The following is a 72089-nucleotide window of genomic DNA, read 5'->3' on the forward strand; positions in this document are numbered from 1 at the left end:
TATTTAGGAAATAAAAGATTACTCTCCTGAAGCATAGGAAAAAAAGGGGGTGGGTTGGAGTTAGGTGGTGAGACACGAAGCTGAAGGCGTGGGCAAGGTCAATCACGTAAAGCCTTGTAAGCTCACTTTGGTACTGATAATTCATTGGAGAGTTTTTTAAAGGGCAGTAACATGATCAGATTTGCATTTTTAGAATTTCACTCATTCTTGGCATCAGTTGGGTGCTTGGGAGATCTATACTCTAAAAAGCAAGGGTGGCTTGACTATAGCTATTCTATCAGTATTTAAAGAGTTGGATAATAGCTGTGTAACACCTGGAGATTACTAAATACTTCCAAATGTATTTTCACATTTTATTATCATAACTCACTACAAGGCCACTGTGACTATCTTCATTTTTGTGAAAGAAGAAACGAAGACTCAGAAAAATAAAGTGAAGTCTTGGGGTTGTCTCTAGGTTCATTCTGCCACTACTTTGTTACCAACCTACTGTTCCAGGACCAAGGGAAGGTACTTGTGCTCACATCAACAGCCTGGAACAGACAATATAAACAGATAATATAAACAGAATGGCTGGTTGCAGTTGACTGAAATTTATGACCTATAATACAATTTAGTAAAAAATGAAAAGACATGAATCTGAAAACCAGAAGAGTTTCAAGGCATCAGTGAAGTTCATATGCAACAGTCAATTTGAAAATTCTGTGGAAAATTCTAGGTGTTCTTTCAGCTAAATATCTGTCTACTTGTAAAGACTATCTCTGATGAAGTTTTTTTTTAAAAAAAGAAACAAGTAGAATAAGACAGAGTAGCACATGTATTATGGTGTTATTTGTATATATATATTCCTGTATAAACATAGAGTATCTCTGAAAAGACATATGAGAAACAGGTACTGATGACTGCCTCTGGGGAGAACTAGGGACTAGAAGAAGATTAATTTTCACCGTGTAACCATTGGCACTGCTTAAATTTTTGCACTGTGCATGAGTCACACATTGAAAATGGGATTTAATTATGAAAAATAGGATATTTTGGAGAAAATGGTAATTCTATGCTTACCCAGAGTAAGTGTTTTAAACTAAAAACCCAGAACAGATGGGCAGAAAATATCAGACACTTTTTTCTGCAGTATCTGACATATTCAGGAACTAGCTTTCTAATGCAGAGCAATGTTCTCTGGGATGCTATAACTCCTAGGGAAATAACATGTGTTCTGACTTAGAATAGCTCTTTTATGTCTCAGAGTCCCAGGGCTATGCCAAGGCACTGTAGTCCACGAGCTTCAGGCACTTCAGCCTTTGTTTACCCCCTGAGAAGGCACACCCCTGCCTGGCCACTGTGCAAATGCAACAAGTCAGCATTTGATCCCGAAGCTCCATGACTGAGTATCTGGAAGGGGAAGGGCAGCAGGGTGTAGGAGGGACCATTCTTAATGCTCTAGGCCAGTGCTTTAAAAGCTGTTTTCCGGGGGTGTTAATAGCTATTTCACAAGGAAAAGGAAATCTAGGTCAAATACATTTGGAACTGCCATTTGCTCCTCTTCCTGTTCTCTTCTAATGTGGACTGGGGCACGATGCACATTAGAGCGTTACAGTCTTCTTAACGGCCCCCTTCTCACGTGGAGCACTGCTGGGGCAACGCTGCTGTAAGCTACTCAGTGGGTGTTCACAGCAACAGCCCCTGTTTGCCACGCTCTTAATACCCATAACTTTGTGCGTTCCTCTTCCCCCTGCGTTCTGACTTGGGCCATGTGATCAGCCTTGGCCAGCAGGACGTCAGCAAAGAGAACAAGCAGAGGCTTGATAAGGGTGCACACACCAGGGGACTTGCCTTCCTGGATCTCTACCCGGAGATCCTCACGCGGCAAAGAAGTCGGGGGTGAAAGACCGAGCTCGGTCAGCTGGGCAGGTGAACCCAGCCTCGAGCCAACTGGTGAGATGAATGTCACTGCATAAGTGAGCCCATGTGAATGTAGCAGAACCGTTCAAGCAGACACAGAATCATGACAATTAATAAATCATCATTATTTTAAGTCACTCAGTTTTGGGGTAGTTTGCTGCACAATAACAGATAACCGATACAGACAGTTAAATATCAAGGTAAAAAGCAGCAGGCCAAGAATAAGGACACGTGACCTCGATTTCGAGCACTGTTCTCTGCCTCAGTTTCCTCACATGTAGAAAGAGGAGAAGAGATACTGTCTAAAGGGCTTTCCCGCTCTAACGTTGTGTTTAAAGCAAAAGAAATGTGCTCCACACACATGTACGATTATTCTGGCATCTGTTCGACCTCAGACGGCAGGGCTTGAGCTTAACATATATCTTGCAGGTGAAAAAAGAGAGTTACACTTGAGAATTTGTAAATCTGGCTCCCAGTCCCCTAGGCTGACTTAGCCCAGATGTTAGGATGGAAATATCTGAGTCCGGAGTGGGATGCTTTGCAAAATTAAAGGTGAGGTGATGGCCCACGGGTCACAGACTCTTTGCCCCCTCACTTTTCTGAGCTCAACGGGTCTGTTAGCAGCAGCGCAACCCTGAGTTTTCTGAGCGACAGGGTTTGTGTTTCCAGTGCACAGGACAGAAGAGCAACAGAAACCACCCCCATTCCCAGCCAAGCTTTCTCACTGCCCAGGAGGAATAGGAGTGTGGGATCACACTCTGTTTATTTGTGGTTCTTTTAAGTGATGTCCAGAGACCCACATTTCATGCTCGTTTGGAAGTGTATACGTAACTGGGGAAGCCGTTAAACAGCAGTCTGCCCTCACTCCAGTTATTTACTTATTTAGTTACATGTCAGCATGCAGTTCATTGAGTCATAATTCTTTACCGTGCCCTAAGGTGACCGGCATTTGAGGGTGTCGGAGGAAATCTGTATCTCATATTTATAAAGATTTCCCAGGACATCATATTTGGCTACTTATATTTCAATTATCAAAGACTTTTTGTTTGTTTGTGCAAAAAAGCTTTCTTTGATTGGTATTACGACTTACACAAAAGGAGGGAGACAAGAAAAAAATCCATTTCAGAGGGAGGAAAAAATACGAGTCATCCCAAAATAAACTGAACCAAATTCCTTGAAAGTGCTGAAAACTACTTTAAGATGTGCAGATTCTAAAAAGTGGGAGAAAAGCAGTAATTCATAATCATGGATCTTTACAGCAAAGGTCTAACCTAAAGCAGAAAAGTTTAGTTTAATTATGAGCGAAAGATCAAATAAGCTCAAACACAAAACACATTTTTGCTATTTTGCATTGTGTACATTGGCAGCAGAAGAGATCGTTCTTAAGGAAAAATACAATTCTAAATCAAGTGAAAACAAACCAGAAAGCTAGATGAAGCTAACACCTCAAAGAAATGCTGCCTTCGTCACTTTTGTAAGAGAACTGACAACTGTAATCTCCCAGCAACGTTTTCTGGCTTGCAAAATGTTCCAAAAGTGCAGGCAGTGCAATCTGTGTAACTCCTGTTGCAATACCCACAAGGCAGGCACTCAAAGATGAGGCACTTTCCTTCACCTTCCTGGAGCTTTTCTGTGTAATACACCGAAGGCAAACGCAGGATGGCTTTGCATCCCTTATGCAGGAGGAAATGGCTGGCTAAAAACGTGTCTTCTCGGCCATCTCTCCTGTTTAGCTCCGGGTTCTGTGATTGGCAAGAAAAAGTGGCGGCGGGGTGGGGGAGGCAGTGGACACAAGAGAAGCCGAGTGGTGGGGAATGCCCCGCTTTGGGTCTGGAAGGAAGCTGAGTTACACTCAGGACCCAGAGCTGCCCCTGCCTTGCTCCCAGGAAAATGCCCATGAAGGCAGCCTTGAAGAATCTGAAAAGGTGTGGTCACTTCTTCCTTGGCCACATTCTCAGGCTCATTTTTATAACCATTACTAGCAATCAGTCTTAAAAGATAAAAGTTTATTTGGAAACTCAGTCAGCATGTTAACTGTGGTTTAAAGTGAATGGCTCCCTCTTCTCTCATTTTAGCCAGAGATTTACACCCCTTCCAAGCCGGCCCTGGTCTTATTTATGTAACTGCACTAGAGAGTGGCTTGAGGTTGCCTCTTACAATAACAAGCTCCATTTATGCCTTGTGGGGCTGGGCCCAGGCATTTAAAGCAACTTAGATCGAAACAGGCACCAGGAAAGTAGGAGCAGATCGCATGGAGAGGCTTCTACCAAGACTACCCCTCCTTTAAATAAGACAGCTTGAGCATTTCGATCGTTCGGATCTCAGAGCTACGCCTGGTCCAAAGGAACCTCCAAGGACTATGGGTTCTGCATTGTTTCAGGCACGAAGTTCCCTGCAATGTGTGCATAACCTTAATACAAAGCATCTACTGTTGGTGACACAAGAAAGAGACAGAAATGTTTTTTCTCCTGTTGCTGCTTATCCTGATGGAAACAGGCATTATAAAATACACTTTGGTGTCAACTTCTTTTCAAAGAAACACCTCCTCCAATTCCAGATGTTGTATTATAATATACACATTCATAGTATAATTTGTATTAGTAAGTTTAATAACATAAGGGGTTATTAACCATTATTCCTTTTTCTTATCAACATTCTTACCTTTCATAAGCCACCCAGAATTTATAAGAATAATTAATGCTATGCACACATTTACAATGGAGCTTAGATAAGGGATCCTTGCCTTCATTCTCAATTCAAATGTCAAAGTTTAAGTGAATTGACATCTCAGAGAGGAATATGAAATCTATTTCAATTTCATCTAGAATAGCAATACCATCTCTTTCTATAAAAGTAAGAACAGTTACAAAAGCTGACTTTCTTTCTCCACAAGCTGTTAAACGGCGCCCCCTTCCTGTCAGTGATGAATTTGGTTAAGGAGGAAAAAAAAAATCACATTGTCTTACAGCATCTTAAAGCGTTCGATTTGTAACAATCCTGTAGAGATAATTTTATGTAGACCATCCATCAGACATGTAAAAAGATTGGTATCCAGGCAAGGGAAGTCTCTTATCAATTTCATGAATCAGTTAAAAATATTTTCAGCAGGCACTGTGTTAATCATTGGAGATAAGCAAGGGTCCTAATTTAAAATCTCATAGGGGACACATAAAAGTAAACCAAGGACTACAATACAGGTCATTAAGTGCTATATTTGTGATGTATACCAAGTGCTGTTAGAGAAATAATAGGTTTGCCAGAGTAGTTGAAGGAGGGCTTCCTAGAGAAGGCTGCAGGTAAGTTAGGTAAGAAATGATGGTTACATGTTGACCAGGCATAAATGGTAGAAAGAGAGTCCTACACAACTAAGATGGAATTTCAAATTCTTCAAAGTTTGAAAGAGTGTTTTAGAATGAGGATCAATTACTTCATGATTTTTAGCTGCATGAGATCTATGTGGACAAGTAAAAGAAGATGGAACTGGGGAAGAATTCTAAAGGCCAATATATGCCAAGCTGAGGAGTTTAGACTTCAGTCTGAAGGTGACAGGAGTCACAGAAAAGTTGTTAAACAGTCCAGTACACACACTCAGTTATATTTCAGTGCTGTCCCTCATTACCATCCATGACCAGGTCAATTAAATATCTAACCAACAATCTGTATAGGGTACCAATTCTATGCTAAACCTTGGGATACTTCAGAAGCATCTTCTTTGCCACAATATGAAAGTGTTAAAAATCCACAGCAAGAACAAGGCAGAGGGTAGGATTTTCATCTACTGCCATATTGGATCTTTGTAAAAAGTAGTTAAAAGAATATATATCATGCTACCTTTTGTGTTAAAAAGGAAAATAAATAAGAAAATACATATAAATCTGACTATTTTGCATAAGGAAACACGGGAAGGATTAATATGAACAATAAACTTGTTTTACTACAATAGCAGGGATGGGGGGGGCACTCCTCTGAGTGTAGAATTCTGTAGAGTTTGAATGTATGGAAGCATAGTGATGCTCCATGCATTCAAAAATAAAATTAACAAAGATGGTGGGAAAAACTCAAACTAAACTCAAGAAAGAAACAAATAAATCCACTGTATTTAAAATGAATAAAATAACCATACTGAAGGAAAAAACAGAATACTAATGACTGTGGAACCAATTAATGTAATTGGTGTCAAGGTTCTCACTATGGTGGAAGGAAGGTGGAAATACGGAAAGAGGGAAGGCAAGGAAAAATCATGTGGAGGTGGACTGGAATTTGAAGGTATTGGTAGGAATTAGGGATTTCTAAAGATATACACATAGTTTTCCCTCCAGCTCTGTCTACTGAAAGTGCTTAGAAGCAGTGACATTCCAGTAGCAATGAGCACATCTAGCACCTGGACCTTGGCTTCTCCATACCATGCCTTAGTAGAAGGAAAAAAGATCCTTGGAGAAATAACTGATTCAAGAATGGAGTGACAAAAGTACAAGATAAACCTGGAATATCTTACTGAACCAGAAAGCAATGGATCTTTAAAAAGAACGCAGAGAGAATGTCAAAAAGACACAGGAGCCAGCTTGAAGGGGCTCCTACTGGTATCAAAATAAATAAGGAGGGTGATGGATTATAACCCATTGATTAAAATATTAATTCATGAATATATGCTTAGATTGACAGATGACAGAGGATAGACAGATAAATAAGAAAGTGGGTTTTTCCTTATAGTAGAACGCCCACCTATAAATGTGAGTGAAGTGATATAATAGTCATAGTAAATATTGGTTTGGAATCACAAATGAGTGCTAAACATAAGAGAGAAAGCTTATTAATTGAAAGGGGAACATCATAACTGTAAGGAAAAAAAACTGAACAACTACTTGACCAGCGATCAAAATTAGCATCAACAATGAGAGCAGGTGGGCTTCTGGATGTGATATTCTGACAAGGACACAACCTCACCTTTGTAGTATTCCCACCAGGGATGCATAATCAAAATATAATCATGAGGAAATATCCAGACAAACCCTGATTGAGGAATACTCTATAAAATAATTATTCTGTAGTCTTCAAAAATATCAATCACATGAAAGATGTAGCAAGGCTGAGAAACTTACAGATTATGGGAAACTTAAAGAGACATGACAGCTAAATGTAAGATGTGACCCTATACTTGATCCTATAAATGGAGGGGAAAATGCTATTAAGGGCATGATTGAGACAACTGACAAAACCAGAATATGCAATACAGGTTTAATACAAATTTTGTATCAATGGTACATTTCCTAAATTTGATAACTGTACAGTGGTTACATATGAGAATATCATTTTTCTTAGAAAATGCATACAAAAGTCTTAAGAGGTAATGGAGCATGATGTATGTAAACTATTCTCAAATGGTTCAGAAAAATTACAAAATATGCACACATGTGCATACACACCACACACACACACACACACACATATGGGGAGAGAGAGAGAGAAGGGGGTGGAGAGAGAGATTATGGTAAAACAAAATGTTAAAAATTGATGCATCTTCACAAATTGTATATTGAAGTTTTTAGTACTATTTTAGCAAGTTTTCTTTTAGCTTGAAGTTATTTCAAAATGAAAAGTTAAACAAACAGAGCTACTCATGACCACATGATGATGTGCACAACATGCTCCACTGTTATTTTAATTAACCACGCAGCAACCAACCCAGCAGGCCCGAGTAGCACCTGAGCACCGAAAGTGTATACATGTTTAGAGCCACTTCTAGGAAAGTATATAAAACAGTCTGTGTACCTCATAAAATCTATCTTTATTCAACTCTATAAGGGTTCCCCAGGTGGCCTTCATAACTATAATGCCACACTCCCTGCAGTGCCTTGGCAGCATCAAAAGCAGCTCAGACATCTTGAAGGACAGGGCTCCAATAATGACTCCCCAAAATGCCTTGGGCCAGGCGATCCCCAGATAGCTTCCTTCTAGATGCCTTGTGTCCGTAAGAGTGAATTCTCTCTTTCTGTGGTCATCAGACTCTACCTTAATGAATGCATTCTGAGGCCAGAAAGAGCAAAGACAAAAAAGGGCATGGTGCTATAGATGTGCAGCCTGGATTCACAGGAGACATCATTTTAACAATCTCTTTAAAGATTTTAAAGAGACCACATTGTGAGCCAGATAGACTTCTGGGCTTAAGATTCAAGCACATTAGAAGTGCTATGACCAAGAATATCAGTCATGTTGGGTAGCTTGAATGCTAGTGTTATTAATTTCCAAACGGCTCACTTTCATATAACACTGTGCAATGTATGTGTCACTTTCAGGCATACTCTCTCCATAGCAATAATACTGTCAACAGCAACAATAACTGTTGTTTATGAAGCACTTACTCTGCAGTGAACATTCTATTAAGGGCTTTACATATATGTCATTTAACCAGTCAGACAGCTCCATGAAGTAGTTATTATTATTCCCATTTTACATGAAGCTCAGGTAGGCTAAGTAACTTGCTGATATCACAGAAAGTAAGTAGCCGTGCTAGAATTCAAACACAAGACTGACATTAAAATCCAAGCTCTTAATCACAATTATCCCCATGATGTCCCCTATGAATATCATTCCCATTATTCAAATCAAGGAACTGAGGCCCTGGGTAGCTAAAGGATCTATGTAATTTTGGAAGAGCCTAGCTCAGACCTCCTGCCTCTAAATTTGGCATCATTCCTACCTTGGAAGCTACAAGGATCACATAAAACAATGGGTAGAAAGTGCTTTGTAAATTGTGAAATTCATGAATCCATGAGGATTAAGTATCATTATTACCTTTAAAAACTTCCCTAGTGCATCATGAGAGCAAGGAGCAGCTGGGCTTAAGAGGGCAGCTGAGACGCTTTGGGAATGAGTTCGGCAATTTCTTATAAAGTTAAACATACACTTACCGTTTGACCTAGTGATCCCCCTCCTAGATATTTACCCAAGAGAAATGAAAATATATGTTCATATACAAATCTAGATGGGAAAGTTTATTGCAGCTTTATTCATAATTGCCCCAAACTGGAAACAGCCCAAATGTCCTTCAAGTGGTTAATGGATAAACAAACTGGGACATCCATGGAATGAAAACAGTATTCAGCAATAAAATGAAATGAATTACTGATGCATGTAACAACATGGATGGATCACAAATGCATTATGCTAAATGAAATAAGCCACATTCAAAAAGCTTCAGACTGCATGTTTCTATTACATAGCATTCCAGAAAAGGCAAAACTATAAGGACAAAAATAATAAAAGAGAAGAGGTAGTCAGAGGCTGGGTGTAGAAAGTACAATATATTGACTACAGAGGAGCATGAGGAAACTTTTTCAGGTGATATAAATGTTCACTATCTTCCCTGTGCTGGTGGTTACACAACTGTATGCATTTATTAAAAATCATAGTGCTCTACTCAGAAAAAGGGTAAATTTTATTGGATATAACATACTCCAATAAAACTGACTTAAACTTTTTTTAAAAAGGAAGCTGAGATTCTCTAAGAGTTGGCTAAGCAGATTGATGGATGGTGCGGCCCTTCCCTCGGCTTACTGGGAATACTTTTCAGGAAAGTACCAATGTCCTAGAGATGGTGCCTCAAGGTTTTCCCAGGAAGACCATGCATACTCAGGTCTTACACCCATGCCTCGCCACATAGGGTGTTTGCTATTCTCCAGCTTTTTCTCAACTTATTTTGCTTACATAATTTAGCACTATTAAAACACAGTCCATGCTGCGTCACTCACCTGGAGTGGGCCTGAGGACAGCTCACCTGCCTTGTTCCTTTCTCTGAGAACCCCTCTGAGCCTCCCTCCTATCAGGAGCTCCTTTTCCTCTCTCCAGCTCCTCTTCATGGTTCAAGGTCCAGCTTAGCTCTGCCTCCCTGACAATCTCAGCCCGTGTAAGTCTATAAACTGCTCCAGCTCTGTTTTCTCTCCATTTGGTTCTACTGTTCGTGATTGTCTACAGCCTCTTCTTTGGTCTCTCAAATATAGATACAGTGTGGTAAACCTTACTAGTGGCTACTGATATCAATTTGTCTTCTTGTTCCTGGATAGAAGGTAGACTTTACTTCCTAGATGCCTTTGCAGTTAAGTGGAACCATGTGACAATGGCCTGGGGCTGTCAGAATTGATGTGTTTTGCTTATAGACAAAGCTTAGAAGAGAAAGCCTGAAATATCAATGAATTTGTTTCTCTACTTCCTAATGTGAAGTCTCATATTAAGATGATGAAGACTGGAATATACTGAATCATGAGGGTACCATTCAGAAGAAAGCTGTTTTTTTTTTAAATTAATTAATTAATTAATTAATTAATTTTTGGCTGTGTTGGGTCTTCATTGCTGCATGCGGGCTTTCTCTAGTTGCAGTGAGTGGAGGCTACTCTTTGTTGCGGTGCGCAGGCTTCTCATTGAGGTGGCTTCTCTTGTTGTGTAGCACGGGCTCTAGGCACGCAGGTTTCAGTAGTTGTGGTATGTGGGCTCAGTAGTTGTGGTGCATGGGCCTAGTTGCTCCGTGGCATGTGGGACCTTCCTTGACCAAGGCTCAAACCCGTGTCCCCTGCATTGGCAGGCGGATTCTTAACCACAGCACCTCCAGGAAAGTCCCCAGAAGAAAGCTTTTGTTGAATCACCTGGACCTTTAGTGAATTTTCTGTGAGGACAAAACAAACTTCCTCGTGATAAGCTGTTGAGACATGGGGGCTGTCTGTTATCACACTGTAACTGAGGCTATCCTGACTAATACAAGCAGAGAGCATATAAAAACATTTTGTAGGTTAGAATCCAATCCCATGGAAACCAACCAGAGAAAGGGATAAGTAAATGTCGCCACAACTCCAGGATTTTACATGCTGCCTGAAACAAACCCAGCAGGCTTGCAGTAAATGCCTATTCAACTGACATTTGCTTTGGCCACAGCTAGTCAGTGTGAAGCAAGGACTTACACTGAATAATGACAGTTATTCAAGAGAAAAATTACTCTCAACAGTAACAGATAACAGTAATTTAAGACCATTTTTACGTTAGCTTTTAATCTCCATTTATAGAAATAATGAGAACATACCTGAAAGGAACATTGTTTGGAAATCAGATAGTCTTTTAAATTCTATTTCCTTTCAAGCAGATTAGATATTTACAAACCTATTTAGTACCTCTTTACTCAAAAATGATGATAGAGGTCTTCCTGATTATACATAACTTAACTGAAAGCCAAGTCATGTTACATGGAACCCTAAACACACATGCACACACACACACACATGCACACACGTATATGCACAGGCAATATTTTGTGTTATTTTAAATAAACATATTCATAGAATAAGCATTTAATTTTATTTTATTTTAGAAAAGTCTTGGGCTTAGGCATCTAAGTAAATAAAAATAAAAGTGAGCTCAAATGGAAAAAAACCCCCAAAGAACACTAGATTTGTGTTCAGAAAATGGGGGTGAGAATCCAGCTCTGCTGATCCTACGTTTAGTCTTGAGCATTCCAATCCCCCCCAAAATAGACATAATATCATCCTTTCTGCTTACTTTACAGAATTGTTGTGAGATACAAATGAAATTCTATTATAACCAATATTATTTAAAACTAGTATATTCTAGGGAAAAAAAAATCCTAGCTTTTATTATCTCTCCTAATAAAAGCAAATATTCCACTTAGGGCAACAAACAGTTTTTCTTCATAGCAGCATTTTGTATTCTCTCAGGAGTTCTACATTTGCAAATTGCTCATCTCAAGAAAAATAAATAAATAAAAATGTAATGCATCTCTCCATCAATGCACTTAACTTCTAAGCTATATACTCGAGAGGTGGAGCAATCTTCAATTTGTCACTCCAATCACAAGTTTTGGAGTTTTCTCTTCTCCTCCAGGTGGTGTCTACACCTCTGACCCTGCTCCTTCTCTCCCGCCCATATGGGTTTTCATCAACCAATGTGGGAAGTCAGGGGGGATTGCCCTTGCTGTGGACAGAGCACGGAGGGCTGCAGAGAGTCTCAGGGAGGCCAGGAGGGATGTGACGGAAATGTGGGAGTGTCGGCCGAAGGCATGTCGATAGCACTATAGGTGGGAAAGCTGGTCTGGGAATTGTTCCCCTCAGCCTGGATAACGTCCACACCATCTCTGCGCTCCCGACATTGCTGGACTTGTTTATATGCCACTTGGTGGGGAACAGTTTAGTTAGGATCACCCTTCATTCAGCAAATCGCTTTTCTGAAGTTTTTTGAATTGCAGTTTCTGACTCCAGGTTTCTGCCAGCACTGCGTACCTCAGTAGCTATTTCTCTACCATTCTGGAACTCCCAATTAAGTTGTAGTCAAGGCCCTCATGGCATAAATTAGGAACAGAAAAACCAGTTTTAACTCATGGCTCTGAAAAACAATCAGTAGAGCCGTGAGGCCTGCTTTGGCAAAGGCACTCTCTCAGCCGGGAAACGGGACAGCCCAGCCAATCAGTCAGCTGTGCCTTTTCTCTCCTACAGAAGCAGAGCCACTGGTAGGCACATGGCTGCCTGTTTGCAGTGGCTCTGCTCCCAACCTATGGCAGCGTCCCTGCTGTGTTTTTGGCAAGCTCAGAAAAGTAGTAGGAGATAGTGAATGCTAGGCATTCTAATTGGAGACTAACTGCCTTCCTTCCAGATTCACTGTTCTGAGGTCTGAGGGGCATGCAGCCCAGGTCCTGGCAACTCATGAGATGACTTTGTGTTACCATCTGGAAACTTCCTATTATATTCTGATGTAAAGGGTATGGGGACTCACTCCTGGGATAAACCATTCTCAAGGTTTTAAGGGAGGCGCTGACCTTTTGTAGTCCCTTCTCTGCATGCACAGAAGTAAACCCAGCATGCCTCAGTCTGACATGGCCCATCAGTCATAAAAACATGACACCAAAATCAGCAGTGGGGGCGGGACAGCAGCAGCGCAGCAGCGATGCCCCGCCTCCTCTTGCTCTTTGGCCTGTGCTCTGAGATTTACACAAATCCACAGCTCCGTTTTCCTTTCTTGGCCCTGGGCCCCTTCTTTCCGCCACTCTGTTTCAAAAACATCACAAGCCATGCAGGTGGTTTTTGTTGCACCACAGCTCATATTCTTGACAGATCCTACATCTGCACATTAATACTCCTTGATGCCTCCAGCCTGAAACTTTCCCAGACACACTGGCCTAAGAGCCTCAGAAGCCATGCATGAGGGGGACTAACCACACAGGAATTCCTTACTGGGTCTGAGGGTTGCGGGGTCATGGTGTTTTAAACAAGAGAAGCTTCATGGTCACTTAGCTCTGAACTTCAAGGCATTTGACTACATTAGAAACCCACTTTCCCTTCAGAGCAATGAGTACTTTTAGCCATAACCCTGGGGTAAATCCAAGTTACTGTAATCATGAGTTATCACCATTGCCACAATTGCAATCACACAATTAATGTTTTTTGAATGAATAAATGAATAACAATAATAATAATACTATTTAACCTTTATTTAGTCCCTCCCATACTTAAGGCACTGGTCTAGATTAGACCATTAGTCTCTATTGCTCACAACTACTACATAAGGTAGATACTAATTTACACACTTAACAGATAAGAAAGTGAAATAACTTAACTAAGGAAATAGACAGATAATCTGGCCAATCTTAACCACTGGTAGCACAGTGGTTAAGAACCTGCGTGGCAATGCAGGGGACATGGGTTCGAGCCCTGGTCCGGGAAGATCCCACATGCTGTGGAGCAACTAAGCCCGTGAGCCACAACTACTGAGCATGCCACTCTAGAGGCCGTGAGCCACAACTACTGAGCCCACATGCCACAACTACTGCAGCCCGCCTCCCTAGAGCCCATGCTCCGCAACAAGAGAAGCCACCGCAATGAGAAGCCTGTGCACCGCAATGAAAAGTAGCCCCCGCTCGCCACAACTAGAGAAAGCCCGCGCGCAGCAACAAAGACCCAATGCAGCCAAAAATAAATAAATAAATAAATTTATTTTTTAAAAAAATCTGGCCAAGGCTACACAGTTTGATTAATGGCAGAATAGGAAATTAAACATAGAGCACAGGTTCCCAAACCCAGGCTAATTCCATTTAATCATGCTGAGTTTAAACAAAGAGCAGGGATTGGGGGTACGACAAAGAGACTAAGGGACTTGAAAATAACTGCCCAGGAATTGATTTCTATACTGGGGTCTGTTTTCAAAGAAGCCATTGGAATGCTGCACTGGCCAGAAGAAACATTTATTCTCATTTTACCAGCAATGAAATGCAGTGAAATAGAATGGGATGCAGTGGTTTGGACTGAGTGAAAAAGAAGCTTCCCAGATTCAACAAGAAATAAAGATTGAAAAGAAAAAGGAAAATTCACCTCCCAGGAAGGCTGGAAAGAAGAAAACAACATCATCCCTGAGGATACTAAATAGATGAGTAGGGGGACTATTAATAAATCAGAGCTTTCAGAGCTAGCAGCCAATAAAAAGAAAGTGTTAGAAGTAGTCTTTGAGTGTCCATTTCCGCCCTTCCTTCTGAAATAACATGAATTGTGAGTAATACCATAGATATTATCTACAATGACTCCAAAGTGTTATTTCTTTAAATCTATAACTTTTATTTTTAGGCTCACCCTGAGAAATGTGGCAGTTATAAAAGTTGTCAGGATAGAGGAAGGGGGTCAACACAGGGTTCAAGCCATCCACTGGGGCCTGAAATCACGCTGGAGAAGAATTAGCAGGGGTAGAGGGAGCTCCACTGACTGTGTGCTGGAGAAAGGTGACAGAGGGCCTGAGCCACAGTGCTTCTCAGAGGGGGGAGGCTGGAGGGCTGCCTAGGTCCCAAGGACATGACTAACCCATGACTTATGGAAAGCTTGACAGGTCTGACCTTGGAATGATGAAGAATCACGCTGGAACGGACCACAGCCCCTTCGCTGGGCTTCATCTCCTGCCCTAAGGAGGGCCTCTATCATTCTCCCAGTATGATTTTGGGTATGAACAATATCTGTGGGTGTCAACCACAGGGACAGGTCTGAGAACACTCTCAAAACATACATCTTAAATCTTTTCCACTTGATTAGCTAGTTTTAATTCCATCTACTGTCCATGTAGTACAGATGGCTGAGAATAAGAAGTCAGAGGGAGGTTTGATTTGGGGAAGTTTTTTGGGAAGTTTAACATTCTGAAGCACACAGTCATGAAACTGAATTTGATTTCTCTGAAATTAATTGGAGGTGCCCAAATAGAGAAAAGATCAAGCTAACACATACCAACTATTAGCTAAATTCAAAAGTTCTATTGACTTATTTTTACATTTTAACATATTAGATTAGTAATAATGTTAGTATTATTGTTGTTAGTTGAACATCTCGTTGGACCCTCAGTGAGAAGCTGCTATGTGCAAAGAAGAAGGTATGAACTATGCAGGTAGGTTGAGGCAAAACACACTTAAGACACTGCCCCTATTTTATTTTATTTATTTATTTATTTTGTGTGGTACGCGGGCCTCTCACTGTTGTGGCCTCTCCCGTTGCAGAGCACAGGCTCCGGACGCACAGGCTCAGTGGCCATGGCTCACAGGCCCAGCCGCTCCGCGTCATGTCATGTGGGACCCTCCCGGACCGGGGCACGAACCTGTGTCCCCTGCATTGGCAGGCGGATTCTCAACCACTGCGCCACCAGGGAAGCCCAACACTGCCCCTATTTTAATGGAAGTTTCAATCTAATTAAGAACAGACGAATGAATTTCACTTTGTGGTAGTGTTCCCATAATCATCTTGGGCCAGAAGCATTAAGTAGTGCTATATGAACGTGAAATGGGTAGAAAGTATCTAAGTGTTCTTAACATACAGTTCACCTCCCTCATTTGCCCACTTTGACTTGCACAAGGTACCTGAAGGAAGAGAAGGAAGAAGACAAACTTCAACCTCCAGAATACAAAGAGTTCTTTTACCCTAGACAGCTTGAGATCCCATCATAAAAACTCCATAGGGTTGAGGGGGTAGGAGAAAATGGTGAGGGCCTGCTCCCAGGTGGGAAATCTATCAGGAGACCCCTGCATAAAGCTAGAATCCCAGTGGGCTGTACTCTTTTAGAAGGTTGAATGAGAAATAAACTCACTGCCAAAAGTAGAAGATCAAGGAAACTTTCCAGTCTCCACATTGGCACTAGTGGAAGGAAAAAAATCTCCCTTGAGACTTTACAATCACAACAGACCCTTCACAGGTTCGCCATCCAAATTTATGCCACCTGTGAGGTCTGAAAGATCTCAAATGGACAATTTAATTTAAAGTGGTCCTAGGTCAGTGGTGCCCCCAGGAAACTGGCAGAAGCCAACACAAATCATTTCTGGAGGAATACTAATTCAACCCAGGCCTCAGAGAATTCCCACAGATAAAGTTCCAAAGAAAATGAACAACTCACTGGAAAAAAGAAAAACACAAAGAGACAAGGTACCTTGAGTTAAATACAGGAGAATCAGGTTGCTAAAGATATCAGATACTGTAATTCCCAGAGAATATACAACTATATTTACTTTGAAGAAATAAAGGAGAAGCATGAAAATATGAACAAGTAATAAATATTTTAAATGTAAGAGTGTTTTAATAGATGCAAATAACATATTAGAAATGAAAAGCTATAATAACTAAAATAAAAATAAAATGGATAGGGCTTCCCTGGTGGTGCAGTGGTTGAGAGTCCGCCTGCCGATGCAGGGGACATGGGCTCGTGCCCCGGTCCAGGAGGATCCCACGTGCCGTGGAGCGGCTGGGCCCGTGAGCCATGGCCGCTGAGCCTGCGCGTCCAGAGCCTGTGCTCCGCAATGTGAGAGGCCACAACAGTGAGAGGCCCGCGTACCACAAAAAAAATAAATAACTAAAATAAAATGGATAAGTTAAACAGAAGATTAAATTTGACAAGAATCAGTGACCTAGAATATAGATAAAAAGATAATATTAAACATAAAAATAAAGTAGAGAAACTAAGAGCCAGAGCATAGAGTGAGGAGAGCCAACAAATGGCTGATTACAATTATAGAAGATAGAATAAGCCAATATTTAATGACACTATATTTGAGAATTTTCCAGACCCACTGAAGGACACCAATTCTCAGATCCAAAGAGCTCAGTATATTCCAAAAAGAATAAATGAAAAATGACTTCACATAAAGGCATATCATAGTTAAACTATGAACATCAAAGGAAATTAGTCCTCAGAGCAAGAAGAGAGAGAGGATAAATTACCTGAACATCAAATGAATGACTCATTTCATATTAGTATGTATGGAGATCAGAAGACAATGCACTATCCTGAAATAATTTGCCCAGGAAGATTATTTTTCAAGAAGGAGGGTAAATTAAAAACATGTTTTGCATAATGAAAAGTAGAGTTTATCACAAATATGACTTCACTGAAGTAAACACTAAAAGAAGTAAAATGAGATACAAGAAGGAATGGTAAACAAAGAAATTGGCAAGTGGGTTAATTTAAATAAATATTGACTATGTAAAAATGCTAATGTTTAATTCATGGAGAAATAAAGCTAAAATATGGAACAGCAGTAAAGTATAAGTTTGAATATGGGGTAAGCCGAGGTAGGTATTTTTAGGCTTTGCTACTCAAAAAGTGTGGTCCAGACATCAGTAGGATTGTCATAACCCGTAAGTTTGCTAGAAATGTTGAATCTCAGGCCCCACCTCAGGCCTCCTGAATCATAACCTGCATTTTAACAAATCCACAGGTATTCTGAATATATATTTAATGTTGAGAAGCTATTCAAATACTTAGAAGTTCTTAATTACGCATGTTTAAAGAAAGTTACCTAGAGTAACCACTAAAAGCATAGACATGCAGCATAACTTACAAATAGTAGAGAGAAAAATGAAGAAATTAGGAAAAAAATCTTGAATCAATATATCCATCATTATAGTCTGGTTATTCAATACCAAAGATCCTCATATATCATAGGCTTAAAACAACAAGGGATAATTTTTCATTTACACTGACCATCCTTTGTAAATTAAAGGGGGAACCCAGGGAACCAGATAGAAGTGATTCTTTAAGGATTTGGATTTAAATCAATAACCTGACCATTTGTGTTCTCATTATTTCTCTTAGCATGGGTCTGTTGAAAACAAATTGTCTTTTTAATTTTCTTATTTCATATTTTGCCTTCATTTTTAGAGTATATTTAGTTAGATACACAATTATAGGTTTTCAGGTTCTTTTTAGCACTTTAAATATGTCAATCCATCATCTTCTAGTTTCCATAATTATTTCTCATAAGAATTTAGCTGCTAGTCTTGTTGCTCATTTGACGGTAAAATGTCTTTTTTCCCCAGACTGCTTTGGAAATTTCCTTTTTGTCTTTTGTTTTCAGTAGTTTTATTATATTGTACCTGGAGGGGTTTTTTTTTCAATTTAGAGTTTGTCATTTTTCTTGAATTTTGTGTCTTAATGGTTTTTATCAGTTTGGGGTATTTCTTGACCAGTATCTCTTCAAATCTTGTTTCCACCATAATTTTTTTCCCTCTTCTTCTAACACTTGAATTGTACAACATGTCAGATCTTTTCACCATGCCCCATATGCCTTTAATGTATTTTGTATCTATCTCACATCTTTTTTTTTCTCTGTGTGCATTGGTTTGGATATTTGATAGTAATTCATCTTTAATTTACTAATCTTCTCTTCTGCTGTGATTAATCTGCTATTAAACCCATATTTTCAGTTCTTAATTTTCTTTTATGTAATCTTCAGTTCTAGAATTATCATTAGATTATTTTATATATCCTAGTTCCACAGTAAAATTCTTACTCTTGGACATTTTTTAACATAGTAATCATAGTCATTTTAAAGTAAATCTCAAACAATAAATGAATCTCCTGTTGGTATGATTTCATTGTCTGTATTTCTTCTTGGTTTTGGTCATTTGGACCTATTTCCTATCATGTTTCTATTCAAATGTCAGACATTGTAAATAAAACACTACAGAAGTAAGTTGAGATTTGGCTGATTCATCTTCCTCCAATGAGAAGAGAATTTTATTCTCCAGTAGCATTTAGAGCAGGTACAGATCACCATTATCCAGTTTGAAATTGAAAAAGCTCAAGGCTATTCTTTTGTGAGGGATCATCTCTTTCCCATTTGCCTTTACTCCTAGTGTGTACTCCTTCAGGGGTCCTAACTGGAAGTATGAAGCTTTTACCAGAGGGCTATTTCCTTGGTATGCTGAACCCAATTTTTATCTCCTCAGTCCTTTGAGATCTCCAAATACTCTGCTCAATTAGCTGCTACTTCCTGCTCAACTTTTTAGGCTCTTGGACCCCATGGCAAGAATATCAAACATCTTGAGTGGAAAAACAATGCAAAATGTTGGTTTCACCTTGATGCACTGCCTTCTTTCTGAGTTCTGTCCAATCTGGGTAGTCCTGGCTGCCATACTGGCTCTCTGGTGCCTACATGGATATTTTTTCCAGCTTCTCTAGATGTTCTGGTGGAAGTGTTGGTCTGCAATAAGCTACTCCATCATTATTAGAACCAGAGCTCCAAATTCCAAGTCTTATAAGCACTCAGTTATGGAAGGAAGAGAGGAACATAAAAATGTATTTTGTATATACAGACACAGAACATTTAGTGCTCCAACATTTTGTAAGAATAAATAAATGAATAAAGTACTCCAGCAAAATTACAAAAGGGAAAAAAAAAACCAGCAAAATAATGTAGGGTGTCAAGTGCTTTTATACATTCTGTACATGTATTATTTCATTTATTATTCATAATAATACTATGAGGAAGATACTATAATTATCCCTATCTGATGATGAGAAAAACAAGGCATATAAAGTCTAAGTAAGTTGTACAATGTCATATACACAGTGGAACCTGTAAGCTGAATACCAGTACTGTACGGCTTCTCAATCCAAGAGATATAAAGAAATTAGTATGACCAGAAGAAATAAGGAAACCTAGAAGAAATTAAGTCAATCTATTAAACATTAACACTTGGAAGGACCTTTTTTATAAAACAAAGTTCTAGTGACAAAAAATTGTATCTCTTTTTCTGAGTCCAATCATGCTATTGATTCTATCATTAAACATATTTAAATAATCACAGTATTACTGATATTGTTGGTTAGATTTCAGATTTTAGAATCAAAACCTCCTGACAATAACGTATTATTGTCACAGAGCCATATGCAACATTTGTTTGGTGTTTTCTATTAGTCACAGTTACTCACAGTTACTTATGAAAGAGGTACCATTATTATCCCTAATTACAGATGAGAAATTTCAAGTTTTGACAGGTAAAGTATCTTTTTCAAGGGTTCATAGCTAATAAGCGAATAAGTGATGAATGGAGTTTGAACTCTAGGAGCTTACTTTTAACTAGGCTCCCTCCCACAAAAGAAGCAAAAACAATAAAATGCTCAATAAAATTAGAAAGTGAAGGGAAGAGAGCAAGTGGAAGGTGGTGTTAAGTGTGCTAAGTTCCTCATATTTTATGGAAGAGACTCAATAGGTACTGTTTTAAAATAATTTTAGAAGCAGAAATACAAGCACGTCACTTAAAATTATAATAAAAACAACCAGGGAATGTAAAAACAGCAGCTAGTTAACAGCATTTGCCTCTGAAGTGTGGGATGGGGGAGAAGAGGGGGAAAAGAGGTGAAAGATTTTATCTTTTCATTTTATCAGTATATCATGCTCATTTGTTTTCACAATTTGTATGCATCACAAATAGAAACTCAGCTACACATAAAGAGAGAAATTATACTATAAAAATGTTGGGGGGGTTCTATTCCATTGAGAGCATATATTCTTGATTGCTCTTGGTCACATGGCAAACAATAGGAATAGCCGTCCCCCTGGAGAAAGCCTATGGTTGGCTGGTGCCACCTGAGAAAGAGGTATTGTGAGTCTTTCTAATTCTAGTCCAGTGTTACAAAGCCCACATGCCCTGAGAAACAAGCCATATTAAACCATATCTGCTTTATCCATGATCAAGATTATGTTTTGGCCTTGAAATTTTCACTTTTTGTTCTTATTTATAATTGGTTTAGAACTTGGTTGAAAAGAGGTGTGCGTTCTATATGAGTCCCTAGGCACACTGTAACACATTTAACAAGATAAATAATTAAGCCTAAAGTTGAAAGAGAGGAACAGCGTTGAATCATGAGATTCAACGCTAATCAGCGTTGAATTATTCCTCAGCATACCTGAAACATCACAGCATGCTCAGAAACATGTGATATTTTTCTTGGACTCAAATACAACAGTTCTAGATGGAGTGGAAGCAAATCTGGAATTTGAAAAATGATCAAGCTTGTATTTCAATCCTTTTCAGTCATTCCATATCCCTTGACTTAAATTACGATTGGATGAAATGCAGAAGATGTTTCACTCATTGTTATGCAAAGTTTAACTTTCCCAGGTAAAGGTCCCAGGATTACCACACTGAATCCTGTGTGGACTGGGGAGAGCACTTGCAAAGAGATGACAATCCTCTTGAGAAGCTTGCTGAGTTTTCACAGGTCAGTCACAGTTTCACTGCACCCTCCTGTCACAAAAGCAAGTCTTCATTTTCATGGGCTATTTCCCAGGGGAAAAAAGAAAAACAAAAAAACAACAACTATCTTGGTATCCCTTAGGTCCCAAAGCAAAGAGAACTTGGAGCTCTGTTGTTTTTCTTGAACATGTGCTCCTCTCTGCACTTTTCCCACTCTTTGCCAAGGTGCTGAGAAATGGTAAAGCTGGGACGGGTCGGCTCCAAGCAATCTCGCCTGACAGCCCAGAACCTACCCTAGGATGTGCTTTTTACCCAACAGCTGTTTCTGCTTCACTCTAATTTGTTCAGGATTTGGTTGGGACCCTAGAGTTCACCTTCTGCAAAATATTTGTTAATTTTTGTTTTTAGCTGAGAAAATACCTTTTCCCCTCCCAAAATGAGAACAATTTGCTCTGGGATTGAAGATGGATTTGTATTATAGTTGCAGTGGAGATTTGCTCAATTGCTTCATAGCCACATACCCAACACTCACTAATTCCTTTTAACAAGAAAATGGTAAACAGGTGGAGTTGAAATCATAGATAAATAAAGAGTCCTCTCCAATCCGTTCAGTTGGGTCTTTGTAAAAGGAATTCTACCCAGCTGGCAGTGCACACTCTTTAAAAAAAAAAAATGGACTATTTTTTTTAAACTAGCATTAAGAATGGGAGACATGATAACATGCTCATGAAATCTACTCAATAGACAAGACTTCAAAATAATCAACATCATTTTGCTAATTGCCAAAACTTTTTTCCAGATATTACCATCTTCACTTAGAAACTAATTCTTTCCATATACTACCTCAATCTATATGCTTTGATCTTATAACAAAACCTTTAACATTGTTGGTAACAAAAATTGTAGGCTTGTAAATTTTAAGTAATTTATTTTTTCACAATGAGAGTAACAGCCTTTGTAAGGCTAACAAACAAAGCCATGTATCTGACACCAACTTCCCCTAAAGGTATAGGTTTTCGTCCCTGAAAAGTATATATTTTTCATATTCTGAAGAAAATATAACTGGACTATTGCTTAAGAAGATCCTGGGCACCTTATCAGTTCTAAAAAATGTCCAATGAGACTCATAGAGCCCTGAGACCAAATTACAAGACCATTTACTTTGCCCTGTCCATACAGTCAGTGTCAGGTTGCTATTTGTGAGGGACAATCTAATTCTTCTTTTAGGTTGAGTAATATTTTATGAACAGACACAAATACAGGAAGATATACACATAAACTAATAATCTCATTATAGCTGCTTTCTTCCTCGACTAATATCTAGCCCTAGTAGTGTTTGTTTTGTTGTTTTAACTCTTTGTTCTTTGAAACATATTTTTAAAAAATATCTTGGACAAGATTCATTTTTTTAAAAAACACCACAATGGGTTTAATTAAAGCTTTATTATAAAATAAGGAACATGCTATAATGAAAACTTTTTCTTATCCTATAAAGGTAAACAAATTCAAATGTCTTCCTAATTTGCTTCCTGCAGACCTTTAGTGCACTGCTTTCAACATTTTGGACCTGGACTCACAGTGAGAAATATACTTTCTACTTTAAAATCACTAAATTTTACTCTGCTCAAAACTAAAACCAAACTTTTATGAAATCATATCTCTCTTTGCTCTTTGTGATATCGCTCTGATTATTTTCTATTCCATTCCATTCCGGTCTACTTTTTTTTAATTTTTATTTTTTTTAAATGCTGGTAACAACCTGCAGTTTGAAAACTCCTGTCCAGTAGGACCTTATCTTTACCTCTACCTCTGCTAAATTGAATATTTAAGTCACCCAACCTGTCTCATTCTACTCCCACCAAACCCTAAAGAACTCACTGCCAAAGCCACTAGGCTGAAATTCAGGGTTTTATGAGGTCTCTCTATTTTCTTAACATCAAAATTCTAACCTGGTGTCATGTTCATCTTCAGTCCCACTTCACATGGTCAGGCCCTACCCCAACCCACCTTATACTAACCATGCAATGTCTGTATATCCTGCTGAACCATAATTTCCAAAGAGTGAGGAACTATATCTAATTTGGTTTAAACTTTCCTCTCCTGCTCTCTTCTCTTCTAACATAGTCTTATTCATCCAGGAGGTATTAGGTATATTAAAACTAAAAAAAAAAAAAAATTAAGGCACCTTTAAAAATTACACCAACGTATCTCAAATATATCAATGTATTTCTAACTTATATCTTCAACTGAATAATACTTAATTCAGTCTATTCCCACAAATCCAATTTGACAAACAATTTGTGAGATTGCATTTCCAGATCTACTGAATCTCCAACAAAACAGATCTGTTTTCACTTTGAATTAAATGCTTCCAAACCTCTAACTCTGTCTCTTCCTAGACAGGCACTTCCTAGATAGATGAATGTAAGACCAGGATACCCCAAGTCTTACATCAAATCACTAGTAACAACTTGCTGTCCCAGATGCTGACACAACTCAAAAGGGCATCCTGAGCTTCTTATTCCATGCCACTGTTTTCTTATGCCCCAAACTTGCCCTAAGCTAATTTCCATGCTTATTTTTCTTTTTTAAATATTTTATTATTTTTAAAATAAAAATCATATATACTTAAGGTATACACATGATGATTTGAAATTTAATCAAATCACATAGTGAAATAATTACTACAGTCAAGCTAATTAACACATCTCATACAGTTCACTTATGTGTGTATGTGTGTGTGTGTGTGTGCGTGTGTGTTATGAGAGCACCTGAAATCTACCTCTTAGCTCATTTCCAGTATTCCATATGGTATTAACTACAGTAATCATTCTGCATGTTAAATCTCTAGACTTAATCATCCTGCATAACTGTAACCTTGTACTCTTTCACCAACACCTCCCCACTCCTGGCAACCACAGATTCCAAATATAAGTGAGATTATACATTTATTTTCTGTATCCTGCTTATTCCACTTAGCATAATTCCATCCATGTTGTTGCAAATGGCAGAATGTCCTTTTATTAAGGCTAAACAGTACTTCATTGTATACGCAAATACCGTAATTTCTTTATCCATTGATTTATTGATGGATACTTAGACTGTTTCCATATATTGGCTATTGTGAATAATGCTATAATGAAAATAGGAGCACAGGTATCTCTTCAAGATACTGATTTAATTTCCTCTGAATATATACCCAGAAAAGGGATTGCTGAATCATATGGTAGGTCTACTTTTAGTTTCTGGAAGAACCTCCATACCGTTTGCCATAATGGTTGCACCAGTTTACATTTCCAACAACATTTCAAAGGTTTCCTTTTCTCCACATCCTCACCAACGCTTGTTAGCTTTTTTTTCTTTTTTTTGATTATAGTCATTCTAACAGGTGTGAGGTGATATCTCATTGTGGTTTTGATTTGCCTTTCCCTGATGATTAGTGATGTTAAGCACTTTGGGCCCATAACTGTTGGCCATTTGTATGTCTTCTTTGTCTTCCTTGCTCATTTTTTAAGCAGGTTCCTTGTTTTCTTGCTATTGAGTTGTGTGTTGCTTATATATTTGGGGTATTAACTTCTTATGAGATATATGGTTTGCATACATTTTCTCTGAATCTGTTACATTGCCTTTTCATTTTCTTGGTGGTTTCCTTTGCCATGCAGAAGCTTTTCAGTTTGATGTAGTCCCTACTATTTATTTTTGCTTTTGTTGCCTGAACTTTTGCAGTCATATGCAAAAAATAATTGCCAAAGTCAATTTCAAGGAGCTCTTTTCCCCTTTTTTTCCTAGGGATTTTATGGTTTCAGGTCTTATGTTTAAATACTTCATCCATTTTGAGTTAATTTTTGTGTATGATGTAAGATAAGGGTCAAATTTCTTTTTTTTTTAAGGTGGATATCCAATTTTTCTAGCATCATTTAATAAAGTTACTATTATTTCCCCATTGGGTATTCCTGGCTCCCTTGTAAAAAATTAGCTGACTGTATAGGCATAGGCTTATTTCTGGGCTCTCTATTACGTTCCATTATCCCATGTGTCAATTTTTATGCCAGCACTGCACTATCTGAGTTTTACACTTTGTAATACAATTTGAAATCAAGGAGTATGATGCTTCCAACTCTGTTCTCTCTCAAGACTGCTTTAGCTTTTCAGGGTGTTTTGTGGTTCCATATAAATTTTAGAATTTTTTTTTTCTATTTCTGTGAAAAATGCCATTGGAATTTTGATAAGGATTGCACTGAATCTGTAAATCACTTTTGGTAGTATGGGCATTTAAAATTTTTTAGTTTCTCCAATCCATGAATATGGGATAGTTTTCCACTTATTTGTGTCTTCTTCATTTTCTTTCATTGATGTATTATACTTTTTGGTCTACAGATCTTTCATCTCCGGGTTAAATTTACTCCTAAGAATTTAATTTTACTTCTTCCTTTCTGATTTGGATTATTTTTATTTATTGTTTTATTTCTTGTCTTACTGCTCTTGCTAGTACTTCTAGTACTGTGTCGAGCAGAAATAGTGAGAGTGGGCATTCTTACCTTGTACTGGCTCTTAGAGGAAAAGCTTTCAGTTTTCCCCCACTGATTACGATGTTAGCTGTGGACTTTTCATAAATGGCCTTTAGTGTGTTGAGGAAATTTCCTTGTATACCTATTTTGTTGAGAGTTTTCATCATGAATAGATGTTGAACTTTGTCAAATGCTTTTAGTGCATCTACTGAGATGATCATGTGGTTTTTATCATTCATTCTCTTAATGTGGTGCATCACGTTGATTTATTTGAATATGTTACACCAACCTTACATCCCAGGAATAAACCCCACTTGGTCATGGTGCATGTGTTGTTGAATTCAGATTGCTAGTATTTTATTGAGGATTTTTGTATCTATATTCATCCGATATTTTCTTGTAGTTTTCTTTCCTTGTGGTATCTTTGTCTGGCTTTGGAGTCAGAGTGACTCTGGCTTCACAAAATGATTTTGGAAATATTCTCTCTACTAATGTTTTTTGGAAGAGTTTGAGAAGGGTTAGTATTAATTACTCTGACTGTTTGATGGAATTTAGCCATGAAGCCATCTGGTCCTGGGCTTTTCTTTGTTGGGAGGTTTTTGATTACTACTGCAATCTCCTTATGTGTTATTGATCTGTTCAGACTTTCTATTTCTTCTTAGTTCAGTCTCCATAAGTTGTGTGTCCCTAGGATTTTATCCATTTCTTCTAGGTTATCCAATTTGTTCACATATAATAGCTCATAGTACTCCCTTATGATTCTTTTTACTTCTGAGGCATCTGTTGTAATGTCTCCTCTTTCAACTATGACTGTATTTATTTGACTCTTCTCTCTTTTTTTCTTAGTCTAGCTATGTGTCTGCTGATTATATTTTTTCCAAAAAACAACTCAGTTTTGTTGATTTTTAAAAATTGTTTTTATTCTCTACTTGATTTATTTATGCTTTGATCTTTATTATTTCTTTCCTTCTGCTAACTTTGGTTTTAGTATTTTTCTTATTTTTCTAGTTCCTTGAGGTGTAAAGTTAGGTTGTTTATTTGAGATCTTTCTTATTTTTTAATGTTGGGATTTATCACTGTAAACTTAGCATGCTGAACTTCTAATCTACATGCTTTTTCCTTCCAGTTTCCCCTCTTCTCTCCATGATGACTACCCCATCCATTCTCCACATGCTTCTGTGGAAGTCCTGGCCACTTACTTCATGAAGTCTTCCTCGATTTTCAGTCTCCACCTACCAACTGACCCATATATGCACTCTCAATTAATATTTTTAGTGTCTTTTGTAAATTTCATGCCCATTTCACTCCTTCCCTTTGGTATAATTTATAAACTGGCCTATTTTCCCCCAGTATTCTTCCATTTACATACTCATATACCCCTGAGATTTCCCTAACATAAAGTATTTCTTGCATTACTTAGTTTGGTTTTCCAGAAACTTTTAAAACAAAGTTGTGGTAAAATATACATAAGATTTACCACCTCATCCATTTTTAAGTGTACAGTTCAGTGGTATTAAGTACATTAATATTGTGAAACCATCACCACAATCCTCCTCCAGAACTCTTTCTATTCAAAACTGTGACTTTACATCCACTAAACAACAACTTCCCATCCTTCGTCCCACAAACGCCTTACAACTACCAGTCTACTTTCCGTTTCTATGAATTTGACTACTCTAGGTACCTCATTTAAGTGGAATCATACAGTATTTGTCTTTTTGTTTTTAGTTTATTTCCCTTAGCATAATGTCTTCAAGGTTCATTCACACTGTAGCATGTGTCAGAATTTCCTTCCTTTCACGGCTTAAAAATATTCCACCATATGTACATACCACATTTAGTTTCTCTCTTCATTCATCAATGGACAAGTAGGTTGCTTCTACCTTTTGGCTATTGTGAAAAATGCTGCCATGAATATAAGCATACAAATATCTGTTCAAGTCCTTGCTTTCAATTATTTTGGGTGTATACCCAGAAGAGGAATTCCTGGCTCTGGTAATTCTATTTTTTTTTTTTTTTTTTTTTTATTTATTTTTTTTAACATCTTTATTGGAGTATAATTGCTTTACAATGGTATGTTAGTTTCAGCTTCACAACAAAATGAATCAGTTATATATATACATATATTCCCATATCTCTTCCCGCTTGCGTCTCCCTCCCTCCCACTTTTTTTGGAACTGGCCACATTGTTTTTCAAAGTGGTTGCACCATTTTATATTCTTCCAGAGCCTTCTGAATGGTGCTTAGCACTGACTGAGGCTTAGTCAATGTTCATTTAATTTTATCAAGCCAAACCATTAGTCATTTAAATAAAGTTTGAAATTTACCAACTATTCTTTTTTTTTTTTTTTTAACTATTCAGTAAGGCTTAAAGGTTAAAAATCTGCACTGGTGTTTGTGACTTGTTTGCCAATAGCCATCCATCAGTTGGGGTATCATTTTTATTGTTTCAAAATTATAAAAGTTAGAAAGCATAAAATAGGGATATTCGTATTTCTAGGGACATCTTGTTGCATCCATACCCAGTGAAGCTTCTACCTTAATAACATGGCTAGTTAACAAAGGCTAGATTTAGAAAACACAAAACAACTAGCTCAACCCATAAGACTGGCTTAGACAGTCCCAAGCAAGACTTAACACTGGTCCCTATTCCTAGAGAGAGCCTCCATTCTTCTATTTATCAATCACTGCCAAACAATGGAGGAAAGTCTAGGTAAATTATGGTGTCCTTGCACAGTAATAAAGTTTGTAGTTTTTTGAAATAGCATTTGTAATATCACTTGATGCAGGAAAGTGCTTATAGTAATTATATTAGGTGAAAAGTCAAGATAAATTTTTTTCATACAATGTGATCTTAATTGTGCAAAAAAAGAAAAACTAGGCATAAAAATAACTGGAATGAAATATAGCTAAATGTTAATGAGTAATTTTATCCTATTTATTTATACATTATGTATAGCACCAGTTTTCTTCAAATGAGTACATAGTGCTCTTATAGTAAAAATGCATATTCAAGAAAAAATATCTATATATTGTAGTTACTGGAGTTGTAACAAAAGGCCGAATCCATGGAAAAATACTCATTCATGGATCTCATTGTTCAGTCAGGAGAGTAACCTGTTATTCCTAAAGAGATGGCAATAGCTGTGCTCCCTGTGCAACAGGCAGTGTGACAGAGTCCTGAGGGATGTGGGGTGTACGTGGGGATGGGGCTGGTTGATGGCTGGCTGAAATTTAGAGGTGACGGAGGAAAAAGTCTTAGCTGTTCCTAACCTGTGCCATGGTTGCATCCACATACTCTAAGCTCAGCACTCTCTCACCTCTCCATCCTTTATTCATACAGGAGCAGCAGGCATGAAGACCAACTTTGTGAGTCACCTCTCCAGAAAGTAGTTGTCTTAATAAAAACCAAAGTCTGAATCTAGACTAATGAAAGTCAGAAGATAGAATTCCAGTATTCACCCACTTAAATACTTATTGAAAAGTCCATTCTATGCAAAGAATCCACCTCAGAGATGAAAAGATCGTTAGAACTCCCTGAAAGAACTCATACTCTGTTGGAAATGAAGTCTCTGTTCCAGGGGCTGGGGGGATACCAGAGAGGCACCTGTCCTTGTGGAGCTTGTACTACACAGACCTCAGCCCTGGCAGGGCCTCACTCATCAGTGTGTGAGCCTCAGTTTAGGTTCTGGTAAAGCAAAGTCAGAATTTTCTGTCTACAGTTTGATTGTGTATAAGCAGTGGTCATGGTTAAACGAGACTAGCTAATTTGACAGAGGAGGGAAACCACAAGCTTTATGGAATGACTCTAGAAGCTTTTAAACTTATACTAATGTTCCTTTGGTCATGACTGGAGAAGCCAAAGTTCAGGACTGAGAAGCATCTGCAATGTTTTTCTAGGCAGCCAATCTGTTTAAGAGACTTCTCACAGTCGTTAAAGCAAACATCAGATTCTCCATACCACACCCTTAAAACTGGCAAAGAATTCTGAGCCAGGCCCAGCAGGGCTTGACCCCCTGAAAATGATGCTGTTTAAGCCCTCTGATATCAAAAATGTCTCTCTAGCCAGACTCATTTGCCAAATCTTTCAACATGGGCATACTTAACCTATGGTCTTACTTACATAAACTATTTTATCCAAGAAACAAAACTAAATGGGAACAGGCATTTTCGGTGTGTGTTTGTATATATGGTGAGTGTTTGTGTATGTGGTATGCATGTGTATGTATGATATGTGTATGTGTGGTGTGTGTACGGTATGTGTGGATGTGTGCAGTCGGGACCTAACTCATATTTACCCATGACTCGATATTTATCTGTGACAGGCCTATGAGTACTGTCAGAACTAATGGAGTAACTCAATTCCATGAGATATCCAATCAGAAAAAAAAGTCTCAGCAGGCCAAGAAAAACAGCTAGAGGAAGGAAGGACAGAGGAACTTTAAGAGCAGTTAAGTGATGCAGGAGGGAATAGAGGAAGAAGAAGAGGGTGGTGTTCCCAAGACTGAGTAAATCCACGTCCCGCACCATAGGCATTTTTCTTAAACAGCCATGCATTTTGGTCAGCATTGCCAGAAGCCACAGAAAGAGAGTAAATAGCCAAAGATGCTTGATTCCATTGTACTAAGAAGGGGTCTGCAGTGCCTGGGGTTTCCTGCCCTCTTGCCCTACTGAAACTTCTAAAATCTCTCTTCTGAATTTTGGTGTTCTCACTGGGCTAAAGCATAGGGATTTCAGGGCTAGGATCTTACTATCACTTCAGCCACTGGATAATAATTTTGAGAGATTAACATTTGCCAGGCCCTCTGCTAAAGATATATTATCTCATGTTTTGGGTACTATTACCATGCCCATTTTTACAGATGACCAAATAAAAACTAAAATTTGAGTAACTTACTCAAAATTATGAGGTATGTAGAACACCTGGAAGAGGAATTCAAATCGCAGGTCTGACCTCCTACTCGCTCCTGAGCATCAAAATGCAACAGTAGGTGGTTAATAAATAACTGAATTTGTCTAGAAATATGAGATGGGTTGCAGCATGATAGTAAGGGATCCATCCGCTTCACACTCTAAATTATACAGCCTGAGGGTAAGTCTGTGACCAATGGAATCACAGCAGAACAGAGAGTCCACATGACTCATGGCAGGAACACTCACTAGAACCAGGAGGCCTGGGATCTGGAGGTGGACCACCACTGGTTCTCTGGGTGGCTTGACAAAAGCCAATTCATACCCCAGGGCTTCCATTTCCTCACCTATCAAACACAGGATATTCCACTTTACCCCATAAGTCTGGTAGGAGGACCAGAGGAGATAACTACAAGTGGAGATGCTTCATATAACCCACCCGGGAGGTAGCATCAGTGATGAAAGAGCCTTGACACTGAAGCTGCTCCACGTTCTTCTAACATACCAATCCTCATGGTTGTTCTTTGCTTTCTGCCACTGAAGAGCAGAAACAATACTACTACTATTTTAAGTAAAATTCAACAAACCCATAGGAAGTCCAAGGAAGGGGAATTGGGAAATTCTGGCAGGTCAGATGGAAATCAGATCTCTGACTCACCATCCCTTTCAGAAGAATATCAAATGCTCTCTCCTAGCATCCAAGACCTCTCCCAACTCTCCTCCATAGACTTCACACTCCAATAATAACACATGACATGCAGTCCCTCCAACACAGCAAGCTCTCTAAGACCTCCGATCCCTTTCATTTGTGCCTGGAACACTGGTGCCCCATCTCTTTCAGTGTTTTGAAACTCAGTCCATGTACCACTATTGTAGGGAAACTACTCTCCTCCTTCCTCAGAGTTCACACCACTCATACTATTACACAATTTCTCAGCATCCTTATGTTTGTTACTATTAAGTTCTTCAAAAGCAGGAACCATGCTTCTTTCATCTTGTTATTGTGTGCCTGGCATAGGACCTGGAACACTGTAGGCATATAGTGAATTTTTTTAGTCAATTAACCTAAATTAATGTGTTCATAGTAACTTGTATGCTCAGGAGAAAGTACAGGCTGACTAGTTTGCTGCTGAACAAATGCCTTCAAGAATAAAGCTTTATTTCCCTAGCATCTATGATCTCTTACAGTCATTTCATAATTAACCTAAAAGAATCTCCATAATTTTATTAGTGGGGTTCCTGCAACTACACTGAGTTTATCCAAGCTGGGAACCATATTTTATTAACCTGTCAAATCACAGCTTCTAAATAATGTTCATTGACTGACTAACTGAATGAATGAATAGATTTACTATACCCATTTCTACATCACCTCATGGAACCTAGCACGATGCCTGGGACATAACGTATGCTCAAAAATGACTTTCAAATGAATGAGTGAACAAATAAATGTCTTTTTGAAATCTATTTTCTAAGTACAATGACTAACGAAGGATATAGCATGTAGCAATTCAAAACTCGTTTGATGCATGAAGAAAGTAAAGATTCAAGAACTACTAAGTGAGAATCTGGCTAATTTTTCAGGTTTAAGACCTTTTTAGAATACAAAATTAAATATGACAATATCAGCCAAATGTTCACATTTCTAAGTAGAAATCTGCTAGCAAAAGCATCATTAAAATAGCACCCAGTGGCTGGTTAATCTCAAGATTGTCATGGTTATATATGGGGTGACATGTTATTTGGCTATGATCATGATAGAGTTCTTAAGCTGATGCATTTAATGAAAAATATATTCAGATGTAGGATAGCTATTACTGGAATTACAGAAATATTGCATTATGTTAAATATCCACCTGTTATGTCATACATTCTAAAAGCATTCCTTCCAACCAATCTCCTCCTCTCCCCACAAGCCAATTGGCACCCATTAGAGTTCATGACATGAAATCCTCTCTGTGATGTTTCCCATATAAAAAAATTTAGGCCTTAAGGACCAAGTACAGTCAGACAAATTTACCTCACCATGGCATTTTTCTGACAAAACAGTCAAAACAGCTCTCGCTTCCAGGAAACTCATGATTGGATTCTGTTTGGGGCAAGATGGGGTCTTCCAGGCTAAGCCAACTTCGCTGAACAGTGACTCACTCTCCCACTGGGGATCATGAGATGAGCGTAAATGAACAGTAAATTTGGTGTTCGAGGAACCCAGATTCAAAGGTGAAGGCAAGGTAGGGCTTTGTGCATGGATACAATTAGTCCCCAAAATGGTGAACCACATGACTTCTCAAAATAAATCCACCTGAGTCCCAAAACCAAAGGTGCATGATCCAGCACCTCAGGTTTCCTGTTTGAGTGGAGAAAACAAACATAGATAAAAAAATTCATCATCCCATAAACTTATTCAAAACTCCAGCAAAAGCCAACTGAAATAAATAAAATGTTAAAAAAATGAGGAAAGCACTCTCTATTCACAATCACTTAATGCCCAATTCTGATTTATTCTAATCCTAAACATAATTTATTTAAAAAGAAGAACTCACAATGAAATATTAATAAATTAACAATATGGCTTGTTGCCCTTATGTAAGTTAGCAAATGATTTAAAAAGAAGAGTAGGCAATGAGATCAAATACAGAGAAATGGGTCATCTCTTATATTGTGTTACTTCCTGTTAGGATGCACATATAAGATGAAAGTAAATAGAAGATAATAGAAAGTAGAAGTAATAAATGACCCTAGATTCTCTGTCATCAAAAAAAAAAAATCCCAAACAAAAGGCACTCAACAGCTGATTTATATTAATCTTTTTCCACCCACCATCACCTCCTTTCTCTTTTCTCCCACCTGCCTATTTCTCCTCTATTATCACTATAAACCTCATAATCATTATCATCATCACCATCAGTAATACAGAGCAGGTAGAAATCCCCTGGGTCTCTTTACAAGGGCATCACCATTTGTGAAACATCCAAATATGGTTGCTGTGGGATAAAGAGACTTCTGGAAATCGTAAGGCACTTGATCGTCATGCCATGTTGTGTTGATCATTTAATGTTTACTAACATTGCTTCCCTTATTGATTTATTTTTATTTAACCTTGTATCTCACCAACAAAATTAACAACTCTCTCTCTCCCTCTCCGTTTCACCCACACACTCACATGCAATAAATCCTACAATCTCTTTATCCCATTTCCAATTAATTTCCAATTAATTTAATCTACTAAAAAGATTATAATTTTACAGAGGCAAAATGCAGATTGTTTAAGATAATAGTATCAATTATTATTTTTTAATCTGGTATTTAAAAAATCCTTCTAAAAAGCCATGCTAGTTAACATATCATAATTATGCTCAGTAAGAGGGTGACACAGGGGAGTAGAGGAAGCAGGAGAAGGAGGAAAAGAACTGCTCTGTAAGACGTATGAATACCCAGCGTGAACTAAGCATTTTACATACATTATCTTGGTGAGTTTCCATCTTAAGAAGAGGAGAATGGAGACTCAGGAACATTAAGTGATCAGCTAGAAAGCAGTAGAGTGAGAGACTGAACTGTTGTCTTTCTGACACTAAAGCCTCTGTTACTTTATATCTTTGTCTCTTATGGTTACCCTGCTCTGTGACTCTTTTATATTTAAATAAAGCAAAACATAAAACTAATTGTATTCACTAAGCGATTTATTATATCAATATTACAATAGAGAAAAGCTGGAATCAAGAAAACAAGTTAAATGTCTAACAATAAGAGAATGATGGCACAGCTCTGAAATGAGCAGCCATAAAAAGTAATAATTCTGAAGAATTTACAGTAACATGGAAAGATTTATATTGAAATGATATCAGAAGGTTATATAATGGTATGGTCATGGTTAAGTAGAAGAGTAAAGACATAAATTAATTCATCAGAAAAACATGGTCGTATCTCTTACAAATTTAGATACAAAAATCCTCAACAAAATATTAGCAAATTAAATCCAACAATGAATCAAAATAATTATACACTATGACCAACTGATATCCATACCAGGTATGCAAGGATGGTTCAATATTTAAAAATCAGTCAGTGTAATATAGCACATCAACAATCTAAAGAAAAATCAAATTATATGATAACAATTAATGTAAAAAAAAGATAATATTCAATAACCATTCATGGTAAAACAAACAAAAAACATCACAACTCACAGCAAGTTAAGAATAGAAGAAAACAACTTTACTTGATAAGAAAGCATCTGCAAAAAGTCCTATAGCTAACATCATATTTAAATGGAGAAAGACAATGCTGTCCTCTATGACCAGGAACAAGAACAAGGCAAGGATGTCTGTTATCACCACTCTAATTCAACATAATTAGTAGCAGAATTCCTAGCCAGTGCAATGAGGCCAGAAAAAGAAATAAAAGGCATACAGATTTGAAAGAAAAAAACAAAACTGTTAATATTTTCAGATAACATGACTGTGCATTTAGAAAATCATAAGAAATTTACCAAACAAAAAAAAATTCTTATAATTAGTGAGTTTAGTAAAGTTATAGAATACACATTTACAACATCTCTCTATTAAGAATGAATACATGGAAACAAATTAAAAAAACACAATTCTATTTACTATCATTCTAAAGAAAATGAAATATTTAGGTAACAATTTAACAAAACCTGTATAGGACTTATATGCTGAAAAATTTTAAATGCTGATAAAAGACATTTTTAAAAAGCTTAAATAAATGAAAATGCATAACATGTACATGAACTGAAAGACTCAAAATAGTAAAGGTGGCAAGTCTCCTAAATTTAGCTAAAATTTAATATCATTCCTACCAAAAACCCCATCAAGGTGTTTTGTAGACATATACAAGCTTATTCTAAAATTTATTTGGAATGGTACAGTTACTCTAATAGCTAAAACAATCTTTAAAAAAAGAAGAATGTGGGATTAATGACTCTATACAGCTGCAATATGCAAGACAGTGTGGTACTGGTGGAATAATAGTCACATACATACATCAATGGAACAAAACAGAACCCAGAAATAGACCCACACAAATATACCCTACTGATTTCTGATAAATTTGCAAAAGCAATTCAATATAGAATGGATGGTCTTTGCATGAAATAAGGTTGGAATAATTGGACATCCAAGTGAAAAAAACCAAACAAACCCAAAACTAAAAACCTCACACTTGAAGGGGGCGGAGTCAAGATGGCAGACGAGGAGGATGTGGAATTTGCACCTCCACACAACTAGGGCACCTACCAGGCACCAGTGGGGAACCACAGACACCTAAGGGGATGGGAGGAACCCCAAGCGACCAGGTAGGATGGTGGGGGGAGAGAGGGGTAGAGAAGTGGAGGCAGGACGGGACCAGCACCCCTAAGGGGCAGCTGGGGTAGGAGAGGAGTTCCTACACCTGGTGGGACACACCCACGGCTAGGGGTCCAGCAGCAACAAAGGAGGCAGGGGGAGGAATGGAAGGGAGTGTGGCTAGGGCTTTCCCTGAGCACTTGTGCACCTGGTAGCCTGTTAGGCTCCTGGGCCTAGTCCTCTGCCCTCAGAGGCTCCCTCCTGCTGTGCAGAAGCCAAGTCCTGGCCCTGCATCCCCACCCAGGGCCTGACCTCTACACTTGGCACTCCGAGACATCCTCTGAGAACCCCTCCAACCACAATGGGCCTAAACCCCACCCACACACCCTCACCCAGGGTCTTACCTCCAAACTCCAGAACTCCACACTCCGGAGGCACTCCTCTGGATGTGCTGCCTCTCCCCTTCTCTGCAGGTCCTAATCCTAGGCCCCGCTCCACACCTGAACTTCACTCCGCATAGACCCTGCCCCCAAGGCCTTTACTGGCAGCTTGGGCCTTGAGCCTAGGCCCTGCCCCATGCTTAAACGTCACCCCTGCTTACACCCCGCTGTACCCTAAACCCCACCCCTGCCTAAGTTCCACTCCCACCTAGGCTCTGCCCCCCCATAGTCAAGGCCTTTTCTGGCCTTTTTTTTTTTTTTCTTCCTTTTCTTTTCTTCTTTTAGGTTGGGGCTCAGTTTTACATTGTTATTGTTGATTCATGTATGTTTTTATTTTTTCTAATAAATCTTTTATTTTTCTAATTGTATTTTATTCTTTACTTTGTTATTGTTGTGCTCCTCTTGGTTTGTTGCTTTTTTTATTTCTTTTTTTCTTCTTTCTATTTTCTGTTGTCATTTTGTTTTACCTTGTTGCAGTTGTTTCAAATATATTTTTATTTTTCCTAATATATTGTTTATCTTTCTAGTTGTGTTTTATTACTTATTCTTTGCTATTATACTGCTCCTTTTTTTTCTTTTGCCACACCATTCGGCTTGAGACATCTTGGTCCCCAGGCTGGGGGTCAGGCCTGAGCTCCTGTGGTGGGAACGCTGAGTCCAAACCTCTGCACTGACAGAGAACCTCAGACCCCAGGGAATATTAACTGGAGTGAAGCCTCCCGGAGGTCCTCATCTCTGCACAAAGACCTGGCTCTACCCAACTGCCTGCAAACTCCAGTGCTGCACACCTCAGGCCAAACAACCAGTAAGACAGGAATACAGCCCCACTCATCAAAAAAAAAAAAAAAACAAAGAAACTACAAAAAAATATTTTACAAATGAAGGAGCAAGGTAAAAACCTACAAGACTAAATAAATGAAGACAAAATAGGCAACCTACCTGAAAAAGAATTCAGAGTAATGAGAGTAAAGATGTTCCCAAATTTTGGAAATAGAATGGAGAAAATACAAGAAACATTTAACAAGGACCTAGAAGAACTAAAGAGCAAAGAAACAGTGATGAACAGCACAATAAGTGAAATTAAAAATGCTGTGGAAGGAATCAATAGCAGAATAACTGAGGCAGAAGAACAGATGAGTGAGCTGGAAGATAAAATGGTGGAAATAAGTGCCGTAGAGCAGAATAAAGAAAAATGAATGAAAAGAACTGAAGACAGTCTCAGAGACCTCTGGGACAACATTAAATGCACCAACATTCAAGTTATAGGGGTCCCAGAAGAAGAAGGGAAAGAGAAAGGGTCTGAGAAAATATGTGAAGAGATTACAGTTGAAAAATTCCCTAACATGGGAAAGGAAATAACCACTCAAGTCCAGGAAGTGCAGAGAGTCCCATACAGGATAAACCCTAGGAGAAACACACCAGGACACACATTAATCAAACTAACAAAAAATTAAATTTAAAGAAAAAAATATTAAAAGCAGCAAGGGAAAAGCAAAAAAACATACAAGGGAATCCCCATAAGGTTATCAGCTGATTTCTCAGCAGAAACTCTATAGGCCAGAAGGGAGTGGCAAGATATATTTCAAGTGATGAAAGCAAAATCCCTAAAACCAAGATTACTCTACCCAGCAAGGATCTCATTCAGATTTGACAGAGAAAACAAAAGCTTTACAGACAAGCAAAAGCTACAAGAATTCAGCATCACTGAACCACCTTTATAACAAATGCTAAAGGAACTTCTCTAAGCAGGAAACACAAGAGAAGAAAAAGACCCACAAAAACAAACCCAAATCAATTAAGAAAACGGTAATAGGAACATACATATTGATAATCACCTTGAATGTAAATGGATTAAATGCTCCAACCAGAAGACACAGACTGGTTGAATGGATACAAAAATAAGACCCTTATATATGCTGCCTACAAGAAACCCACTTCAGACCTAGGGACACATACAGACTAAAAGTGAGGGGATGGAAAAAGATATTCCATGCAAATGGAAATGAAAAGAAAGCTGGAGTAGCAATGCTCATATCAGACAAAATAGACTTTAAAATAAAGACTGTTACAAGAGACAAGGAAAGACACTACATAGTGATCAAGGGATCAATCCAAAAAGAAAACATAGCAATTATAAATATTTATGCACCCAACATAGGAGCACCTCAATACATAAGGTGAATGCTAACAGCCATAAAAGGAGAAATTGACAGTAACACAATAATAGAGGGGGACTTTAACACCCCACTTACACCAACAGACAGATCAGACAGAAAATAAATAAGGAAATAAATAAATAAGGAAACACAAGCTTTAAATGACACAATAGACCAAACAGATTTAATTGACATTTATAGGACATTCCACCCAGAAGTGGAAGAATACACCTTCTCAAGTGCACACAGAACTTTCTCCTGAATAGATCACATCTTGGGTCACAAATCAAGCCTTGGAAAATTTAAGAGAATTGAAATCTCATCAAGCACCTTTTCTGACCACAACACTATGAGATTAGAAATCAATTACAGGAAAAAACACACAAACACATGGAGGCTAAACACTGCACTGCTAAATAACCAAGAGATCACTGAAGAAATCAAAGAAGAAATTTCAAAAATACCTAGAAACAGATGACAACAAAAACATGATGATCCAAAACCTATGGGACACAGCCAAAGCAGTTCTAAGAGGGAAGTTCATAGCAATTCAAGCTCACCTCAAGAAACGAGAAAAATCTCAAACAATCTAAATTTACATGTAAAGCAACTAGAAAAAGGTGAACAAAGAAAACCCAAAGTTAGCAGAAGGAAAGAAATCATAAATATCAGAGCAGAAATAAATGAAATAAAAATGAAGAAAACAACAGCAAAGATTAATAAAACTAAAAGTTGGTTCTTTGAGAAGATAAACAAAATTGATAAACCTTTAGCTAGACTTATCAAGAAAAAAAGGGAGAGGACCCAAATCAATAAAACTGGAAATGAAAAAGGAGAAATTACAACTGACACTATAGAAATACAAAGGATCATAAGAGATTACTAGAAGCAACTCTATGCCAATAAAATGTACAACCTGGAAGAAACTGACAAATTCTTGGAAAGGTACAACTTTCCAAGACTGAACCAGGAAGAATTAGAAAATATAAACAGACCAATCACAGGTAATGAAATTGAAACTCTAATTAAAAATCTTCTAATAAACAGAAGTCCAGGACCAGGTGGCTTCACAGGTGAATTCTATCAAACATTTAGAGAAGAGTTAACACCTATCCTTCTCAAACTCTTCCAGAAAACTGCAGAGGGAGAAACACTCCCAAACTCGTTCTACGAGGCCACCATCACTCTGATACCAAAACCAGACAAAGATATCACAAAAAAAGAAAATTACAGACCAATATCACTGATGAACATATATGCAAAAATCCTCAACAAAATACTAGCAAACAGAATCCAACAACAGATCATACAACATGATCAATTGGGATTTATCCCAGAGATGCAAGGCTTCTTCAATATATGCAAAACAATCAATGTGATACACCATATTAACAAACTGAAGAATTAAAACCATATGATCATCTCAATAGATGCAGAAAACACTTGACAAAATTCAACACCATTTATGATGAAAACTCTCCAGAAAGTGGTCATAGAGGGAACCTACCTCAATATAATAAAAGCCATATACAATATACCCACAGCAAACGTCATTCTCAATGGTGAAAAACTGCAGGCATTTCCCTTAAGATCAAAGAACAAGATAAGGATGTCCATGCTTGCTGCTACCATTCAACATAGTATTGGTAGTCCTAGCCATGGCAATCAGAGAAGAAAAAGAAATAAAAGGAATACAAATTGGAAGAGAAGAAGGAAAACTGTCACTGTTTGCCAATGACATGATACTATACAAACAAAATCCTAAAGATGCCACCAGAAAAGTACTAGAACTAGTCAATTAATTTGGTTAAGGTTGCAGGATACAAAATTAGTGCACAGAAATCTCTTGCATTCCTATACACTAATAACGAAAGATCAGAAAGAGAAATTAAGGAAACAATCCCATTTACCATTGCAACAAAAAGAATAAAATACCTATGAATAAACCTACCTAAGGAGGCAAAGGACCTGTACTCAGAAAACTATAAAACACTGATGAAAGAAAGCAAAGATGACATAAACAGATGGAGATCTATACCATGCTCTTGGATTGGAAGAATCAATACTGTGAAAATGACTATACTACCCAAAGCAATCTATGGGTTCAATGCAATCCTTATCAAATTACCAGTGGCATTTTTTTCACAGAACTAGAACAAAAAACTTTACAATTTGTATGAAAACACAAAGACCCCGAACAGCCAAAGCAATCTTGAGAAAGAAAAATGGAGCTGAGGGATCAGGTTCCCTGACTTCAGACTATACTACAAAGCTACAGTAATCAAGACAGTATGGTACTGGCACGAAAACAGAGATATAGGTCAGTGGAACAGGATAGTAAGCCCAGAGATAAACCCATGCACATATGGTCACCTTATCTTTGACAAAGGAGGCAAGGATGTACAATGGAGAAAAGACAGCCTCTTCAATAAGTGGTGCTGGGAAAACCGGACAGCTACATGTAAAAGAATGAAATTAGAACCCTCCCTTACACCATACTTGAAAATAAGCTCAAAATGGATTAAAGACCCAAATGTAAGGCCAGACACTGTAAAACTCTTAGAGGAAAACATAGGCAGAACACTCTATGACATAAATGACAGGAAGACCGTTTTTGACCCACCTCCTAGAGTAATGGAAATAAAAACAAAAGTAAACAAATGGGACCTAAGGAAACTTAAAAGCTTTTGCACAGCAAAGGAAACCATAATCAAGACAAAAAGACAACCCTCAGAATGGGAGAAAATATTCACAAACGAAGCAACTGAAAAAGGATTAATCTCCAAAATATACAAGCAGCTCATGCAGCTCAGTATCAAAAAAACAAACAACCTAATCCAAAAATGGGAAGACCTAAACAGACATTTCTCCAAAGAAGACATACAGATGGCCAAGAGGCACATGAAAAGATGCTCAACATCACTAATCATTAGAGAAATGCAAGTCAAAACCACAACGAGGTATCACCTCACACCAGTCAGAATGGCCATCATCAAAAAGTCTAGAAACAATAAATGCTGGGGAAGGTCTGAAGAAAAGGGCACTCGCCTGCACTGTTGGTGGGAATGTAAATTGATACAGCCACTATGGAGAACAGTATGGAGTTTCCTTAAAAAACTAAAAACAGAACTACCATATGACCCAGCAATCCCACTACTGGGCATATACCCTGAGAAAACCATAATTCAAAAAGAGTCACGTACCACAATGTTCACTGCAGCACTAGTTACAATAGCCAGGACATAGAAGCAACCTAATTGTCCATCGACAGATGAATGGATAAAGAAGATGTGGCACATATATACAATGGAATATTACTCAGCCATAAAAAAATGAAATTGAGTTATTTGTAGTGAGGTAGATGGACCTAGAGACTGTCATACAGTGTGAAGAAAGTGAGAAAGGGAGAAACAAATACCATATGCTAACACATATATACAGAAACTAAAAAAAAAAAAAAAAGGTTCTGATGAACCTAGGGGCAGGACAGGAATAAAGACACAGACATAGAGAATGGACTTAAGGACATGGGGAGGGGGAAGGGTAAACTGGGACGAAGTGAGAGAGTAACACTGACATATATACACTACCAAATGTAAAATGGATGGCTACTGGGAAGCTGCTGCATAGCACAGGGAATTAACTCGACGCTTTGTGATGACCTAGAGGGACGGGATAGGGAGGGTGGGAGGGAGGCTCAAGAGGGAGGGGATATGGGGATATATGTATACATATAGCTGATTCAGTCTGTTGTACAGCAGAAACTAACACAACATTTTAAAGCAATTATACTCCAATAAAGATGTGAAACAAACAAACAACAAAAAACCTCACACTTGATACAAAAATTACCACAAAATGGATCATGGACTTAAATGTAAAGTGTAAATCTATGCAACTTTTAGGAAAAACAAAACAATACCATAGGAGAAAATCTTCAGTATAAAGAGCTAGACAAAGAGTTCTTAAACTTGACACCAAAAGCATGATATATAAAAGGAGATATTAATAAATTGGATCTAATCAAAATTTAAAACTTTTGCTCTCTGAAAGATCCCATATAAACTCAGTAGTAAAGTAACAAACAATGGGAAAAATACATGAATGGACATTTTACTGCAAAAGACATAGAGATAGCAAATAAAAAAGCCATTAGCAAAACTCATTTTACAGTACTATTATTCAGAAATAATGACTGAGCAATTTCAGTACGTACATTCACTTTACTTTTCCTGTTCCCAACACAACAAAACATGAAAACGGCAACTGAGGTTATCTCTGATCTCTCCATGTTCATTCCAATAGTCAAAAACAAAAGAAGAACTCTCATAGGAGTATTCCCAAATGATTATCCCTAAACTTTAATTGTTGGACTCAGGGAGCTTCCCAAGTTGAAAAATTACCAATATAGATTTTTTAATTGCATGAAAAGAATTCAGATTTGATCTTGAATGCAACTGTAATGACTGGGCATAAATATTACTTTTTAAACGTTTCAGTCATATGATTAAGCCCCTCCGATTGAGGCCCTCAAAGACACTGAGCCCCTCATAGACACTGAAATGTAATAAGAGTTGACCAAGGAGCCAATCTTTCCCAATGAGGAGTTGAACAATGGCTAAGACGAAGTTATTAAAGCAGCCCAGAGCTCTCAGACAAAGACTTGTTCTTCCTGTGGGGTCCTTGGAATGCTTTCCATCATTCCCTGGGTATTCCTCTTGGATGATTTTCTTGGAAAATATTCACACTGATCTTTGGTTTATTCCATTGCTTCTCTAAGAAGCCGAAGTTAAAAACTGACCTTGAGCTCAAGTAACTTCTAATGTGTTACATATGGAAGCAGGGAGATAAATCTCTGTCTGTGGCTGAGAAAGAATAATTCTGCCAAAGCAGTGTTCCCAATAGCACTGATGATAATAAGGACAACAATAACTCCACATATTAATAAAGTGCTTCACATCTACCGAGTGTTTTCATATACATTATAGCACTGGATTCTTATGAAAATGTTCTGAGGTAGGTGAGTAAATACTACATTTATTATTCTCAGATGGAAAAGTGAGGCTCAAAAATATATGTGCCTTGTCTAAATTAATTGACCAGCAAGTGTTGAAGAAACCACTTGAACATCAAACCTCATTTGTAACATTAAAGAAATTTTTAAACATAAAAACATAACTTCACATGCCAGCAGCCTAAAGGAATTGATCTAAATTTTCTGAATGTTTAAGGTTGTGTCCTTATATATTTGTATTCTACATAACAATCACAATTATAGTATTGTATTCTGCACTTTCATAGTATGAGTATATAATAATCTGGTCAACTTGTGGTATAGTTTTTATAAATATGTTGCTATTCCAGGATGTGGGGAATTATAATTTATTTCATCATCTTTTTACTATGCATGACTTTATTTTCTTTGGTTAATTATTTACTTAGGATAATGTTTAGGCCTCTGGGCCTTTGTCAAAAAGTTTGAAGATTCCACATAATTAGTGCTATTAATTATCTTACTCTCAAATAGATCATAAAAATTTGCTATGTAGCTATGTCTGCATATACAAGATTAACACAATTCCAAGAGCACTTAGAGTTACCATTTTTAAGCTAAAATAGGTATAAAGGTAACTTTTCATTTATTAACTTACTTAAATCAACAGCAAATTGGATCTTTTCAACGATTAGCCATTTCCATTCCCTATCATTTTTTTTTCATCATCTACTGAGGTCTTGATATTTTTCTTATATATTTGAATGAGTTATTTTATAATAAAAATTAACCCTTTCTTGTAATTGATAAAGTGTTTTTCAGGTTTGTTTTTCTTTAATTTTAGTTTTTTTATTACACAGATGTTTTCCTCTTTAGTTGCTTCTGTAGTTTCAAACAGAGGAAGTTTTCCCCCTCACTCTAATATTATCAAATTTGTTTTCTGTTTCACTCTGATTGAACTTTACTAAAATGTTATAGCTCTGGTTTTGATCCATATGAAATACTTCTGTAAGAAAGGTGGATATAAATTTTTAAAAAAATTTTTCTTTGTTTTTATACATTTTATACATACATATAATTTAAATGGTAAAATAAATCTAATGAGGCTTATTGTAAAATATGAATCCCTTGTTGTTACCCCCTTGATATTTCCCTTCTTCAGTGTTATCCCCCTCTACATTTCTAGAGAAATATATACATATAGAGAGAGTGCTTATATTAATTTTTGATTTTTCAATTTTAGGCATCAGATATTGACTTCTCAAGATGGGAGATATGGACTTAACTCTCTTTCTCTATCCCACATTACTACAAACAGGCACACTTCCATACTTCCATCCCCCAATAAAGTTATATTTTTACGTTGCTCAGATCAATCTATTAAAGTTATCTAAATGTTATTTATAACTGAGCATGCAGCTAGTTATAATTATTTTTCTTATCTTGCATAAACTTCGTCCTCCCTGGAGTCAATGAATGTGTTATTTACTTTTGTTTCCTTTGTTGCCTGTGTCATTATGACTAATTCACCCCCAACTTTTCCCCAGTGTTCAAACACATCCAGTTTTCTATCAGTTTCATCTTCTTGGAAAACTTTTGTACCAGAGCCTGACCTGCTCCAATTCTGGACTGGTTAGGTTACTCTCTTGGAATGTTATACAGCTCTTATCCTAGTATTTCTTTTCAGCATCCCTAGTAGTTAGGGTAGGCTGCAATGACAGACAGACTCCCAGAACAGAAACTTATTTCTTGTTCAAGTAACAATCTAAGATGGTGGTCCTTGGTTAGTGGATGTCTCTCATCCCACTACGGTAAATTTGGGATCCAGGTTTCTTTCATCTTACAAATTTACCATCTGTCATCTTCTGTATCCAGTTGCCTCACGGGGAGTTAGAAGAGGCACACTCACTTCTTGAAAAGAGTAGCCTGGAAGTAGCACAATTAGTTCTATCCACAGGGCTCAGTACTGAGGCCACATTTAAAGGCAAGGGATTTGGGGGATATCATCTAACCATGTACTTAACAGGAAAAGGAAAGGAATTTCTACTGACTACTAGAAATCTCTGCCACACCATCATCAAGGGCATTCCTTCTGTCACTTGCTTGAGTGGGATCTCCTATTTCCTAGGTCCTGTCTTCCTCTTTCTTACTTTTACTTTCTTGGTTGGTGGAACACACCCTAAAGTAGCTTTCTGAGAAAAGGTGAGTAGGAGGTAAATTTTTAGTGATATTGTCTGTCCAAAAATACCTTTACTCTACTCTCATATTTGCCAGTTAGACTGAGAACAGAATTCTAGGTTAGAAAACACTTTCTCTTAAAAATTTGAAGGCCTTTCTGTAAAAGTTTTTAAGGTATTCCTCTATTTCTACAGAGTCCAAAGCCATTTTATTCATAATCTTTAGTATACCTGATTTTTTTCTCTCTCTGGGAGCTTCAAGATCTTCTCTTGGCCACAGACTTTTTTTTTTTTTTTTGTGGTACGCAGGCCTCTCACTGTTGTGGCCTCTCCCGTTGCAGAGCACAGGCTCCGGACACGCAGGCTCAGCGGCCATGGCTGACGGGCCCAGCCGCTCCGCGGCATGTGGAATCTTCCCGGACCGGGGCACGAACCCGTGTCCCCTGCATCGGCAGGCGGACTCTCAACCACTGCGCCACCAGGGAAGCCCCAGCCACTGACATTTTGAATTGGCAGCATGTTGTTCTATTCTGATCCATTTTTCTGGTACTGGCTAACTTTTAATTATATAACAGTGTTTCTTGATGATTTTCTCTTCTGTTTTCTCTGTTTTGTCTATTTAGAACCATAATTTTGGATATGGTTACTCATGAGATGATTCTCTAATATTCTTATTTTTTCTTTCCCATTTTCCAGTTCTATTTAACTTTCTGAGAGAATTCCTCATTATTAGCTTCTAAAACTTCTAATCTTTTTTATCATATATTATAGTTTTAATTTTCAAGACCTTTTTCTTAGAGTCATATTATCCCTTTGTGTGGCATACTGTTCTTGTTTCATTGATGCAAAATCTTCTCAGCCATTTGGAATATAATGGCATTTTTAACATTATCTCTATCCCTGTATAACCAGTTCTGTCCACGCTGATGTTTTCTACTTATCTATTTTAGTCTCTATCTTTTCAATTAGGAGCTTTCCGCAAATACCTGGGGATCTTTGGCTGTCTGTTCATGTTTAAGAGTGGATCTCTGCAGACTGATGGGAACTGCTGAGCACTGTGTTTGCTTGCCAACTTTGGCCTTCACTTTAAGGAATGGTGTGACTGGGCTATATCACTGAAGAAAGTATGATGTGTGCCTTAATGTCTTTTCTTATTCTGCACAGATGCACCATCCAGTCTATTAAGGAAAGTATAAGCCAGGTTCCTAATATTCTGAGAGCAAAGTGGGTAAAGAGTGGTATGAGGCATCCAACATTCAGTGTACAAATTTTTATGAAATCTCTCAAATTGCAGTAAGATTTCCCTTCCTTTAAATTCATCTAATATTCCCAGTCCAGAGATTTGCAACCTCTCCAGAGAATAAACCTCCTCTTCTATCAGGGTGAGAGGGGAGAAGTCTTCCAGCTGAGTAGAGGAGGGAGGGAATCTGGTGCCTTAACTGCATCTTAAGGCAGAATTTAATCCAACCTCCTGTTTTCAACAACTTCTTCATACACCTCATCCTCCCCACTTCCAGAGGTAACTGGTGCTGACAATTTCTGAGCGTCTTGGGAGATCTATGGTACAGATTGAGGACCTTCTCAGCTTTCTCCACTGCTGACTTAGAATTCAGGTTTTTTTTTCAGGTCTGCTAAGTGTTTTAGCACCCACCTTGCTGCTTTGCCATTTCTCAGTTTCTCTGTGCTTTGTATATTTATGTTTAGAAAATCCTTTACTGGGGTTTCAAGAAAGAGTGGAGGTAAAGGTGTTCAACCATTGATCTTCAACTCAGTAAGCCTTAATATAACTTCATTTTCCAAGCTGGTGTCCTATCAGAGCACCATTTAATGAATAATCCTGATGTTCTCCTTGTTCTGAGTATTTATTTGACATATACCAAGTTAATTGTATTTTATATTCTAGCCAACTGATCCATTTTTACACCAGGTTCATAATGTATAAATTTTTTCTATGCTAGAATATATTATCATATGCAATAATTGCTCAGTACAAGCTAGTTCTTTCTTCTTATTGCTTCATTTATTCAGGTAACCCATATGGAAAAAGCTCTGTTAAGACTCATCATGCAAGCAACTTGCCAATAGCACCATACGCAGACTTTTTTGTTGTTGTTTTAAAAGACAGACATGTCCTTAAAATTAGTTCCAATTACATTAATCATCCCTCTTCTAGTATATGTCAGCCAAGATTGTTTCTATTCCAGGCATACAAGATTAAAAATCTCCTGGGTTGACAATTTACCATGGAACATGACCCATCTATTCAGCCTAATCTTCTCCAACCAGAAACACACAGAGAGACACATATAGCCACACACATACCTCCTTAAGCCATGTGTATCTCACTTAGATTTCTGCCCCTGTGAAGCTCAGTGACATTTACTGCTTCAGAATATCAAGATATTTTGTCAGACATGAACGTTAGCAATCTCAGTAACATTTCTTTATCATATTAAAGATTAAAAAGGGAATCAGCTTTGTAATTTACCAGGAAAACAAGGGCTGTGAAGTGCCACTTCTGATCTTCTAATCTGGGATTCTCCTTTATGTACATTACTAACTATTTTTCCCCTTATCAGACCTTCCTTATTGCTGAGATGGATTACAAAATGACCTACTCTGCTCTTTAGTTCTGAATACAATTATCTGTTACCATGAATAAGGAATACTTACACATTCAAAACTGATTTTTTCTCCCATATAAATTTATCTAGGAAAAATACTTAATTTACTTTTACTACAATTCTAGTCTCATCGTATCTGGCAAATACATATTAATCAAGTAAGCATCTTGAGCTATACCTAACATAACTATGTTTATGAAACCAAGTAGTTGCTATTCTTTTCAAATGGCTCCTCAATAATAAAATTTAGTACCTGTAGCTATTAGAGTAGCCAAATGTATGGGCCAGAAGGACTGCTGGTTACATGAGGGAATAACCTACATGTTTTATAGTTGAAGGAGTGGCAAGAAAGATCAATAACAACTATGGAAAGAAGTACGAGAAATAATAGTATTACCCTATACTTGGCACTCCTGGGGAAGATAATTCAATTATTTAGAAAAGAATTGTGCATCAGTTTTAAACTGTTTTTTTTGTTATTCTAGGTCTTGTTCATCTTAGAGGTTGATTGTGTGATTTTTGGCTTACTCTTATGATCACTCAGAGACATTAAAACAATGGTGTGAACTTATTGGAACATTCCCCTCCTAATCTCACTGGAAAAGTATAAAGTTTTTAATGGCCTATTTATGGTTCTCAAAAACTTGATTTAGGGTGGGAAATTTTGGACTAAGCTACTTTTTTTGCAGTCAAAAGCACATACCAAAAATAAGATAGTCTCTCAAATTAGGAATTTAGGGTCCAAAAATAAAATGGAATCCAAATGTTTGTTAAGAAAAGAGACCAGGCAGAGACAGGATTCTCAGCCCACCCCACCCACTCCCACTCCCACCAAAAAAGAGATTCTCAAAGAGGCATTTACAAATGCTTGAAGGACTAAGACTCATTAAAATAGGTGATCTTTGTAATGACAAAGTTAAAATAAAGCAGCTAAAGTAAAAATCAAGGGGACAGTTAAGAGTGTTCTGGTCCTTCCTCACCACAAATATGACTTCTCTCAACTCCAGCTGTTTGACTTTGTTGACTTTGAAGGGAGTCATCAGAGGCTGAGTAACACCCAACCTTTCCATTTCAGGGTCTCTGAATTCCTTCCCTTTGGCATTCATGTCCAAGAATAATACATATCCCAATTACCCCCAGACTTAGAGGCCAAATCTACACAGTATTACTTTTCAGGAAATGAGCATCTCAAGACCTTTCCTCTGCCTTTTGCTCCTGCTTAGGCACGTTTACCCAATTAGAAGAGAAGATAAAACCATTTAAATGTTTGTGGGTGATTTTTTTTTACACAAGGGGAAACTAGTCTGCTTGATTAAATAATAAAGCCCCAAGCCTAATGAAACTGGGTTTTCCTTGCCCCTGTCATTTTTCCCCAGCTTCTACAACAGAGCCTGCACAGGTATTTCTGGTATTGTCTAGGTGAAGTAACATAGCCATATGGTGCAATTAAATAATAAGAGTTAGGACCAGCTAATTTTAAACAGAGTAGATCTGAATGTTGTGCTAAATTCCCCTTACAAAACAACTGCCAACAAATATTGTGATCTATCCCTCAGGAAAGACTAGTAGGGGGAGGTCGTAGGGGGAGAGGGGTAGTGAGGAAGGAGAGAGAAGTGTGCACATGAGTCAATTTTTGGAAAAGTCTGAATAAATAATAATCAAACTAATGTCAACTAGAAGGAAACACCCTAACGATTCTAGACCAGTAATGCTTTAGAACAAATATAAATAGTTTGAGTTTTAAGATTTCAGTCTTAAAACTGACCTTCTAAACTAAACACACACACACACACACACACACACACACACACACACACACAAAATGGCATAGGGACACACACATATACACATACAGGGAGTTATTTTATGATATAACTCAGTTGATAGAATATCAGTCATAGTATACCAATGATAATCGATAAATCCAAAGGAGATAGAAATGAATGAGAGAGAATGAGAGGGAGAGGGAGGGAAGGCGAGACAGACAGAGACAGAGGGAGACAGAGAGACAGAGAGAGAGGCCCAGATATCTAACCAGATCTCTTTTATGTGGTTTAGGGAAAATGACACTCTTCTGAGCCAGTCTCTGCAATATTACCTATTAGCAGAAGCCCTGGGTAAATAATTCAATTTCCTCATGCCTTTTATATATAGATTCCTTTTATATAAAATGGGGGGCGATATTAAACTTCATTGATTTCCATAGAGGAGTAAATGAGGTAAGATATACTAGGGCATACTATGAACTTAAAAGCATTCAATAAACATCAATAAAATAGAAAAGCACTTATATACTACATATTGTTATACTGTTGGTGGGAATACAATATACTTCTAGAATAAACTTTCTAAAAGTCAATTTGTATAAAAAGCAATTAAATTTTTCATACCATTGATCTATACATTTACTTATGGGAATCTATTCTAAGAAAACAATCAGAGATTTGGACAAAACATTTTTCACAAACATGTTCATTGCCATGTTACTTAAAATACCCAACCAATTGGACTCAACCTTAATGCCCAATAGTAGGACAATAGTACATCTATATAATACTATATTAGACTAGCCTTAATGGCTCATATTTTAAATCAATGCTAAATGACACAAATATGGGAAATATTCATAGTAAGTTAAAAACAATTATAAACACCTTATGATCCAGTTTATACACACACTCACACAACTCCAACAATGGAAAAAAGTATCTCAAATTATTGACGATATGGTTGTTTTTAGGTGGTACAGATTATATAGATTTGTGGATGATTTTTCCTCTATATACTCTCCAAGTTTTCTAAAAATTAATCCATGGATTAATTATTTAATCATAAGAAAAATATTATTTAAAACACTGTATATATTCTTGTTTCTTAATCTATCACCCAGTGAGGGGTCCACTGACTTCACCTTGCAGGACCCAGACAAGGAAAGTGATGAGAAATAACCTTGAGTAAGAGTGAGCCACTGTTTCCTGAACTTAAGTTTCCTTCATTTATATTTCAGTCAGTGGTTATAGGGATTGAATGATTTGGAAGATGTTCTCTTTGCAGCTCAGTGTTTATACAAATATACATCAATCACTGTCTGTTGGCTGAATAAATAATATGTATTGAACATATTTGGAAAGCTATGTTTAAATATGCAGATGTGATTGTGTTTAAAAAATTTAGTCCATTTTAAATAATTCACAGTATCACAGCAGAATTTTTTTTCAGCATGTAGTCCAATCAACAGGAACTAAAAGTGTTAAGTGCTCTTAAATATAAGTGCGCAAAATACTCTGATATTAAAAATAACTCTTTCACGTATCTCTCAGAAGAAATGAACAAGTTAAGCCTCAAGCATCATGTCATGACACACAGCAAGGAAGCAATCAAAGACTATAGGGTACATCAATAATATTTGGAAGCAAACTTGAAGAAGCTCTTACTGAGTTAAAGATGCAACAATTTTAACGTCAGAGTATAACTATGCTTAACTGAAACATGTCAAATACGCTTAAATCCATAAGGTAATGATAACGTTTTAAAAAACTAACTGTTCACCTTCAGAGGATTTTAGGAAGCCAATTTATTATCTTAAAAAACTGGTAAATAGGGCTTCCCTGGTGGTGCAGTGGTTGAGAGTCCGCCTGCTGATGCAGGGGACACGGGTTCGTGCCCCGGTCCGGGAAGATCCCACGTGCCGCGGAGCGGCTGGGCCCGTCAGCCATGGCCGCTGAGCCTGCGCGTCCGGAGCCTGTGCTCCGCAACGGGAGAGGCCACAACAGTGAGAGGCCCGCGTACCGAAAAAAAAAACAACAACAAAAAAACTGGCAAATAAAAACAAAGAATCAAGCATCTATTCTGCCTTTCCTACATTAATTGTACAACTGAGTAACAAATTAGTAGTTGAGGGGAAATACCTATTTTTAAATGTATCCCAACTAACAAATGAAAGAGAAATTATAGAATTAGGAGATCATTATTTTGTAATCCCCAGTAAACGGGTAGAACTAGAAACTGAAATTGGTGATAGGCAGAATTCTAATATGGCCCCCATGCTCTCTGACTCCAGTATTACTCCTGTGACTTCGTTTCCTTTTTTGCCTTATTGAATTAGTAAAGACTTCTGGTACATTGTTGAAAAGGAGTGATGAGAGGGGACATCCTTGACTTGTACCTCATCAAACTGGGAAAGCTTGGAGTTTCTCACTATTAAGTATGATGTTAGCTGGGGCTTTTTATAGATAATCTTTATTAACTTGAGGAATTTCCCCTCTATTCTTAGTTTACTGAGAGTCTTATTATGAAAGGGTGTCTGGTTTTGTCAAATTCTTTTTCTATACCTATTGATATGATATGATTTTTCTTTTTTAGTCTGTTGATATGACAGATTACATTAACTGATTTTCAAATGTTGAACTAGCCTTGTATACCGGGAATAAATCCCCTTAGTCATGGCTTTTAATTCTTTTTATACTTTTTTGGATTTAACTTGCTAATATTTTATAGAGAATCTTTACATCTAATTTCATAAGGGATATTGGTCTATAGTTTTCTTTTCTTGTTATGTCTTCGTATGATTTTGGTATTAGAGTAATGTTGGCTTCATGAAGTGAGTTAGGAAAGATTCCCTCCGCTTCTATCTTTTGAAAGAGATTGTAGAGAATTGGTATAATTTCTTCCTTAAATGTTTGTTAGAATTCACCAGTGCATATATCTGGGCCTGGTGATTTCTGTTTTTGAAGAATATTAATTATGGGTTCAATTTCTTAAATACACATAGGACTATTCAGACCTTCTGTTTCTTCTTGTGTGAGTTTTGGCAGATTGTGTCTTTCAAGAAATCAGTGTATTTCATCTGGGATATCTAATTTGTATGCATAGAGTTGTTCATAATATTCCCTTATTATCATTTTAATGTCCATAGGATCTGTCATGATGTCCTCTCTTTTATTTCTGATGTTAGTAATTTGTGTCCTCTCTCTTGTTTTCTGAGTTGACCTGACTAGAAGAGGCTTATCAGTTTTATTGATCGTTTTTAGCTTTTGGTTTCATTGAGTTTCTCTTATTGATTTTCTATTTTCAATTTCATTGATTTCTGCTATAATTCTAATTATTTCTTTTCTTCTGCTTACTCTGGATTTAATTTGCTCTTCTTTTTCTAGTTTTTCAAGGGGGAAACATAGATGATTAATTTTAGATCTTTCTCTTCAATGTTATAAATTCAATGCTATAAATTTCCCTCTAAGCACTACTTTTACTGCAGAGCACAAATTTTGAAAAGTTGTGTTTTCATTTCATTTAGGTCAAAATATTTTAAATTTCTCTTGAGACTTCTTCTCTAATCCATGTGTTGTTTAGATGTCTGTTGCTTAATCTCCATATATTTGGGGATTTTCTAGTTATTTATTCCTGATTTCCAGTTTAACTCCATTGTGGTCTGAGAGCAGACACTGTGTGATTTCTATTCTTTTAAATACTTTAGGTTGTGTTTTATGGCTCCGAATGTGGGCTATCTTGGTGAATGTTCCTTGTGAGCTTGAGAAAAAATTAGTATTTCGCTGTTGTTGGATGAAGTAGTCAATAAATGTCAATTACATCCTGTTGATTGATGGTGCTGTTGAGTTAAGCTATGCGCTTACAGATTTTCTGCCGGCTGGATCTGCCCATTTCTGTGAGAGGGATGCTAAAGTCTCCAACTATGATAGTGGATTCATCTATTTCTTCTTTCAATTTTATCAGTTTTTGTCTCATGTAGTTTGATGCTCTGTTGCTAGGCATATACACGTTAAGAATTGTTATGTCATCTTGGAGAATTGACCTTTTTATCATACGCCCATTTTTATCCATGATAATTTTCCTTATTTTGAAGTCTGCTCTGTTTGAAATTAATACAGGTACTCCTGCCATCTTTTGATAAGTGTTATCATGGTGTATTTTCCTTCATCTATTTAACTTTTAATCTATATGTGTCTTCATACGTTAAACGGGTGTCTTGTAGACGAAATATATTGGGTTGAGTTTTTTGATCCACTTTAACAATCTGTCTCTTAATTGGTATATTTAGAGCATTGGCATTCATAATCATTGATATAGTTGGATTAATACCTACCATATTTGTTAGTGTTTTCTATTTGTTGCCCTTGTTGCCCTTGTTCTTTGCTCCTATTTTTGTCTTCCACTCTTTTTCTGCTTTGTGTGGCTTTAATTGAGCATTTAGTGATTCCATGTTCTCTCCTTCATTAGCATAACAGTTATACTACTTTTTTTTAAGCTTTTTTTTAGTGGTTGCCCTAGAATTTGCCATACACATTTACAACTAATCCAAGTCCACTCTCAAATAACACGTTACCAGTTCACGGGTAGTGTATTTTATAGTAACAAAATCATCCTAATTCCTCCCCCTGTCCCTTGTATCAATGCTGTCATTCATTTCACTTACATACAAGCATACATAAGCATATATACGTAAACATACATAACTGAATACACTGGTGCTATTACTATATTGAACAAACTCTTACATAGATCAAGTAAGAACAACATAAATAAAAGTTTTTATTTTACCTCCACTTATTCCTTCTTTGATCCTCTTCTTTCTGTAGATCTGAGTTTCTGACCTACACTATTTTTCTCCTCTCTAAAAAACTTCTTGTAAAATTCCATGCAAGGCAGGTGTACTGGCAACAAATTCTCTCAATTTTTCTTTGTCTGAGAAAGTCTTTATTTCTCTTGCACTTTTGAAGGATAATTTTTCAGGGCACAGAATTCTAAATTGATTATTTTTTTGCTCAACACTTCAAATATTTCATTCCACTCTCTTTTTGTTTGCATGGTTTCTGAGAAGAAATTGGATGTAATTCTTATATTTGTCCTTTTATAGGTTAGGTTTTTATTTTCCTCTAGCATCTTTCACATTTTTTTTCTCTTTCTTTGATTTTCTGTAGTTTGAAAACTATATGCTTAGGTATAGTTTGTTGGTATTTATCCTGCTTGGTATTCTATGAGCTTCTTGGATTTGTGGTTTGTTTTCTGACATTAATTTGGGGGAAATTCTCAGCCATTGTTTTAAATATTTCTTCTGTTCCTTTACCTCTTTCTTCTACTGCTGATATTCCCATTATATGTATATTATGCTTCTTGCAGGCATCCCTCAGTCCTTGGGTATTGTGTTCTGGCTTTTTTTTTTTCCTTTTTTTCAGTCTTTCTTCTTTTTTTCTTTTTAAAGTTTTTGAGATTCTATTGAGAAATCCTCTAGCTCAGAGATTCTTTCCTCAGCAGTGTCCCGTCTGCTAATAAGCCCATTTAAAGGCATTCTTCATTTTTGCTGCAGTGTTTTTTTTTATTTCTAGCATTTCTTTTTGGTTCTATCTTAGGTTTCCATCTCTAGGCTTACACTGCCTGTATATTCTTGCACACTGTCTACTTTGTCCATTAGAGCCCTTAGCATATTAATCATAGATGTTTTCATTTCTATCTGATAATTCAAACATTCCTGCCATGTATGACTCTGCTACTCATTCTGTCTCTTCAAATTGTGTTTTTTGCCTTTGATATAGCTTGTAATTTTTCCTTGATAGCCAGATATGATGTACTAAGTAAAAGGAGCTGCTGTAAATAAGGCTTTAGTAATGTGGTGTTGAGGTGCGGGAGGAAGAGAAGCATTCTATAGTCCTATGATTAAATCTCAGTGTTTTCCTGAGCATATGCTTCTGGACTGTAAACTACACAAGTGTTTCTGTGCTTTCCTCCCCCTTTAGGTGGGACAGGATGGCTAGAGTGAGCTGGAGTTGGGCATTTCCCTTCTCCCACATGGGAGGCTAAAGCTGACTGGAGTTGGGTATTTCCCTTCCCCAGGTCAGTTAGGCTGTGATAAAACCCCTTTGGGTTAGGCTCTCATTAGCTAGTTTCTTCTGTGGGCATGTTTGTTAAGAAGAACAGAGTTCTCTAGCCTATTTCAAAGTGGTTCCTTTTCCCTTCCCCATTTTGGAAGCCCTAGGGAATTTTTCTGATGTTCACTGTAGGAATCTGTTTGAGCTCCTAGAGATATATCTCACAATATTGTGGAACCCCCTATGTCTGGACCCTTCTGGAGTTTTTAACTCTCAGAGTTGTTCACACTGAGTCTCCAGTTGAGTCAGAAAACCTGAATTAAATTATAAAGTAGGGAGATTATCTAAGTGGTCCAAACCCAATGAAACGAGTTCTTTGAAAGTAAAGAGTTTTCTTCAGCTGGTGTCAGAAGAGGAAGTCAGAGAAATCTGAAACATGAAAGGGATTCAACACAAGGGAGGTTCCTGATGCTGAGAAGGTTAGGGCCACATGGAAGGATCTCAGAGTGAACTCTAGGAGCTAGGAACAATCCCTGGCTAACAGCCAGCAAGAAGACAGAGACCTCAATCCTACAAACACAAGGAGCTGAATTCTACCAATCTCCTGAATGAGCAACTGATTCTTCCCCAGAGCTAACAGAAGAGAACTCACTTTACCAGACACCCTGATTTCAGTCTTATGATATTCTGAGCAGAGAACCCAATCACAGTGAGATGAACTTCTAATCTACAGAGCTGTGAGCTAATAGATGGGCATTGCCTTAAGTTACTAAGTTTGTGGTAATGTCTTATGCAGCAAGAGAAGCAAATACAAGCATCAACTGATGCTTATATCTCATAAAGACAGAAACCAGACATTATGTGCCTCCTGATGAAAAAACACAAAATCAAAATATGTAGAACACAAAATATAAAGGAATAAAACAAACAAACAAACAAAAAACGAAACACAGAGATCAAATAACATTTGACCTATTCCCTTAGGAAGGTCTTTTCAGCCCTATTCCCTACAAAGAAGGTCAGAAGGTATAGTCCTGTTCAAGAAACTCAAGTGTTTATACGGCTCATGTATGGAACTTAAATGAGTGAAACTGGTATATAAAATGCTATCTGGGAACAGGTGGTAAGACATCAGTTTGTGGAAAAATAGGGAGTATAAAGGATTATGGAAAACTGGGAGTCACTGGGCTTTTCTGAGAGAGTGTGAAGACCACTTTTTTATAGCCTTTTTGCAGATATGGGGGATCGGGGCCAAGTGTTGCCCAAGTGTTTTCCAAGGGAGTTTGGATATTTAGAGATTTATGTGAAATTCCTCCCCCTTTTTTGTTATTAAATAATTCAAATATAAAACACTGTGTGGGCCAATGTTATGAGTGCCAAACTAAACACTCTGAGGCCAGGTCCAGCCGAGAGGCTGCCAGTTGGCTACTTCTGGATAAGGATCCAGGATGGGGACTTGTGTATTTCTGCTATATCATCCCCTTGCTGCCACCTCGGCTGTTTCTAATATGCAGGTGAGTGCACCAACAGCTTGTGTGTTGATTCCTAAGCTGCAGACGTTGTCTCAGTAGGGCCATTTTCCTGAAAAGGTCTTGGCAACAACTTATCTGAAAGCCCTTCAACTAGAGCAGCTCTTCTCCTCAAATCAAATCCTTATTACTCTTCTCTGAAGGGGGCAGGAAAGGATCAACTGGGTGAGGAAGGATAAGAGTCTCCATGCAGAAACAGTCAGGTCAATCTCTGTCCACAGTAGTGGAAGACTGGGGAGTTCCTCAAACTGCCTGAAACTCCCAGCCTAGATCTTTAAGTCACACAGGAGTGGGACCTTCCCACGTTCTGTCTTGAAATACAGAGTTTGCATGTAGCTCAGGGCTGCTGCAATATTGTGATGAACAAAAGCACATGCAGGAGCTGAACGTTGCCAAGGCTTCTTGACCACCATTAGCACTGAAGCTTCACATTATTACATTGCCGTCTACTGAGGAACTCGAAAACTACAATTACACAGCTGGTACCGTTCATCACTGTACCCTTGAGTGTGAAAAGAGAATTGGAAATTATAGTCTGAAATGGGCACAAAACTCCTACTGTAAAATAATATTATTTCCAGAAACCCCAAATTGTTATAATTTGACTTTCACCCCAAAAGAAAAAAATAAGATCCTAGGGGGTCCAAAATTTCCAGCTAAATTCCAGATGTCTCACAAGAAAAAGCAAGAAAAGCTTGCTATATTTTGGACAATCTTTCCAAAGATATTGGCTTTCCTGGAGGCCCACTAGAATAAACAAACAAACAAACAAATCCATATTAATATGCTAAATAAAACTCTGTTAGAAAATTCCACAAGCCCTCCTGGTCCCAGAAGTAGAGGCCAGTGTGATTAAAGTTCCCCAACACACATTATGGGCTCATTAAAAGAGTACCAGCCAGAGGGGCTGGGCATTTCTGGGCATTTGTAACCCAAGTGGAATGCTAGGTTCCTTTTGTAGGATTCCATAGATGAACAAGACTTGCTAGAGGATTGTAGTTTCTTCCTGTGACTATACTTTGTGTGGGGCTTTTGAGTATATATTCATCTCATCACTTTCCTTAAATAATAGACATGTATCACACCAAGGGGCATATACCTAAGCATATACTTCATGTCAGGCACTATGTACCTATTAGGCCTGCAAAGAAGACTAAAAGATAGCCTCTACCTTTAGAAGCTCACAATCTAGTTATAGCTCCTGTCTAAGTCTCAGTTTCCTCTTCAGTAAATGAGGGGGCTGGTTGAAGAATTTCTTAACTTCCTTTTAGTAATTCTATAATGTTGTTTCGAGGATCCGATAGATTCACAACTGCATCTATCTTCTTTTGTTTCGAAATATGGAACATGGAACACATGCAGGACACTCAGAAGAGGATGGTATAATTGTTAGGTCAGGTCTTGTGTTGGTGTATAAGACACTCCATCAAGCAACAAGGATGTTACTTTCATCTTTGAACTCATTACCCAACTTCTGTGCCTAGAATGGCAATTTGCAGATAGAATTGTAGGTTCGTGATTATTTAACAAAGGTTGTAACATATATCCATAGTATTTTGAAACTGGGGAGTAATGTTGTTTGTTTTAACATCAAGTTTAGCTGGCATTGCATGCTCCATGACACCCATGGCATGATGAAAGAGCGTGTGGAACAAGGAATAGAAAGAACAGAACACTCTGCAGCTAAAGAAACAATCAAAAAATTGAAAGACAACCTATGGATTGGGAAAAATATTTGCAAGCCATATATCTGATAAGGAGTTAATACCCAAAATATATAAGGAACTCACACAACTAAATAGCAACAAAACAACCCAATTAAAAAACAGACAATGGACTTATTCCAAAGAAGACATACAAATGGCTAACAGGTATATGAAAAGGTGCTCAATATCTTTAGTCATCCAGGAAATAGAAAGCAAAACCAGTGAGATGTTGTCTCACAGCTGTTGGATGGCTATGATCAAAAAAATAAAAGATAAGCGTTGATGAGGATATGGAAAAAAGGAAACCTTGTACACTGTTAGTGGGAATATAAACTGGTACAGCTATAATGGAAAACAGTATGGAGGTTCCTAAAAGAACTGAAAATAGAACTACCATATGATCCAGAAATCCCTTTTCTGGGTATACAATCAAAGGAAATTAAATCAATACCTTGAAGAGATGCTCCTATGTTCACTGCAGCATTACTCACAATAGCCAAGATATAAAAACAGCCTAAGTGTCCATCAAAGGATAAGTAGATAAAGAAATTGTAGTATGTACCTCAACTATATTTCAACTATAAACAAATAGGCTGTGAAAAAAGAAACTTTAAGAGATATATATATATATGTATATATATATTATACATAATAAGAATATTATTCAGCCTTAAAAAAGGAGATCCTGTCATACACAACAACATGAATGAACTTGAAGGACAGTATGCAAAATGAAATAAGCCAGACACAGAAAGAGAAGAAAACACAAATACTGCCTGATTGTACTTATTTTTGGAATCTAAAAAAGTCAAATACATAGAAGCAGTGAGTAGAACAATGGTTACCAGGAGCAGGAAAGGGAAACAGAGAGATGTTGGTCAAAGGGTACAAAGTTGTAGTTATGTAGAAAGAATAAGTCCAGAGATCTAATGTACAGCATGATGACTATAGGTAATGATACCTCACTGAATACTGAAAGTTAGCTAGGAGAGTGGATTTCAGGTGGTCTGATCACACACACACAAAACATGGTAACCATGAAAGGAGAAGGTGTGCTAAATAGCTGTGCTACATGAAATGGTAGTAATCATTTCACCATGTATATGTATATCAAACCATCATGTTGTACACCATATACACATATGCATACCTTGGAGATATTTCCAGTTCAGTTCCAGACCACCATGATAAACCAAATATCACAATAAAGCAAGTGACACAAGTTTTTTGTTTCCCAGTACATATAAAAGTTATGTTTATACTGTACTGTAGTCTATTAAATGTGCAATAGCATTATGACTAAAAAATGTACATACATTAACTTAAAAATACTTAACTGCTAAAAATGCTACCTATCATCTGAGCCCTCAGTTAGTTGTAATCTTTTTGTTGATAGAAGATCTTACCTTGATGTTGATGGCTGCTGACGAATCAGAGCAGTGGTTGCTGAAAGGTGGGGTGGCAGTATCTTAAAGCAAGACAACAATGAAGTTTGCCACATCAATTGACTCTTCCTTTCACAAATGATTTCTCTGTAGCATGCAATGCTGTCTGATATCATTTTACCCACAGTAGAACTTCTTTCAAAATTGGAGTCCATTCTCTCAAACCCTACCACTGCTTTATCAACTAAGTTTATGTCATGTTCTAAATCCTTTGATGTCATTTCAACAATTGTCACAGCACCTTCACCAGGAATAGATTCCAACTTAAGAAACCACTTTTCTGCACATCCATAAGAAGCAAATCTCATCTCTTAAAGTTTTATCATAAGATTGCAGCAATGAAGTCACATCTTTAGGCTCCACTTCTAATTATAGTTCTTCTGGTATTTCCACCACATCTGCAGTTATTTCCTCCCCTGAAGTCTTAAACCCCTCAAAATCATCCATGAGGGTTGGAATCAACTTCTTCCAAACTTCTGTTAATCTTGCTATTTTGATCTCTTCCCATAAATCATGGATATTCTTAAGGACATCTAGACTAGTGAATCCTTTCTAGAAGGTTTTCAATTGACTTTGCCCAGATCCATCAGAGGAATCACTATCTATGGCAGCTATAGTGTTACAAAATGTATTTCTTAAATATTAAGTCTTAAAAGTCGAAATGACTCCTTGATCCATGGGGTGAAGAATGAATGCTGTGTTAGCAGGCATAAAAACAACATTAATCTCATTGCACATCTCCAACAGAGCTTTTGGGTTACCAGGTGCATTGTCAATGAGTAGGAATATTTTGAAAGGAACCTTTTTTTCTGAGCAGTACGTCTCAACAGCAGACTTAAAATATTTAGTAAACCATGCTGTAGAGAGGTGCTGTCATCCGGGCTTTGTTGTTCCATTTATAGAACACAGGCAGAGTAGATTTAGCATAATTCTTAAAGACCCCAGGATTTTCAGAATGGTAAATGAGCACTGGCTTCAATTCAATGCCACCAGCTGCATTAGCCCCTAAGAAGATAGCTTGTCCTTTAAAGCTTTGAAATCAGGCACTGACTTCCCCTTGCAATCTATGAAAGTCTTAGATGGCATCTTTTTCCAATAGAAGGCTGTTTGGTCTACATTGAAAGTCTGTTATTTAGTGTAGCCACCTTCATTAATGATCTCAGCTAGATGTTCTGGATAACTTGCTGCAGCTTCTACATCAGCGCTTGCTTCCTTACCTTGCACTTTTATGTTATGGAGAGGGCTTCTTTCCTTAATCCTCGTGAACCAACCTCCTCTAGCTTCAAACTTTTATTCTGCAGCTTCCTCACCGCTCTCAGGCTTCATAGAATTGAAGAGTTAGAGCCTTGCTCTGGATTAGGTTTTGTCTTAAGGGAATGTTTTGACTGGTTTGATCTTCTATCCAGAGCATTAAAACTTTCTCCCTATCAGCAATAAGGCTGTTTCACTTTCTTATCATTTGTGTGTTCACTGAAGTAGCACTTTTAATTTCCTTCAAGAACTTTTCCTTTTCATTCACAACTTGGCTGTTTGGTGCAAGAGGCCTAGCTTTTGACCTATCTGGGCTTCTGACATGTCTTCCACACCAATCTTAGGCATTTCTAGCTTTCGATTTAAAGTGAGAGATGTGTGACTCTTCCTGTCACTTGAACACTTAGAGGCCATTGTAGGGTTATTAACTGCCGTAGTTTCAATATTGTAGTGTCTCAGGAAAGAGGGAGGCCTGAGGAGAGGAAGAGAGATGGGAAAACACCCAGTGCCTAGAGCAGTCAGAACACACACAACATTTATTGATTAAGTTCACTGTCTTACATCGGCACAGTTTACGGCACTCCAAAACAATTACAATAGTAACATCAAAGATCACTGATCACAGATCACCATTACAAATATAATAATAATAAAAAAAGTTTGAAATGTTGAGAGAATTACCAAAATGTGACACAGAGACACAAGAACAAATGCTACTTAAAAAATATCATTGATACACTTGCTCAATGCAGGGGTGGTCGCCACACATCTCCAATTTGTAAAAAATGCAATATCTGTGAAGCACAATAAAGTGAAGCACAATCAGACAAGTTATGCCTGTCGTTTTTATTTAAAAAAGAAAGAACAGAACAAATTTGGGCTTTAGAATCATCTGTGAAATGGGGAGAATACCTTGGAAGATTACTGCAAATGAAATAAAGCATGCAAGTATTCAGCACGTGTTATTTATTACCGTGACTACAACTACTATGAAAATGCAATATCTAGATAAATGTTTATCTCCCTTTCTATACTTTCCTAGTAACTAACTACAGCTCCCTCCTCACAGACGGGGATATCTTGATACTTCCTTATCTCCTTTGTATCTTTACTATAAATAGTTCCACCCTCCTACAAACCCTAGAATGTGTCTCAATATGTCCATAGAAAGCACACTAGACCCAAGTAACCACTTAGCAAGTTAATGGAACTGCTTTCCAGCAGAGAAGAAGACCTCCCTACCAGCACTGCCTAGGACCCTATCCCTTCCTTGCCACCATTTGTTTCAAAGCCTTTAGTTGATTCACAGGGAACATTAATGAAGGAAATCGATCCCTTGGGTACAAAGATAGTCATTGTCCCTGGCATGCTTCTCCCTGAATCCAGCTGTTCTTTAGGCTCCACACCTATAGAATGCCAAAACACTGCTTCTGATACATCACACCTGCTTCCCAGGGCACATCTCACACAACACCAGCCAGACTACAACCACGGGCCATGTTTAATGAATCTACGGTGCTCAGATTAATACTTTCGCGTGACTGGCTTTCATGGATGTAGCAAAGTCCATTTGGTGTTGTTTTAATAACATCCCAATAAAAGAGCTGGGAAATTAGATGCTAGGAATGACATTTAAATCCTCCATTTCCCTTTGCTGCAATAATAGCCTTTTTGATAACAAAGTAGATAAATTTTATTAAATTATATGAAGTTTTTCCGTTTGAAAGCAATTAAAATGCTTTCAGTTCAGAATTACAAAACTATTCACTTCAGATTTGAGGCTGACATTTTTATTGGTAATCTGAGTTATAACATGTTCAGCTCTATGCCCATTCATTGGCCCCTGATACTTCTGCCAACTTTTTATGGTTTTATGTGAAAGTACAGTATTTAAGCCTCCTCTAAATTCATGAGCTTCCCCTGCTTCTGAAAAAGGCTCCTCGGTGTCATAACAATGCACAACCAGGGCTGATGTTTATTTAAAAACATCTGCTCCATCCTTTGTGGTGTAACATACTAAAGTAGCCTGACATTTTAAATACTTTTTCTTTATACTTTGTGTCAAACAATGAGAGAACGTAACTACTTTCCTGATGAAAAACTGTTCAGGGCAATTACAAGATGATACAGTAAGTGGGCTAAATGGTACCCAAAGTAATCAAAGGCAAACACAGGGATTAGCCTGAATGCTACAAAAGCCCACTTTTATGGAGATTTCTAGTTCCCTAAATATCTCTATGATTACGCCTTACATCTTAGTGCTTCCTAATTGATAATGAAAATAGTCTCTTGTTATTTTATTTTTTAAGATAAGAATGTGAATTATTATTTTTAAAGTTTTGACAAATCAGGACAGGCAAAATGAACACTATCTCTGTATCCCTGATTGCTATATCCACCTGGCAGCCTAGAGTGGACAGAAACTCTTTTAGTGCTACTGATCACTGATTCACTTGAAACCATTTTTCATAGTCACAATTACTTACGTCCACTGCAGAAGTGAATTAAGGATGTAAGGAAATGCAGTTTATTTTTTATTTACTTATGTGCATATGAATCACTTAACTACCAGAATATTGCCCAGTAGTGACCCCGTTCAACCTACTTTAATGATAAATGGTTGTTTCCAAATAAACAGGTGCTTCTAATATTTTCAAAGACAATTTTTATCAATCCAAACACAACTTCAACATCTCCCCCAAAATACACACACACACACACACACACACACACACACACACACACATTAAAAAACCTGTTTTCTTCTATAGATTGGGCAAAAGTAAACTTTGGTTTAGCCTCTATTGATAACAACAGATTACAAATGCGTTTAATCAGTAGAAAACCATATGACTGAAGGCACTTGAACATTCTCTTGGGCATGATATCTGAAGCAAAGGTGACGCTGAAAGAAGATAAAAGTCAAAGGTGGCTACATTTCCTGAGGAGCAATTTGACAGCCACAATACACCCAAAGTAAAAGAAAGCACAGCTCTGATTATTAGCAGGGGAAAGAGTGATGTCTCACTGTTGTTGAAAATCTACTCTACAGTCACAAAAACAGAGGTTGCCAGCGCTAGAAGGAAGTCACAGAATATTCCAGCAGAAAGGGGCACTGTCCTGTCCTGACCAGTCTGGCAGGGATTCCTGTTCTGCCTTACTCAGGAGCGTTCAATGCTAGTTCTCAGTACAAACTTCCGACCGTCCTACTTCATTCCACATACCTGGGAGTCTGCTACCACGTGGGTTAGCATCACGGGTTAACACAACTGTGCCCAAATGAATTCCCGAAAAGAAGCCAGAAATAGAAGGCCACAGGATCTGTGATAGCAGACACAACAGGGAAATGTTATTTGTGACCTTTTAATATCTCACTTTGGTCCATAAATCTCCTCTTCTGATCATACCAACCTACCCTGTGAACACACAGGCCTTTGATTGCCTCTTTATTAGCTTAGCAAATGGAGTGATGGGTGAGCTTCTGTCATGGTGCTGACTCTGTTACAAAGTGTAAAGGGAATTCCCATCCACCCATGGACCAGGAGTTGCCCAAATGTCAAAATGCATCTGTTTTATGGACATTCAACAGGAATGTTTTACCAAAGAGCACAATTATAAATCTCTACCTGATGCCACTCTCTACTGGACCTTTCCAATCAGCCTATAACATGTCAAAGCACCTGCCATATTAAAATTTAAAAAAAAAAAGGTGGGGGGCTTCCCTAGTGACACAGTGGTTGAGAGTCCGCCTGCCAACGCAGGGGACACGGGTTCGTGCCCTGGTCCGGGAAGATCCCACATGCCGCGGAGCGGCTGGGCCCGTGAGCCACGGCCGCTGAGCCTGCGTGTCCGGAGCCTGTGCTCCGCATCGGGAGAGCCCACAACAGTGAGAGGTCCACGTACTGCAAAAAAATCAAAACACCTCCTTTGACCCACATCCACCTCTAGCTACCTACCATCATATTTCTGTCCTTCTCATAGTAAATGACAATTCCATTCTTCAAAATGTGCTGGTTCACTGCATTCCCCCCACTTAAACTTCTCCTTGGCTCCTCCCTTTTTTTCCATATCTCATGTCCAATCTGTCAGCAAATTGTTTTATTTCTAGAATCTAACTACTTTGCACTGCCCAGTTCAAGGTACTATCATCATGCACCCAGTTTTTGCCAAAGCCGCCCATCAGAACTCCTTGCTTCCACCCTTGAGCCCAAATGTATATTCTACACAAAGTGTCCGAAGAGATCTTTTAAAATATATCTTTAAATAATATCTTTTAAATTATCATACAGTAAAATAGATTATTCGGTGTACAGTACCGTGACCCTGATAATCCCGGGATCAAATCCTCCAATGGCTTCCTGAAGTCATCATTGAGGCCCTCAAAACCATATGAAGTCCAGGGGCTTCCCTGGTGGCTCAGTGGTTAAGAGTTCACTTGCCAATGCAGGGGACACAGGTTCGAGCCCTGCTCTGGGAAGATCCCACATGCCACGGGGCATCGAAGCCCGTGCACCACAACTACTGAGCCTGCACTCTAGAGCCCGCGAGCCACAACTACTGAGCCTGTGAGCCACGACTACTGAAGCCCGCGTGCCTAGAGCCCATGCTCCACAAGAGAAGCCACCGCAATGAGAAGCCCACACACTGCAACAAAGAGTAGCCCCCGATCGCCACAACTAGAGAAAGCCTGCGTGCAACGAAGACCCAATGCAGCCAAAAATAAATATATAAATAAATAAATAAATTTATTAAAAAAAAACATATGCAGTCTGACCACCAACCACCTCTCTCCACTCCATGCTCTGCTCCAACACACTGCATGCCTTGATGTTTCTTAAACCTCATCTTTGCCTCTCCTCTTCTGTAATGCTTCTCTTTTGAATATATGCATAACTTAATACTTCATGTTCTCCAGACTATCCACTCAAATGTCATCTTAAAAGGAAAGTTTTCTGTGACTATCCTATCTAAAAAAGAACCCCCAACTCTCTCTGCTTCAGACTGTATTTCTTTTCCTTCGAGCACACAAGGGTGCTTGTCACACTCTTTCTGGTCTACTATTTCTATTACCTGTTTATTTGTTTGAATGCTTCTTATCCATCTCCCGTTACTAGTATGCAAGCTTAATGAGGGAGAGCATTTGTTGTTCACTGCTATACCCCACTGTCTAAAACAGTATGATTCATGCAGTAGTACTGAAATATATGCGAAATCATTAAATCAACACATCAAAGAATATTAGATCTATAAAGGACCATAGAAAACATGAAATTAAATTGAGTTTATTACACATTCCTTACCCAGTAGAAAAAACATTCTACCAGTAACTAGAGAAGCGATAACTTACAGATCATTTACAGTATTCTTTACTTTGCAAAGTAAAAAATAAGGTAGATTTCTCAACATCTAAACTCTGGAAGACATTTCAGTAAGGATGATAGGAGAGCAGAAAATTCTACAAACTAAGGGAAACCTTAACTAATTACAATGTTCTTTGTTTACACACGCATATACGTACACACATGTACGACTGTCTCACAGAAGAAATAAAAAAGGTAAAAGAAGGAGGGTGCAGGGAATGGTGGTCTGTTGGTATATGCTTAGTTGATTAACCCACTGGATGAGAAAGCAGATTTGTAGCAAAGTAAATAAATGTTACCACGTATGTGGACAATCATCTTCCTGTGTAGGGAATCTGTGATAAGAATTTATTTTAGAGAAATCAATTTTCTTTGAGCAAGGTGTGTGGTCAAGATTCTCCTCTTAGTGGCACTAGATACTGCTCCCGATTACAAGCCTATGAAAGACTCCATCCATGCCACAGTAAGCTTTAGAAAAACAGGACCAAATGGGACAATGTGCACTTGGTGACAGCATTAGATCTTACATATACACATGCATGCACATATAAACACAACTAATTTCCAACTCTTCTCTCATTTCCATAAGAATTATCTTCTAGATTAATATTCTACTCCTAGTACTGACGTTGCAAAATGAGACAATACACTTAATACCTTTTAAAGTGGTACTATTGAAACCCCCATATAAAGGGAGGTGAAATGTGACCATGCCAAGAGCAGATTTTAGAAAGAAGGGCAGCAGTTTTGAGGCTTCTTAGAAGCACTGAAGTGCTTTTTCAAATATACACCCACTTTTTTAGTACCCCGAGCTCTGGATTCAAACAGTCTTGGATTCAAATCATGGATCTGAGAGCCACCAGCAGTATGACCCTGAACAACATTCTTAACTGTTAGAACCTCATATCCTTTCTTCACAAAATTGAGCACCCCCTGCTGCCCCCATAAACCACAAGGCCACTGTGAGGATGGAATAAGATGACATTGGTAAAGTGGCTAGCACAGTGCTTAGTATATAGCATATATGCCCTTCCTTATATGTACTGCAGTTCAGTATCAATCCTGTCAAGTGAATGCCACTAAAAGTGGAATGTGTAATGTGGTACTTGCTCTCCAGTGAAGAAATGAAAAGTTTTATTGTGCATTTGTTAAGTACTCAATTCATTAAACTTGATTACACTTCTACGGAATCTCCAATGGATTTTAATCTTGTTCTAAAATGTTATGAATTTGTTCCCTCTCACCTGATCTTCTTTCATACTGACTGGTAACTTCAGCTAGTCCCTTGCAAATAGAATAGTTGACCAATTTTACAATCTAAAGTATTTCTATCATGATCTGTGGGAAAGATAGAAAAAAAAAATTAACTCTTCAGCCAAGGCCACCTATAAACCTACCAGTATATCTCACCAACCTCATCCCATGCCACACACTCCTCTTATAAACCCTCACTCTCAGCAACCAGCTTCAGTCCCATCAGGTATCCCCCCCTTCTCCATCTCTCCCATCATTATACCAAAAGGGATCTCCACCCAACTCACCTCATCTGTCATAGGGAAATAGAGAATGGTCCATGTATTTTTTCCAATTATTCATTTCTCACAATGCCCCACAGAGAAGACTCCAAAACGGGGAAATTGATTGCTTTGGGATAGAACTTCTAGATCCAAGAACTATACATTTAAATAAATGCACATTTCCATTTCCACCTATCTGTCTCATCAAAGAGTGGTTAAGATATCAGAAATCCAGTTCTTCTAACAAAACAAAATAAGCACTTGATAATGTGCTTTGTAACCATAATAGTGTCCTAGTGTTAAGAACCGTATATAATTCAAATTGTTTTCAAGCTAATTTTATATAAAAAGCCAAACTGGAAAGAATGGAAAAGACAAGTCTCTTTTTTACTTGGTTGGGTTTTCATTCCCCTTTATATAGATACTAAATTAGGATAAAAATACGCAGTCCCCAAGACACATTTTGGTTTTTAAATAAATGGCAGCCAAATTAACTGCGCAAATCTTTGCACTCAAGAATAAATCACAACTTTCCTATAGATACTTTAGCCTTGAGGTTGGAACACAGCTGCAGATTTCAGACAAATCCAGATTCTTTTATCACATTTCTAACAGAAAGTAAGAACATCAAATTTTAACTTTTGCACAAACTGGAAGCATTTGTTACAGGCGTTTTGCTGATGTGAACAAAACAACAAAGAGTTGTCTGTTAAAAAAAAAGAAATGCATAAGCACCTACTATGTGCTATGTGCTGTGCTGAACAACATAATGTCAGCCATCCTATTAATTATTTCAATAATGGGAAAGCACAAAGGAATACTATCATTTGTTATCTATTCACAACCTGCTAGTTCATTTATTTTATTTTATTTTTCCTACTAGTTCATTTAAAGTCTCTATAGCAAGTGTTATGTAATGGATTGATTTGGTGGATCCAAAAGACAAAAAAGATGAAGGATTCTGCTTTGTTCCCAGATGTGGCCTACACAGAGCTTTTCCATGATCATTTTGAAGCTCTGAAATGTCTAGCACAGGGAACTCTTCTCAATACTCTTCAGTGAGCTATATGGGAAAAGATTCTTAAAAAGAGTGTATATATGTATATGTATACCTGATTTGCTTTTCTGTACAGCAGAAAACTGTAAATCAACTACACTCCAATCAAATTTTTTTTAAAAAAAAGGAAAACAGCATAACGTATGTAAAAATGTGGTCAGGACAAAACAGTCATTCTTTATAAGAGCTGTATCTGAAAATGACAAGAAAGAGTTAAGTAAAACCCAGTAAAACTAAATTACTGATCCAGATAGAAGCATTTGGACCAGACTTTTAAATAATGTTAAAATTTATTTTTTATCCCAAGCTTAAATCAACAGGTATATAGATAGCACATTTGGTTTCGGGCTTCAAACAGGCATGTGCTGCACTCAATGGGAACTGCGTGGGTGTCAGTGAGTGGGGGGGGAATTGGCCTGGAATAATTAGAGAGACTTTTACGAACTTGAGTAAAATATATCATTAAATGTTTAGTTTCTACCAACAACGATAGCTGCCCAGAAAAATCTTCATTTCACTTTATTTTTATTTTGCTGAATGGATAGGTATCAAATCTTTCATGGTCTATTGAAAGTGTTCTTATTTTTTTCTGGTAGGTTCGTTCAACCAGCAGTAAATATTATAAAAAGCAATAAGCAGTGAGTAAATAAGATATTGATTATTTACAAGAAAAGTTACTTTTTCTATTTTTTAAATTTTTGCACATAAAGATTTAACAATTAACTAGACACTTAAGTGATTTATTTACTTTGGTAACAGGCCAGGCAAAAATATTTAAATTCTACTCTTGGAAGTAAGAATTATCTAATCATTCACAAGCTCTTATAATAAAACATTTATCATGAGACATTAATCCATTAGGACTTATTTTCCATCTCGTCTCTTCACTAGCACCTTGCTTTGAACACAGTCAAGTTTGGCTGCAATTTTTCCTTTTATCATATATCATAGTTACAGAATGGGACGCACCAAAGCTGGATTCCAAAAACCCTGCACTCTGCTTGAACTTGGCATACAGAAACTCAACCACTGACTCTAGAGCTGAGATTCATCCAGCCTCAAGGCCTGAGATCATGCTTGGATCATGGGGTACCAGAAGTTTAGGGTTAGGAGACAGCATGGAAAAAAATGTCTAGGTGCAACATTATCTCACAGAGATTTAAGATTTTTTTAATTCACACAGTACCATTCTGGTGGTCTTAAGTGTAGGGCTAAGAAAGCTCTCTCTGCACAAGCTCTTCTCACCTACAACTCCATCCTCGATCCTTCCACCTTCTACCTTCTACCTTGTACTGTTCTGGTCTGGTAGCCTTCCCCTAATATACTTGGTCACTACAAAAGAGGCTCCTTGAATGTTTCTTGGGCCTAAATAACACCAACATATACCTGCAACCTCCTGTTTAATAGCAAGCTATGCTTCCTCAGAAATTACTAATAGTGAAAGAATAAAACATAAATAGATATCTGTATTAAATCTGATTTTTGATGACCCAAAAAGGTAGACGATTTTGCACTAAGAGAGGCAGAGGAGGATGTAAAAGATGATTGCACTACTAGTAGAAAGATTTGCTTTTTAGTCCCTTTTCTCTCTCGTTTCCGAAAGCTATTACTGCCCTGTCCCTCTCATCATACTGTTATAAAACTGAAGCTGGTGTTCAAGAAGATATCTTGTAAACTACAAAGCAGCAAGCACATATGCCATCACTGGAATAATCTACAGTAATAATCTTAAATGGCTATTTATTGGATTTGGATACTTGGATGTAATAGTGGCGCATGTAGGCCTAATATAAACCAAAAAGTGCATAGTATAGTTATTTTACAGATGAGGAAACTGAGGATCATGGAGATCAAGTGACTTGACCAAAGTCACACAGCTCCCAAGTGGCAAGAGCTGAAA

The sequence above is a fragment of the Aethalodelphis obliquidens genome, unplaced genomic scaffold, assembly GCF_003676395.1.
Source record: "Aethalodelphis obliquidens isolate GAN/ISIS:26980383/991018 unplaced genomic scaffold, ASM367639v1 scaffold12, whole genome shotgun sequence".
Classification (NCBI taxonomy): Eukaryota; Metazoa; Chordata; class Mammalia; order Artiodactyla; family Delphinidae; genus Aethalodelphis; species Aethalodelphis obliquidens.